At 40.3% G+C, this 50,892-nt stretch overlaps 4 protein-coding genes and 1 pseudogene across 10 annotated transcripts in view; 3 read left to right on the forward strand and 2 right to left on the reverse strand.

Moving 5' to 3' along the window:
• Positions 1 to 2,421, reverse strand: part of ppp1r13ba (protein phosphatase 1, regulatory subunit 13Ba) — a 17,130-nt gene extending 14,709 nt beyond the window's left edge. For 2 of the 6 annotated variants that reach the window (XM_063006809.1, XM_063006808.1), the window contains exon 1: positions 1 to 775. This exon is cut by the window's left edge. Coding sequence is in view for 1 of the 6 variants with exons in the window: in XM_063006813.1 (XP_062862883.1) it covers positions 2,366 to 2,398 (33 nt within the window). In the remaining 5 variants the exon portion in view is untranslated. Of the gene's footprint in view, positions 776 to 2,365 lie in introns of those variants that run through there. The other 4 variants (XM_063006810.1, XM_063006811.1, XM_063006813.1 and 1 more) reach the window with 3 other exon arrangements.
• A 10,714-nt stretch (positions 2,422 to 13,135) lies between these two features.
• ptp4a2a (protein tyrosine phosphatase 4A2a) lies at positions 13,136 to 19,093 on the reverse strand. Its single transcript, XM_063007618.1, has 7 exons — positions 18,997 to 19,093; positions 17,782 to 17,855; positions 16,582 to 17,114; positions 16,408 to 16,500; positions 15,555 to 15,685; positions 15,393 to 15,467; positions 13,136 to 14,521 (listed from the first exon to the last, which is right to left on the reverse strand). The coding sequence occupies exons 3-7, from the start codon at positions 16,675 to 16,677 to the stop codon at positions 14,419 to 14,421; spliced, it is 498 nt and encodes a 165-aa protein (XP_062863688.1). The 5' UTR covers positions 16,678 to 17,114; positions 17,782 to 17,855; positions 18,997 to 19,093; the 3' UTR covers positions 13,136 to 14,418.
• A 5,666-nt stretch (positions 19,094 to 24,759) lies between these two features.
• Positions 24,760 to 28,479, forward strand: LOC134325029 (E3 ubiquitin-protein ligase TRIM21-like). Its single transcript, XM_063007038.1, has 8 exons — positions 24,760 to 24,847; positions 25,416 to 25,527; positions 25,923 to 26,479; positions 26,590 to 26,658; positions 26,740 to 26,973; positions 27,234 to 27,396; positions 27,548 to 27,574; positions 27,932 to 28,479. Exons 2-8 carry the CDS (start codon positions 25,461 to 25,463, stop codon positions 28,477 to 28,479), a joined length of 1,665 nt encoding a protein of 554 aa, XP_062863108.1. The 5' UTR covers positions 24,760 to 24,847; positions 25,416 to 25,460.
• A 2,414-nt stretch (positions 28,480 to 30,893) lies between these two features.
• Positions 30,894 to 37,095, forward strand: LOC134325030 (E3 ubiquitin-protein ligase TRIM39-like; annotated as a pseudogene).
• A 2,544-nt stretch (positions 37,096 to 39,639) lies between these two features.
• On the forward strand, positions 39,640 to 43,575 carry LOC134325127 (E3 ubiquitin-protein ligase TRIM39-like). Of its 2 annotated transcripts, none has more exons than XM_063007201.1 (7): positions 39,640 to 39,703; positions 40,567 to 41,123; positions 41,779 to 41,874; positions 41,954 to 42,187; positions 42,284 to 42,425; positions 42,649 to 42,672; positions 43,028 to 43,575. In XM_063007201.1, the coding sequence occupies exons 1-7, from the start codon at positions 39,640 to 39,642 to the stop codon at positions 43,573 to 43,575; spliced, it is 1,665 nt and encodes a 554-aa protein (XP_062863271.1). The 2 variants fall into 2 exon arrangements, with proteins under 2 accessions (XP_062863271.1, XP_062863272.1); XM_063007202.1 differs by having other exon boundaries at positions 41,806 to 41,874; positions 42,284 to 42,418; positions 42,642 to 42,672.
• Positions 43,576 to 50,892: the final 7,317 nt, after the last annotated feature.

A 50,892-nucleotide genomic window follows, 5' to 3' on the forward strand; every position in this document is an offset into this window, starting at 1 on the left:
GTTCTCACGCCAGTTACACAGTCTCACTGCGCAAGTTTATCCTGCACGGGGCAAATCTGACCGGCCAGCATTCGCACTCTCTCTCACACTCGCTCTCTCTCTCTCACACACTCTCTCTCTCTCACACACACTCTCTCTCTCTCTCTCTCTCACACTCTCTCTCTCTCTCTCACACTCTCGCTCTCTCACACACTCTCTCTCTCACACACTCTCTCTCTCTCACACACTCTCTCTCTCTCTTTCACACTCGCTCTCTCTCTCTCTCTCTCTCACACTCTCGCTCTCTCACACACTCTCTCTCTCACACACTCTCTCCAATATATACAACTGCATTCTCGATCTCACTCGCTCTCTCTCTCCAAAACATATATGACTGCATTCTCTCTCACTCATTCGCTCTCTCTCTCTCACTCTATCTCTAACATATATAACTGCATTCGCTCTCTCTCTCTCTCTCTCTCTCTCTCTCTCTCTCTCTCTCTCTCTCTCTCTCTCATTCTCTCATTCTCTCACTCTCTCCAACATATACAACTGCATTCTCGATCTCACTCGCTCTCTCACGCTCTCTCTCTCCAACATATTCAACTGCATTCTTACTCTATCTCTCTCAATCTCTCACTCCTGCTCTTTTTTCCCTTTCTCCGACATTAACACTTGCATTCTCTCTCTTGCTCAGTTTATCACTATCACTCTCTCTCAAACATACACAGTTGCATTCTCTCACTTGTCTCTCTGTCTCAAACATACACAGTTGCATTCTCTCGCTCTCTCTCTCTCTCACAAACATATTAGCTTGCATTCTCTCTCTCTCGCGATGACATGCACTTTCTCTCTATCGCATTTCTCTGCAGCCCCCCCCTCCTGCACCCATGCTGCACCACAGCTGCCTCGCACTTAAAGGCAAAGCTTAACGTTCCACATGCACGAGAACCTCAGCACCGCAGGTTCCACCGCATCATCATAGCTTAAATAAGAGTCCGGTAATCTGGTAACGCTGGTGCAGTAAGTTACTGTACATCACATCACATCACATCTCACTCCATCTCCTCACGACGCTCCACTTCCTGTCCAACACTTTACTGAAACTCAACACTGATACAGAACTCAGATAAAGGAGAGAAAGAGATTCAGCGTCAAGGAACAACGAAATTCAATCCTCCAACTTAAAGACAATTTAATCTACAGAGGAAACGTCACTGAGGGATCCTGCGGCCTGCAGCTGACGAATCTAACAGTCGTCCTCAAGTACAGGGTGGGTACAGAGGTGCGGTGATAACACGAGGACCATGTCAGGAACACAAGGACCATGTTACCACAAGGACTATGTCAATAACATCAACAACACAAGGATCATGTCAAGAACACAAGAACATTAACAAGAGGAGGACCACGTTACCAATATGAGGACCATGTCAACAACACAACAATCATGTCAATAACATGAGGACCATATCAACATCACGAAAACCATGTCAGGAACACAAGAACATCAATAACACGAGGACCATGTCAGGAACATGAGGACCATGTAAGGAACATGAGGACCATATCAGGAACATGAGGACCATGTCAGGAACACAAGAACTTCAACAACACAAGGACCATGTCAACAACACAAGGACTACGTCAACAACACAACAATCATGTCAATAACATGACCATGTCAAGAACACAGGGACCACATTAACAACACAAGGACCACGGCAACAAAATAAAGATCACGTCAGCAACACAAGGATCATGTCAAGAACACGAGGACCACATCAGGAACACAAGAACATTAACAGAAGGATCACATTAATAACACAATAACCATGTCAACAATATGAGGACCACATCAACAATATGAGGACCACATCAATAACACAATAACCATGTCCACAATATGGGAACCACGTCAACAACACAAGGACCATATCAGGAACACAAGAACATTAACAACAGGCGGATCAATAACACAATAACCATGTCAACACTATGGAAACCACATCAATGTGCTTCCAAGATCCAATCAGATTTCTGCACATTTATACATTCAGTCCCGTTCAGGGCTGCAAACTGAACCTAACATCAACAAAAGGTTCATAAATCCCTCGAGTACAGATTTAATCTTTATAAATACAGACATAGTGAACTGTGATGGAAAATAAACAGAAGTGCCAGTTTATCATTATAATACTGTGTGTGGAGCAGTAACTGGAAGGTTGCTGGTTCAAGCCCCACATCTGCCAGGTTGCCACTGTTGGGCCCTTGAGCAAGGCCCTTAACCCTCCCTCACAGTCTCAATTGTAAGTCGCTTTGGATAAAGGCGTATTGATGATACTGTAATATTTGTGATATTTTTTACCCGTGTGTTTAAACGTACCTGGTTCTGATGGGACTGGTCCGTTCTGCTCATCGTCCTGCTGACGTGGACTGAAGGTCGTCTGACTGGAGGACACAAAAAAAACAAGATTACTGGATGATGAATAAATTGGGGGGGTCGGGTACCATGTGCTGATGTTTTCGGGATCGTACACAAAACCCGAATTACAGCCGAGCAGTGGTTCATCTGAGCACTGTACTACACTGTCGGGATCCTGATGCACTTCTTTCGATCGACTTCTTTACATCGAAGTCGACCGTGTAACTGTTGTTCCTGCTGTTTTCAGGTCATCCTGCGACTGTCGAGGGACTGCTGGCTTCTCTCTTGCCTCTCCCTTTACCATCGTGCCTGGGTGAAGAACCTGTTTTTGAGGAAAACCAGGATGTTCTGAGAGAGATGCTGGTTTTGAAACAGTGGAGTCAGTGGAGTCCCTCAGGGTTCAGTACTTGGTCCGTTTCTTTTTTTTTTTTCATTTCTATGCTGATGGGCACCATGTCCAGATTTTATCCTGATCCTGTCTGATCTCATGTCCTCATGACTGGATGTGCTCAACCATGTGACTTCCAAGTGTGTGTGTGTGTGTGTGTGTGTGTGTGTGTGTGTGTAAAACCCCTAACCTACGGCTATTTCTGTTCCAAATACACTTCACCCTGTACACCAACCATGTTATATAAATAGACACTAGCATTTAATTCCCTAAATCCATGTTTGCATCACAAGTGTGTGTGTGTTTGTGTTTGTGTGTGTGTGTGAGCATGTGTGTGTTTGTGTTTGTGTGTGTGTGTGATCCTGTTAAAGGCTCTGGAAAAAGCCGGACCACAATAAAGCACAGTCAGACTGAACTACTATTCTCTGATCTGTCCAGGCACCGGACCCATTGCGACCCTGACCAGGGTAGGGTACTCATACCTAGGGGCAATACACACTCAGTCATACCTAGGGGCAATACAGAGCCAGGCCACGTGAAAGGTCTTGGGAGGTGGAGGAGAACCTATGTAGCAGATGGACACAGAGGGTGACCGGAGGCTCAGCTAGAACCCATGTTCTCGGGGTCGTGCTCACCTGCTTCTCACCTCTCTATACACATAAGCTGGATCCCATCCTATACAATCCTATAGAGAAACTCCCATGTTTTTCTCTGTTGAGTTCACGCTCCCCAACCTTGGAAGTACTAGGTCAAAAGGCAGTAGAGTCCCTCAGGGTTCTGTACATGGTCCGCTTATTTTTTTATTTCTATCCTGATACGCACCATGTCCAGAATTTATCCTGATCAGCATGAAGCAGGTAATAAAAACCTGACCTGAATGTTCTGATCTGGGACTGTGTGTGTGTGCGTGTGTGTGTGTGTGTGTTACTTGCCATTCTTATCATCGTGCCGCAGGTAAAATTTCACCTCCTGCCTCCTCTGCCCCCATTTCTTCAGATGTTCCACCATCAGGCGCTCCACAGGTATCACTCTCTCTGCACCCAAAAATATCAACACACAAAAAAGAGGAACATCAGACCCCAAGAGGAGGGCATCATACCCCAAAAAGGAGAACATCAGACCCCAGAAAGGAGGAACATCAGATCCCAAAAAGGAGGAACATCAGACCCCAAAAAGGAGAACATCAGACCCCAAAAAAGAGGAACATCAGACCCCAAAAAAGAGGAACATCAGACCCCAAAAAAGGAGGAACATCAGACCCCAAAAAAGAGGAACATCAGACCCCAAAAAAGGAGGAACATCAGACCCCAAAAAAGGAGGAACATGAGACCCCAAAAAAGGAGGAACATCAGACCCCAAAAAAACATGACAGCAGACTACAGGTAGTAATGGTGCTTCTCACCGTTTCCTCTCCAGACTTCTATGAGTTGGCAGCTGCTCCCTCCAGCCTCCCCGCAGAACTCCAGCACGTCCTTACACAGCATGTCAGGGGTGACTGGGACCTGGGTCAGGACCCGCCCGTCAGCACTCAGAAACACCGGGATGATGATCTACACACAGGAAAAAGAACTAATGATCAGAAGGCTGAGGGTTCAAGTCCCACCACTACACTACACTACACCACAAAGGAGGGTCATCGTTTTTAATAGACATGGTTTTGGAATTGGCTGCCCAACAACCTCACGGTCAGGCGTCCACATACTTTTAGCCATATAGTGTAACTGTGATTAAAAGGCCTGAATCCGGGTTGCCAGACATTCAGATTCAGAATCTGCAATAATATAGCGAATTGAAACGAGTGGCAATTATTTTTACACCACTGTATTTCCACGGGTCGGTCATGGGGCCGTTTTTCTTTCAAGTCTACTGAAGTGAGGTCACAGGAAGTACCTTCATCCCACTTTCCTTTGATGTTCCACCACAAACCCCCCATTGATGCACCTCTGAAAACCTCCTACTGTTCTGATACAGCATAAACCTCCGGCTTCATCAGGCTTCACAAGTTCGTTTTGGGTGGCCAGCAGAGGAGGTCAGAGTTGGGACCTTCACAGGGGGTCTTGCACAAAAAAGCTTCAAGCAAAACTTTATATATATGCTATATATCCAAAAGTATGTAGACACCTGTCCTAATGTTTGAGTTCAACTGAGATTCATGACTTCTTCTCCATTAGACACTTTTGGGATGCACTAGAATGCTGACTGTGAGCCAGGCCAACTCCACCAACAAATTCTTTATTGACTGAACCAGCAGAAATCCTACACTCACACTCCAAAACTTTGTGGACAGCATTTCCAGAAAAATGGAAGCACAAGAGAGCACCTCTGTTTTATGCTTACGATTTTGGAATGGAATGTCCAACAAGCACACCATCAGGTGTCCAGATACTTTTGAGGACTTTTGATTCCATCCTCACCCCTCAACCCCCATCTTTCCCCAAACACTGGTATAAAGGAGGAAATCAGACCCCAAAAAGAAGGATAAGAAAAACATCAGACCCCAAAAAGGAAGAAATCAGACCATAAAATCAGACCTCAAAAAGAAGGGACATCAGAGCCCCAGAAGGAGGACCATCAGACCTCAAAAAGGAGGACCATCAGACCTCAAAAAGGGAGAACATCAGAACCCAAACAGGGAGGAACATCAGACCTTAAAAAGGAGGACACCAAACCCTAAAAAGGAGGGACATCAGACCCCAAACAGGGAGGAACATCAAACTAAAAAAAGAGGACATCAGACCCCAAAAAGGAGGAACATCAGACCTTAAAAAGGAGGGACATCAGACCTTAAAAAGGGAGAACATCAGAACCCAAACAGGGAGGAACATCAGACCTTAAAAAGGAGAATATCAGACCTTAAAAAGGAGGACACCAAACCCTAAAAAGGAGGGACATCAGACCCCAAACAGGGAGGAACATCAGACCCCAAAAAGGAGGAACATCAGACCATAAAAAGGAGGAACATCAGACCCCCAAAAAGGAGGAACATCAGACCATAAAAAGGAGAACATTAGACCCCAAAAAGGAGGAACATCAGATACTAAAAAGGGCATCAGACCCCAAAAAAGGAGATCAGACCCCCAAAAGGAGAACATCAGACCCGAGAGGTGGAGCCACTGGAAGGTGCACTTCAGTTGTCAGTGCGCTCTCTGCGCAGGTCCCAATCTGGTATGAGGACCAGATCCAAGGTTGGCGACGCCTAAATACGCCATATAACCCAAAGTTCCAACATTCAGCCATTATTGTGGTGTGGATTTCATTTTGAATGGAAGAAATTAAAAATGCATAATAATTATTCATCAGTCAACACTCGTCCCCGACCGTAAACTCCAGGAACTTCACGGTTACACCAAATCTTTTCCACTTCCAGTAAACTGTGTGGCTAAACCCACCCAAAGCCTTAGACGTTACCCTATATCCTCGCCCTGATCGGTTCCTTGGACCTCACGGCTTGGATTTTGTATTGACGATGCTCACGTTGGGAGGTGCACCTCTCAGTGCAGGTCCCAGGCCCGGATAATACAAAGAGGGTTTGTCAAGAGGGGCATCCAGAGTAAAAACTGTACTGTGCCTAAATACGGGGCAGCCCAAGGAAAATTAAAATAAATAAATAAATAAATAAATAAGAGATCACAAAGACACAAACTTACTAACCGACTCGCCACTTTGAACACGACTTACATTCTCGCCCCCCTGTTCCTCCCCCATAACCTAAATTTCACACATTCTCCTCCCTTTCACTTTAAGCAGCACCTAAACACAGAGGTCAGCAGGGTCAGCGGGTTAAAATCCGCCGTGTGAGGCCGGTGCGGTTATTTCAGTCCCCACACCTGCCGCTCCTCGTCCCTCCCTCCATTCCTCACCATCTTCACCTTATCCGGTCCGGGTGAGTCCACTCCCCCGACGTTCCTCTGGATGGGAGCTTTTTTCTGGAGCCAAGGTCTGGAGCCGCCCAGGCTGCGGAGGAACAGAGTCCACAAGCGCTTCATGGAGTCCTGACGGGAGGCGGGAGAAAGCAGGAGCAGCGTTCCACCTCCGAACTTCACTCTGAAACGTCTCGGCTGCGTGTGAGCCGGGCTGGGCGATGTCGAGGGGGGGTACGGGGGGTGGTAGGAGGGTGGTCGGGGCACATGGGAGGGAAGTCTGGCGAGTGTGTGGCCTCTTCATTACAAATATCTTCACTCTTCGGTCCCAAGAACGCTCGAGGCATCCATCAGAAAACACTGAGGAACTCACAAGCACAAAACTGCCACTTTTTAATGAACGCAGCCTCGGATTCTTTGGTTTCAATATCAAAGCTTCCAGTACCAGTATCAGTATTAGTACCAGCACCAGCACCAGCACCAGTACTAGTGGGATCCAATCAATTCTAGACTCTCCGGGTTTAAATCTCAGCTCTGATCACTACAACCGGTCAGCTGGGCGCCCCCTAGCGAGCACAATCAGCAGAGCAGACGGTGCAGCAGACAAAATCAGCCACTAGTCTGCTGGGTGGGAAAAGACCAGACAAAAAAGTGGACGGGGTCTTCAAGGACCCTGGTTAGTAGCCCGAGGCGCCTGAACACAAGTGGAGGAACGTGGAGATCAGCATGTGACTCTCCCTGCGCAAGACCGACCTCACACACCAATCCACCGAAGTACGGGAGGATAAGAAGGAGTCGGTGGGCAAATATACCCTCCTGTGATGCCATCGATGTGCGATGGACACTGTGCGACTTGAGGGGGACAGATCCCGAAAGAGAGGGGTAAATGGGACACGATGGGGGGTTTGGAGGGGGGTGTATGGGGCGCTTGACACATGGGAAGGGAAGGGAGGAAGAATTTCGGGCACGTGGAGCATCTAAATGACAAATCCCCGCGGTAATGACGATCTCAGAGGCAGAAGATCCGCTGGTGACAGATGAGAGACGCCCAGTAAGTGCGTTAACAGCTACCAGCGGGTGTGGCGCCATCCTCCGCCATCCCCCACGCTAAAAATAGTCCTGTGAGCTTGGTATGGGGTGTCAAACAAGCTGATGGTCAGGTGTCCACATACTTTTGGATGTATAGTGTGGTTAAGGCCCAACAGTGGCTACTTTGGGAGTGGTGGGGCTTAAACCAGCAACCTCCTGATTGCTAGTCCTGTACCTTAAACACTGAGCTACTATGAGCAGTACTCAATGTATAGAACTTATCGACATGGTTGCCAGATCTCCAAATATTCACCCCAGATTAATCCAGCTCAGTTTGGGTTCTTTGTGGAACTACATCAATCGGTCAGTAAAAGAACGGACGCCCCTTCACCATCCAGGTTTATTATGAGCACAATCTGCGGACACGTCTGGACACTTTCGGAGAGACGGTCTCCGGTACGACAGCACCAGCGTCTCAGTTACGTCCAGCCGCTCCCGTTTTCCTCCGGCTGTTTGACACTGAGTGTTATAGATTCCAGAGAAGGAGGCGGTGTGTGTGTGTGTGTGTGTGTGTGTGTGTGTGTGTGTGTGTGTGTTAGTAATAAATCTCACACACACACACACACACACACACCGCTCATCCGTTTGTTGTCACTTAAACACGCAGCGTTAGCGATGGCGGCGTCTCACTTTCTCTGCGTGTCGTTTACAGTACGAAATGTGTTCTTAAAACACGACCTCCCAGAATGCATTGCAATACTACAAAACATGGGCCCTGCATGGGGTCCGTATGGGTTGCCCAGTAGCACAACCCTCCTATTTATCAGGGCTTGGGACCTGCACTGACGTGTGCACCCGATGACTGGGCTGTTTCAGCCACGCCCCTTCCTCTCTGATGTTAGCCAATTACATCTGTGCAGACCTCTGACCGGTGGGCTAGCGTCCCGCCGCGCCGCCCGAGCGCCCACAGGGATCTAATCTCAGATCTAAATTACAGAGAAGCCGAGGAATATTTTGCTAATTCATCTTCACAGGATATAATTCTAATCCTAAACCTAATCCTAAACGTAAACCCATTCCTAAACCTAATCCAAAACCCAAGCCTGATCCTAAACCCAAACCTAATTCTAAACCCAATATTAAACCCAATACTAAGCCTAATCCTAAACCCAATATTAAACCCAATACTAAACCTAATCCTAAACCCAATACTAAACCTAATCCTAAACCCAATATTAAACCCAATACTAAACTTAATCCTAAACCCAATAATAAACCCAATACTAAACCTAATCCTAAACCCAATATTAAACCTAATCCTAAACCCAATAATAAACCCAATACTAAACCTAATCCTAAACCCAATATTAAACCCAATACTAAACTTAATCCCAAACCCAATAATAAACCCAATACTAAACCTAATCCTAAACCCAATAATAAACCCAATACTAAACCTAATCCTAAACCCAATATTAAACCCAATACTAAACCTAATTCTAAACCCAATATTAAACCCAATACTAAACCTAATCCTAAACCCAATACTAAACCCAATACTAAACCTAATCCTAAACCCAATAATAAACCCAATACTAAACCCAATACTAAACCTAATCCTAAACCCAATAATAAACCCAATACTAAACCTAATCCTAAACCCAATAATAAACCCAATACTAAACCTAATCCTAAACCCAATAATAAACCCAATACTTAACCTAATCCTAAACCCAATACTAAACCTAATCCTAAACCCAATATTAAGCCCAATACTAAACCTAATACTAAACCCAATCTTAAACCCAATCCTAAACCCAACCCTAATCAGAAACCCAGTCCTAATCTTAATCCTAGTCCTGAACCCAGCTGATTTAAAGCTCAGACCCTGAGGAGAAGGGAGGCGTCGGCGCTGTTGAATGTGAGGAGATGAAGGGCGACGTTTACGGCTCCTCATCGCCCCGTTACAACCCCGAACGCACCGCGTGTTTTCACCCGCTCGCCCGTTACCATGGAGACGCTGTAAAGGTTCACCGCCGAGAGACGGGGCGTAAATCAGCCCAGTGTTTACACCACTCCTGGTGCATCATGGGACAGTGTGGGAAAAACATCACAGATCACAAGAGTGAGTGTATGAGGCCGCGCGGGGGGGATGGGGTGCAGTTACAGGCATCCTGGAACCTGGGTTCTATTCTGATTGCTGAGTTAAAAAATTTGGACAAAAGTATTGGGACGCCCTTCTAATTACTCACTCAGAGGTCTAACACTGCGCTGGCATGACAGAAATACACCCTGGACCGGGCGCCAAATCATCGAGGGTCCGAAGTGGCCAAAAATATCGTTCCACACCTACATCAGCTGATTCTTGTTCAGTGTGAAGGGTTTTCAGGTCGCGTCCCGCTCCACCATGCTGACGGATGTTTCAGGTTTCTGCCCTTCAGGTAAACAGACTCGGTCAGCAGGAATATCAGGGGGCTGATGGACGAGTCCTGTCCACGTCTGTGTCCTCATTCTTATGCAAAACCGTGGTACTCAGGGTGCAACAACACACATTTCTAAGTTTTAAACTAATTCTAAAGTCGCTCATGTAGTAAAAACATGGACGTTTTCATAACAGGTGGAGAAACTGGAGCAAACAGTCATGTGACCAATATAGACCATCACTGACTGTTGAATGGGTCGTACTGAGGAGCTCCCGGATCTAAGATGATATCCTGACAAGTCAGTTTATTACATTTTTACTCCAGATCTTTAAATTAGGAACATCTAAGAGCAACAAGAGCTCAGACGTGAACCACACATTAGTACACACAGAACCAACCCCGGAGCACTCACTACCAAGTTCCAAACCTTCCGTGGAGGCAACATCAACAGACTCCGGTTTTATACCACATAGGAATATCAAGTGAGGCTTTCTTGCCCAACATCAGCGCCCGGCCATACAAATGCTGCCATCTTTGGACTGAACGGGCACAAGTTCCCACACACAGACACACCCTAGGTGGTTTTCTTCAGTCTTAACCAAGACTAGTTACTGAACTAGTTAGTTAACATGAATGAATGAAATCATTCTGCGGGATTGCAGTGTAATGTACCAGTGTAATGTACCAGTGTTATGTACCAGTGTTGTGTACCAGTGTTATGATGTAAATCCCAATACAGAAAGGCCAGTTGGCTTTGAGCCGTGGTGTGTGTGCTCAGCAGAGCAGTGGCAACGCCGAGTTTCAAACCGAGGAGTTCAAAATCTCTTTTTTTATTATGAAATAATTTAATTAATGCATTTACAACAGTGTAGAAAATTCTTTAATATCATTAAACACTGGTATTAAAATTCCCTGGCATGAATTAAACCTCGTCTTAAACCAAACTGAAACTGCAGGGATGATTTATCAATTCATTTTATTTAATTTAATCATTTAATGCCAAATGGAGATGCGTCCTGGGTAGATCCGTGATTTTTTGTACTATTTAATTTGTATGATATGATCTCACTCGAGGTCTCACACAACAAGAGCTGCTCTAACTCACTACCACCGGGTTCCAGGGTTCAAATAACCGTCCACACCCAGACATGAAAATGATTTGAACAATTCATTGAAAATTAGATTAAAAATAAACAAACAAGCTGCTCTGGCAGGTAAAAGAGACTCTTATGTAGGATACAGAAATCTGGAGGGCAAATTAATATAATTGTTAATTATAATATGATCATATGTATTTTGACAACGTGATATAAACATCATGCACATGTCTGCATAAACTCACACCAATCAAACATTTCAGGATGGAAAAATCTAAATTATTTGAAAAAAATGTAAATCTTGACAATCGTATTTGCTATTGTATGCAGTTTTCTTACATTTTATTTCATTTCTTATATAATGTATAATTTTCTCAGTATGTTTTATTGCTCCCACTTTATTCCCTCTGTGATTAAAAATATAAAGATTTATTTCTGTAATAAAAGTTTAAGAGGTTTTAAAAATAATACCAGTGATATTAATGTATCCTAATAAATAGGTTCTACTTTAAATCTTCAGATCCTGAAGGGTTTGGTGTGTAAATCTATATTTATAAAATACATACAATAATTCTAAACATGAATGATGCAGAAAGTCACGTGGAAACTCTCGGTTCGAACCAAACAGATCAGATCTGATGATGAACAGCGGGGCTGATGTTGGACTCACCGGGATCATATCAGGGAGATGATCAGATCCTGCTCTCTGTTCCTCTCATTACTGGTTTTACTGGATAATCCCCTCGGTGCTGGTCCTGGTCTCCAGTCCTCCGGAGCTGCAGCTGATCAGATCTAACAAACATATGGAGGAACCTTCCAACATCCTGCAGCCTGATCAGTGATCATCTAGTTCTGTTCACACTGCGCCACCTGCTGGTCACCATCAACATTCACTACCCATTCATTCATTCATTCATTCATTTTCTTCTTACTAACAAACCACTTCATCCTGGTCAGGGTCGTGTCATCTGGATACACTCGGAGCAAATCACTCTAATCTGGACACTCACTTTTACCTTTCACTGACTTACTTAATCCTAGAGGTAATTAGATTAGCTGATTTACTTCCTACAGACACTAGAAGAACCTGCTAATCTGCTCAGACAGACAGTGACTGGAGGCAAGAATCGAACCCAGGTCATCAGGGTTGATCGCTTATGATTGGCTACCACACAGTCATTTACTCCCAAACATAAAGCCAGTTCAGGTAAAACAACCACCTAGTGGTCCCAGGTCACCCAGGACCTACTCACTCACTTTCTTAACCGCTTATCCAATTAGGGTCACGGAAAGGTGCTGGAGCCTATCCCAGCTTTTCAATGGGCGCAAGGCACACAGTAACACCCTGGAGGGGGCGCCACTCCATCACAGGGCAAACACTCACACACACATTCACCTATAGTGAGGGAGGAAACCGGAGCTCCCGGAGGAAACCCACAGACACGGGGAGAACATACAAAAACCCCGCACAGAAAGGACCCAGACCGCCCCGCCTGGGGACCGAACACAGGACCTTCTTGCTGTGAGGCGACAGTGCTACCCACCGAGCCACCGTGCCGCCCCCCAGGACCTACTAATAGATTTATATATCTCAGCTTAATGATCAGATTGAATGTGAAGCTTCTTCTTCTAGGAGCTTTACACCAGATTTTGCTTTAATTTAGTTTTATACACCATGTGGCCAAAAGTATGTGGACAACTGACCACAACTGAGTCCAAAACCACGAGCCCATCGATAAAGATTGATTCACTGGAGTGTAATTCATGTTTAATTTGTAATCAAAATCAGATTCCACCTAATCAAAATATAAATAATGGCTAGTTTTGGTAGGAGGTTCTTCAGTAATTATAATACAACAAGATGGTTCATTGTGAACATAATACACGTTTATACAAAATAAACACACACAGCAAACACACAAGCAGCAGATTAGTATTTTTTACAACTTTTATTTAAATTTGATCCCATAAATCAGCAGCAAGAGAAGAAGGATGCAGATCTCTGTCCTGGCAGGGTGATTTTACACCTTCTGTTTCTATCTAGAACAGGTGAATATGAAGGTAAATCCCACTTTATGTTTTCATTTCTGTGCTCGTGTAACCACACTGGAATAAATAGTGATTGAGCTTTTACCCCCCCAAATAAAATCCATTTTTATTATTACACTTGTGACCTCTGAATTATTTATGCACAACACCTACACTGTAGCACACGCCTCCTCTGACACATGTCAATTCACTGGCCACTTCTTTTCACCAGACAGTCCCAAGTTCCTGGTCTTTGTAGTGATGGGCTACATTAGGACCCTTGGGCTTTTTTCTTTTAAAGACATCTGTAAATACTGTTTCTCTAAATAACTCTGAGGTCTGGATGTGAATCTCGTTGCACCTTAATTCAAACGTTAAGAGGCTGCAGGGCACAAAAACCTTCAACTTTTGTAGGAAAACCTGCAGGTTGTGCTTCTCATAAATATGCAAATCAGGTAATCGGTGAAATCGGCACAAAAATCAGATCTCTTCCACCTCTCACGACCTTGTGATACAGCCATGTTGAGGAGCGTATTACGAGCCTCGCTAAACCAGACGCCGAATGTAATTCTGGCTTAGAATTGGGTGGAAACCGAGTACGTTTCTATTTGAAATTCCTTCTGTATGCAGAGCTCAGGAACTGACGTGGGCTGTGTTCCAAATCACACCCTACAGTGTTAAGAGATTACAGATTAGAAACACAGCCCAAATGTGTAAAGCTTGGTGTCCGTGTAGGACCTGATTCTGACCCCCCTTCCCTGCTGGACCGTTTCTCAGCCTGCACACGCCTACAATCCCAGAGCAACATGAGCGGCCGGGATTACTTCTATTCTTTACCTGGGTCTGTAAAAGCGTCTCCGTGTACGTGAGGATTGTGAGGACCGGTGTGAGGAGAGACCGAGCATTAACCCCCTGCTGACCGTGTTAAGTTCTGGTTTTCACTGGTGGATTGTGCTGTGTTCCTATGTGATCGTTTTGTTCGAGTAACCGTACGTACATACAACACTAAACTCATACATACACAGACACGCTATTACGCTGTATTACAGACGCTACAAATCCACGTGTGCTTGGCACAATAATAAAGCAAAACAAAAAAATACAATAATTAATAAATCAGAGAGAGAGAGAGAGAGACTTCATTCTCATCTTCATCTTATGAATATTTGTGTTTTGTTTGACTGGCGTCCTACTGAAGGCAGCAGTTGGGATCCTTGGAGCGGAGACGCATCTTGGGCTTGTATTTTTCCAGGTACAGGAGCTGTTTGCAGTTGAAGGCTCCACGCCGCTTCCTGAAACGAAACGAAACGATCAGGCTGAATGAACGCAGAGCATGCTGACAGGTCAAGTGAATAACACTGATTATCTCTTCATCATGGAAGCTGTTAGTGGGGGGGAAATATTAGGCAGCAAGTGACCGAAAAATTGTGATCATCTCCAAAACTGCAGCTCTTGAGGGTGTTCACGGTGTGCAGTGGTCAGTATCTATCAGGAACAGTGGTAAACCGCCAACAGGGTCACTGATGCCCCTGTGGTCGATCCAACAGACGAGCTCCTGTAGCCCAAACTGCTGAAGATGTTCATGCTGGGTAGTTAATGTACGGGGCCAAAGAAGGGCCAACACACTATTAGAAAAGTGGTCATAATGTTATGCCTCATCGGTGTACGGACCAAGCTAGCAAAGCAGATTCACAGCTTTGGTGTTCGCTTTTTACCACTTGCCGCTGCGCCCAAGGTTTAAACTGAATGAAATTTAAGCCAGATTTCTAACGACTAGGGATGTAACGATACACTCTACCCACGATGTGATGCGATTCATGATACTGGGTTCACGATACGATTTTTTCCAGATTTTTTAAAACTAAAAGTTTCCTTTTATTATTTCTCTTAGAAAATAAAATAAAATCCTGTATTTGTGATTATCTTCCATTCATCGAGATGATGAACGTCCTTTTATTTCTGAGGAAGGTACAAACTATGCAAAATTAGTGGAAAACCCCGAATCTGGCAACCAGGCGTATAGCACCAGTGACGTCAACCAGGCGAGGTGCGTAGCGCCAGCGCCCTCTGCTGTTTGAATCAGTTATTAACAGACTTGTGTTGCATCGTTACATCCCTACTAACGACAGTAACGAATCAACATTAAAATTACGTTGGACTTACTGTCGGATAAACTCGACCGCGTCCTCGTACACCATCCCACACTCGATTAAGGCGATGGCCACCAGGACGGGAGCTCTGCACACACACGTCAAACGACACGTTAAAACATCAGCTTCTGTTTCACATCACCCGGAGAACACGGAGCGGTTCCATCGTACTCACCGTCCCAGTCCTGCAACACAGTGCACTGCAACACAGCAGCCGGGTTCGTCTTTAAATTTACATTTCAGCAGGTTCAACCAGTCGTCCACGATGTGCTCAGGGGGGGAGCAGCCATCATCGAAGGGCCAGTCCTGCAAGAGACGTGCATATTAATCTAAAATAGAGTGTCTACACAGTCGAGTCACGTTATTATGACCAATTCCTACTATCGACGGCTGCAGCGTGTAGCTCATGAAGGAAGTCCCGTTTGCTGAGCTGGCTTGGTGGGTATGTAGGGTGTGGAAGGATTTGGGTATGAATCCATCCTTACAGATCACGTACACCAGTACATGCCGATTCTCTTCCAGCGAAACTAGAAATGTCCTACACTGGTTGGAAAAGCATGACCGAGACTTCCGAGTACCACGCTGACCCCCTAATTCCCCAGACTTGAACCCGATTGAGCATCTGTGGGACCTATGTTTGCTCTATGGATCCTTCCCACGCCCCCTCCAGCAGCTGTGGGATGCAAGGGATGCTGTGGGAACCTACCAGGACCTTATTGAGACACTCCCCTCCCAGTCTGTCTAACTGCGTGTGGATATTAGCTGGTGCTCAGAATTATGGGACTCAACTGTGCAGTTCATTCATTCATTAGTGATTACTGACGACAGTGGTCGACTTCTCTGTGTCCATTTAAATAGCCAGGACTGACATGACATTCACGTTCTTCACAAGTCTGTATGTTTAATTTGGGTTCTGAAAAGCATCCTTCATACATATAATGTAAATTAACAACGATATAAACATTTAAACCCTGCTTGTTAGGTTCAGACTCGGATAGAGAAGTAATCGTGTACGTTAGACGTCTCACCAACACTTCGATGCCTTCCTTTTCCACTGGCGCTTTGTCATAGGTGGCATTGCAGACTCTAACCAGGGTCTGCACCCCGAACGCCTTCAGCTCCTGAAAACAATACATGAACGTGAGCAAACCTCGCCTAGTGCTTAAAACCGTACTCGGTTTAAAACTCCACACGTGTCGTACCTCGGTGAACTTGGTGAGCTGAGGATTGGTGGGATTGTGGGTGATCAAGAAGCGCATACACTCATACGTGATTTCGACGGGAGCTGGACGATTCATCTTGACACACTGGTGAATCTTTGATGGTCTTTCGATGTAAACTAATAGTTATGTTGGTCAACTTGTAATATTGAAATATTTTACATATATTTTTTTTTAAAAAGCGAACAAAAAAGTACACCACGAAAAGTACGAATTATCTATTAAAAACTACAAAACAAACAAAAAACTGGGGGCTGTCGTTCAGATTCTCAATTTCCGTTTAACCCATTCAGGAGAGAAGTGACGTCTTTTGGCGCTTCGTTTGGCTCAGACCCACTCATACGCTTGAACTCTGGGCGAATTCAGCCTGGACCCCCAAAGCTCAAGATGCAGGGCAGTAGACGCGTGGCGTTATCTTCATGTGGCACGCCGAACTCTTCACTTGTCCACAATCACCAGGTGCTGAGCCTGGCAGAAATCTCCACTCACACTCACAAACGCCATAAATGTGCAGCCTGCGAGGAAAAGAATACAGTAAACAGTAATGATTACATTATTTTTGTGTTTCAATGGGTTTCATGACTAATTATTATGTACTGAAGTACCCTTAACCTTTATCCATCCAACAAAATGTTTACACCCCCCACAGAAATCACAATTAATTACTGAAAAACAGTCTACAAATAGCTACAGGAATGACACACTTCCATAGACGTCAATGGGATGAACCAGCACCGAAGACCTATGGATAAATACTGCATGTCAAAAAATTGCAATGACTCTTCAGTCCAGGTCAACGGACTACAATAAAATACACAAAAGGGCCAGAATTAAGAGAACCACTCACCAAGAGCTTGTTGTACATCCTATATAACGTATGATAGATAATGTGTGTTTAATGTGTGATCTTTACATTTAGTGGGGCTGCAGTCAATCTGGCACTGAACCCAAACCCCCCTTCCCCCTGGTCCATCACAATACCAGTGTATGAGTGGTGGCAGCAAATCAATAGAGGCTGAACTAATCAGACGCAGGTCAGACAGTGTTCAATCCACCGGACCACAAGTTTAAATGAATGAAACGAGAACTCTGGATCCTACGACATTTGCAGACATGCTCCTCACAACCGCCAGCTATAAATCTATAAATAAATCCGAGTAGATGACATGTAGAAGTTCTTACCTTCAGTGCGTGTAAAGAAATGTCGAGAACTCTGCATTATATCCACACCATTCAGCCAGGCCTCTACTTTGCATCTGTAGGAAAGAAGCAGCAGCATCGTGAGATCAGAAAGACCTGAGTGGTTTCATTTAAACACCTCACACCAGCAGTTTTATGAACTTATGAACTCATATTTTTTATCTTAGAAACCTCTGAGGTTGGAAATGTTTACTGGGTGTTTGCTCCGTGCTAAAAGGAATAAAAACCTGCGCTGGTGCTTTTTTGGGCAAAACTGATACTGCTCTTGCGTGCCAGTGTCTGTGGATACCGATATGATAATCATACATCCCAAGGTGTAACTATATTGAAATATAAGTCAGGACAGTAGTATGTAGTTTGGGACGCAGCATCTGCTTTAAGAAAAGTCCGGAATGTGGTAGCAGTGCAGCTTTGATATTCAATACATTGTTCTAATCTACTGATGCATATAAGCGATGTTTATTTTTAATATTTTGTACTTCTGGTCAGATACAGATTTCTTAGATGGAGATTTTTCTCGTTGTTGTTTTCCATCAAAAGAGTCGAATCCAAATATAAATGACAGAATTTTATGTCAAGCTTTTTTTGATTATTTGTACCTAGTTTTTTTTTTGTTATATATATATAATGTTTGTAATGTTTTTCTTTGTAGTATTTTTGATTGCCACCAACTTAACACTGATTAATGATTTAAAAATAAATATTATACAGCATTTTTAAATGATGATCCATTTGTCCAATAAACACTGTAAATTGTAAAAATTTTAATTTGCAAAAAACGTCTAAAACGAAGTGTTTAATGGACACAAAAACACGCATCATGACACTAAGCCATAAATATTCGGACGGACCCAGAACAACAACATATTCAAAACAAAGGATCTAAACTGACCTTAGCAAAATATATACAAATCTTTTAGATTAAACGCCTTACATTATCTTTAATATTTGTGTCATAATTGTATATATTTTATTACTCTAATAATAAGCGAAATTTCCGACTATGGTGACAAACCCTTTCATAAACAAAACAGCATTCCACACCCGCTAGCATGCTAACGCTAGCTATATCATAACAATATCTCATCCAGCTAATCACGACTCACCATAACAATCACATTCTGTATTAAATCACATGTTAATATGATCACATGCGACATAACAAGGTTAAAAAATTAACAAAGACGAGCAGCTTACAAAGAACAGACGAACACATCTGAATACAGGAGCAACCCGGCGGATTAAAGCGCTGATGTTTATTAGCATTAGCATTAGCTTTAGCTTCCAGCGGCTGTGTATGTAATAGAGCCTCGCTCCCTATCAAGTGCACTAATGTAGCAGATGTGAAAATAAATTAGATTTATATCGCTCATATTTCACTTAAAATCCTTGTTTAATTCATTATTTATTTATGTAGTGAATAAGCCTTATTTTTATGTACATTTTGCTTGTTAATTTCATAATGTGTTTTGTATTTTAGCTGATTTATGTAATTAACTTTTATTTAGAATGTTACGCCTATTGTGGCAAGTTATATTGGTGTTGAGTGATTCACTGTCCTCAGTTTGCGCTCGAAGCGCCGGAGGAAAGTACAGTGATCCCTCACTTATCGCGGGTGTTACGTTCCAGGACCACTGGAAAGTGAAAATCCGCGAAGTAGGGACGCTATATTTATTTTAATATTTATACATTATTTTAGTAGTTATACACTATTTTAAGTTTTTATAAACCCTCCCCACTCACTTATACACTACATAACACTTTCCCATTCCCTTAATAACCTTTCCCACTGTACCTGTTTCTTTTAAAACACTCCTTAAATGTTCATACATACACTTAAAGTGTTTTAAACTCTTAAACCTAGATATGTAATTTTTAAAATTTGATATGGGTACTCACCATTGAAGAAGATACGTCCTACAACCGTAGAAGTTGCAGAACGTTTGGGTGGCATCGTAGGGCTTGAATAAATTCAGTCTCTACAGTAACGAAAATTTCACAAATAGCGTACTGTACATACCTGTCAAGTTTTGGATTTAAAAATAAGGGAAATTTTCCGCCGCGCGCTTCGAGCCGTCCCACCAGCCTAACTGAGGTTCAGTATCCCTTACATTTTAAGACAGGTTTACAAGAAATCTAAAATAACCACCTGTGAACCACTTGCAAACTACAATTAGATGATCAGAATCTGATAGGCCTACCTTTGTTGACACTGAAATGCTGTGGACATTCCTACATATGTCATTCTTATAATACAGCCTAAATAAAAACACAGTTACAAACCTTACAGAATGCAGAACTCTGCCCCATCCTGCTCCTCTTTAGAAAGGTAAATTCGATGTCCCATTTAGATATTTACATGCAGTCTTTACTTTTTTGGCAGGAATGCCCTCTCTCTCCTTGCATCCATCCATCTCTCCCTGTTCCAGGTTTGTTCCCGCTGTCCGCACTGACCTCGTGAGAACTGCCACTTGCAGCAGCCTGGGTGGCAGTTCTCGCGAGGTTAGTGACATTTCAGTTTGGAGAGGCACAGGAATGTTTTTTAAATTATAATTGTAGTGTTGTGTAATGGAAACATAAAAATACTTACCTGTAATGGGGAGCTGAACCTGTGGGAGGCACGGTTACCTTTTGTTATTGTTGTGGTGCGGTTAAAGGAGGGTCAGAAGAAAGTTACCGTTCTGAGAGTTTGCACATGACTTTATTGCTTATCTGAGATTTGTTGGTTAATAATAAAGACACTTAAATATATTATATTTGGATGTGATGATTGAAGATACCACAATAAAATAATACGGGAAATTTACGGGAAAATACTAATACGGGAAGACGGCGGGAAAGAGGGGTAAAATACGGTAGTTTCCCGGCCAAAACGGGAGACTTGACAGGTATGGTACTGTACACAACACCGCAGATGAAACACTACGCACACGCGACAAGAAGATGCGATGGTCACTGAGCCAATCAGCGACTGGTATACAGAGCAGCATTCTCTGGTTGGTTGCTTTCCATCAGTCAACCAATCATGTGTTCTTTACAATCTCACGTCGGCAAGTAGCGTCTCAAGCGGCTGCTGGGTAGGTCCTACTTTGCGTTTTTGGTATGTATTCATATTAATATAAATTAATATTTTTAATATATTTATTGAAAACCCGCGAAACAGCGAGTCCGCGAAAAGCGAACCGCGAAGTAGCGAGGGACCACTGTATGTGTGTTCAGTGCTCTGTATGAAAAAAAGTTTGTTAAAGTTGTTTAAAGTGTGTTTTTCATGTATTAATCGCCTGTTTATTATGTTTAGTGTAATTTCTGAGTAAGATGGCCTGTATGTTACATGTATTTCGTATGTGAGAGATTTATTGTATGCAGTAATTTTCCATTTTCCATCAGTGAATATATGGAGTTTGGCTCTAATGGCGCCTTTTCTTTTTGTTTCTCACACAGTGTACATAGTGCTGTGCATGTGAGGGAATTCACTGTATTCATTCGATACTCTCATTTTATATACAGAATAAATTCCCAGGTCAGAATGGCAGAGCGTGTCCAGTTGTCTTCTTGTTTCACGACGCAGAGGGGTATTTGAATGCGAGTCTCACCAGCAAGTACACACCGGCTACACTAGCATCACACCTACAATTAGTGCTTGTGATTAAAGATCTTTTAAAGGAAAAAATACATAAAATGTGTTAATGAAGTGTTGAGCCACAAATACATTGGTGTCATATTAATGATTTTACAGTTTCTGGACTCCACAATTTCTTAAACTTAAACTCTCTCTCTCTCTCTCTCTCTCTCTCTCTCTCTCTCTCTATATATATATATATATATATATATATATATATATATATACGTATATATATATATATATATAAATTACAATAATAACTATAACCATTGAGACCCTTTCCAGGATAAAGGTGGTGGTAAAAATGAAAATAAATTATTATTATTTCGGGTAGTATTATTAGGTTAATGAGGTACCAGTTAGGGCTGGGCGATATGGATCAAAAATTATATCTCGATATTTTTTTCTGAATGGCGATATACGATATATATCTCGATATTTTTTTTATCCTATAAGGTAATAACAAAGACACTTCTGAGACAAAGCTACATGTTCCAATTTTTTTTACAGGCACTTTTATTAATATTCATGCTGGGGAAGCTTCACACAAGAATTATTTTTCCTTAAAAAAAAAAAAAAGAGCTATTCTAAGAAAAAAAAAAGTAGTTTTCTAAGGCATCTCCTGTCATCTAATGTGAATTACAAATATATTGTCTGGTCCTTTAAGAATGTTAAGTGTACTATAGGGCGCAGGGAGCGAGTGTGTAGGGAAGATGTCGGAATGACACGGTTTCCGGCTGAGCTTGTGTGACATTAAAAGTAAAAACCCGTTAAAGTAAACCCCTCGTTAACCCCCCACCCCACCCCCACATGTTTGGACTTTATACATTATTTTATGTATATGTCGCCACAACATTAACATTTACATTAATATTTTATTTTACTGTATAGAACTCAGTTCTGTAATACAGGCAGAACTAATCGTTCATGTTACTGTGTAACTATTACAACATTTAATGCATTTTAATCAGCGTTCTGCTTCATGTACTTTATTATTATTTAACAGCTTTATTTGTTGTTTAATTGCTGTTTGCTCCTTGTTTACTGCAGAGTTAGTTCATGCAATTTAATAATGTTTGGTTGTTTATTGGCCGACAACAAGAAATACTATAATAGAAGATAAATAAATAAATGACGTGTCGGACGTCAGACGATCGTCCGGTATAAACTAACACGACCACGTACAACATCCAGTACAGAAATCACTCCCCATAATGTTTGTATTTACAGATAGAGCAAATATATGCACATCACATATACAAACACAAGTTAGAACAACAGGAGACGCACCGCTACGTTATTATTACTTTCTCAACACTTAATGTGAAGTAAATACGTGCATGTCAGCGCGTGCATGCGCTTGTGTTGGTTTTTAAAACGAATAACGACTCGTTTTCTTGTTTTTTAACTTTGGGATTTGACGTGAAAAATGAATGAAGGTACACGGAGCTGGAACCTTTTGTCTGGACTTGTTTTCGGCGTTCTGTACAGAATACATTATTCTGCTGCTCATCTGACACTTTCAATTCGAACCATCTCCAAATAATTCCAAAAAGAGTCATTATTTTTCTTTTTAGTAAGCAGCTCCTCTTCGATAGCTTCTGTCGTGTCTTTATCCGTCTCCATGCTATCGCTGCCTGCAGGACTTACTGGTGAAGCGGTGGGGAGAGAGGCGGGGCGAGTTGTGTTCAGTGAGGGAGAGGGGCGGGGCAGTGAGGGAGAGGGGCGGGGCAGTGAAGGAGAGAGGCGGGGCAGTGAGGGAGAGGGGCGGGGCAGTGAGGGAGAGGGGCGGGGCAGTGAGGGAGAGAGGCGGGGCAGTGAGGGAGAGGGGCGGGGCAGTGAGGGAGAGGGGCGGGGCAGTGAGGGAGAGAGGCGGGGCAGTGAGGGAGAGGGGCGGGGCAGTGAGGGAGAGGGGCGCGGCAGTGAGGGTGAGGGAGAGGGGCGGGGCAGTGAGGGAGAGGGGCGGGGCAGTGAAGGAGAGAGGCGGGGCAGTGAGGGAGAGGGGCGGGGCAGTGAGGGAGAGGGGCGGGGCAGTGAGGGAGAGGGGCGGGGCAGTGAGGGAGAGGGGCGGGGCAGTGAGGGAGAGAGGCGGGGCAGTGAGGGAGAGGGGCGGGGCAGTGAGGGAGAGGGGCGCGGCAGTGAGGGTGAGGGAGAGGGGCGGGGCAGGTGAGGGAGAGGGGCGGGGCAGGTGAACATGTGCAGAGACAAACTGGGAGAAGAGAAAGACGAACTGTCGGATCTAACTGGAACGCAACATTTATATCGATATATGCGATATTGTCTTATCTTATATCGCGTATGAAAATATATCGATATATTATAAAATCTCGATATATCGCCCAACCCTAGTACCAGTCCTATAAATATTTCCTATTAAGTTGATAGAATTTTTCTTTTGGCTGCTCCCATATTTAGGGGTCATCACGGTGAATTGCTCTGGTCCACATACCTGATCTGGCACATTTTTACATCAAACATCATTCCAAATAGAACCCAACCCTCCTTATTTCATTTAAACTTGGGACCAGCACTGACAGCACACTGACAAGTGCACCTCCCAATGACTATGCTGTGAGTTCCCAGAAAGAGATCTTGTAAAGAAGTGGCATCACGAGCCAGCAGCATCATGGTTTTAGAGAAAGCAGCCTGCAAACAAAAGAGTCAGCAATTCTGTGAGAGAGAAACAATGATAGATCGAAACACTTTCACCTGGAGCGAATTACTGCTCAACGAGATGACAACAAGTGACTGTCAGTTAAGACAAACATGATACTCATCTGCTACTCCGTGCCCCCTCTACCAGCTGTATTTGGCAAGGCAGAAGGGCATGATTTTATAACCAAGAACCCCAGCTAATTTCCACCACAGGTGAACCCATTAAACCTCATTAGCTATATGGACAAAAGTATTGGAACATCTCTTGTCTCCACAACAATTGCAAACAAGTGTAATAAACAATTTATGTACACTTCTAACTTTACAGCAATAGTTTAGGGAAGGCCCTTTCCTGTTCCAGCATGACTGTGCCTCTTGTTGAGAATATTAAGCTACTTCACGTTTCAGCAAGCTTTTATTTAAGTAGGTTGAGGTTCAACAAGACTGCAAACTTTGGGATTTTAGTGTGCATGTATTTTATATTTTAGGTAGTTCTTTTTTTTTAAAATGATTGTAATAGTAATAATAATAATATTACACACATTTATGAGGATATTGGTAAATAAAGTTTTGATTTAATAAAGACTGCTCTTCAGTAGATCTGTTAACTACAGGGAGGAGGTGACGTCACACTTGTAAATGAAAGTGAAACTGGATCCGTCCTGAAACTCGGGAACACTTCTCCTTAATCTGTACTGAATTTACACTAAACTTTATCAGAAAAACATCACAAATACAAGCAGTTCTGACACCCCAACAAGAGAGAAAAGGGTACGTACCTTCATTACTACTGATTTATAGTGTAGAATGTTTGCAGCTCTTTGTGAACTATGAACTGTGTAATGTCAGACTGTAACAGAAAGAACTTGATTATATAAAACTGTTAATAAAACGTCCTTAACAAATTATACTCAGTAACTAAACCTGAACTTTAGAGTAACAGAATATTATAAATGTTAAACATTTTAAGCTTTTTCTTTAATAAAACCCGGACCTCTATGTTGCTTTAATAACGTGTTTTGCACTTTGCTCAGTACAATGCTAAACCCGGATTTTTCATTTTCTCTGTATACAGTTTTTACCTGTACAAGATGTTATTTGCTGTGTTATGTGCAGGTGATTCCCAGTTAAGAAAAACATCAATATAAGTTTTATCAGTTTTTATTAAAGTTAAGGTTGTCTGTCTGTTAAAGTATGAATTTTAATATTGAGCCTAAACACTACTACACACAACAGAAGGTTAAAACTAATTTGTTCATGTTCAGAGACGTTTTAATGAAAAATCTACACTTAAACATCCAAACTATCAGTAACACCTCGTTTTATATTGATTTTATAGGAACTAAGTGATGTGGTTTTATTAATCTAAAGATTAAAAAGCAGAATGGCAGAATCTTCACCACCACGACTAAGGAGCGGTCGATCAAACAGCATGAATATACCACCTGAGTGTAAGTTTCACTGTTCATGTACTAGACGTGTGTGTTTGTTTAATAATGTCTTCAGAAGTTTTACAGATTTATACAATATTTGTTTGGTAAGATCCATGGGTGGTATTTTTGACACTTAGATTCAGAGTTTATGTCTTTTTTTGTTCCTTTTCCTTCAGAATCAACCTGGATTTCTGTATTATTTCATCATAAAATCTGGTCTGATTCTCATCCAATCATTTGATCTGATTAAAAAACTTAATTAAGTTGTTATGGAAATTCTGTAAACAATGCAAGTGTGTTGCAGGCATGAAATTATATATATATATTTGTTGAGGTAAATGTCTTCAGTTACACAGTTTTATAAAGTGTACAAATGATCTAATGCTCCTTCTATTTTTCTGCAAAATCTGCAGTCACTCATGATTCCAGCAACATCCTGTCTGAAGATCAGCTACAGTGTTCCATCTGTCTGGATGTGTTTACTGATCCAGTCACCACCTCATGTGGACACAACTTCTGCAGGAGCTGCCTTACACAATGCTGGGATAAGAGTCCACAATGTCACTGTCCAATATGTAAAGAGAAATTCACCAAGAGACCTGAACTCAAGATCAATACAACACTGAGGAGGGTTGCTGATCACTTCAAGAAGAAGAGTGAAGTTGATAAACCTGAGGTTCTGTGTGATGCCTGCACTGAAATGAAACAGAAAGCTCTGAAATCATGTCTGGATTGTGGTGTGACTTTCTGTGAGTCTCATTTAGAGCTTCACATTAATGTCCCAAAATATAAGAAACACAAACTCATAAATCCTGTGAAGAACCTGGAGGACTATAGATGTCAGAAACATGAGAAACCTTTAGAATGGTTCTGTAGAGATGATCAGATCTGTGTCTGTCAGTGGTGTTTTGAGGCAGATCACAAGAACCACAACATTATTCCTATAGAGGAGGAGATTAATCATAAGAAGGTAAGAAACACTAGTAAAATAGTGTAAATCAGTCTTTATGAAACACAAGGAAGCAATTGAACATTTACTATTATCTTCTGAGACACAGACGGAGTCAGACACAGACGGAGGTGCAGCAGATGATCCAGGATCGACTGAAGAAGATCAAAGAGATCAACCACTCAGTAGAGCTCAGCAAAGTGAGTAAATATAATGTAGTACACTTTAACAAAGAAACATTAAAATAAATAATTATTAAAATAAAATTCTTCTTCCTACAGAAAAACACAGAAAAAGAAAAATCTGACAGCATTAAAACCTTCACTGATCTGATTCACTCCATTGAGAAGAGTCAGACTGAGACGCTGAAGATGATGGAAGAGAAGCAGAAAGTCGTAGAGAATCAGGCTGAACGATTTATTAAAGATCTGGAGCAGGAAATCACTGAACTACAGAGGAGAGAAACTGAACTGGAGAAGCTTCTGAACACGGAGGAACATCTCAACCTTCTACAGGTCAGTGTTCCTCTATCTGCTCAGTGTTCCTCTATCTGTCAGTGTTCCTCTATCTGTCAGTGTTCCTCTATCTGTCAGTGTTCCTCTATCTGTCAGTGTTCCACTATCTGCTCAGTGTTCCTCTATCTGTCAGTGTTCCTCTATCTGTCAGTGTTCCTCTATCTGTCAGTGTTCCTCTATCTTCTCAATGCTGCTGCAGAACATCACTGAACATCTTTCACTATACTGAGAACTTTCTCCTCTTTCCTGACCTGCTGTAGGATTATCCAACAATCTGCAGCCCTCCAACCACCAAGAACTGGACCGATATTAGTATCAACACTGATCCAGATGTGGAGACTCTGAGAACATCTCTCTCTCAGCTTCAGAAAACTCTGGACGAGAAACTCAATAAAACTCTGAATGAGAAAATGAGAGAAACAGGTGAGAAGTTTCATGTTCCAGTGTTTAGACGTTGGTGGACAGTAAATGTAGTTCATGTCTTAAATGTTAAAGCTTTAGTAGATTCTGTGTTTACATTAAAATCACATCTTTATAATCATATCAATGATTTTGTTGTAAACAGTCTCCACAGAACTGATGAGGATTCAGCAGTATGCAGGTACAGAGCAGCTTCTGTTCTTCTCTTTAATCATTCATTCATTTTCACTAACCACTTCATCCTGGTCAGGGTCACAGTGGCTAAACAGGAGCAAACATTCACCAGGGTACCAATCCATCACGGGGCAACACACACTCACACATTCACTCACTCACACACCATGGAAGACTGTAATAGCCAATGCACCTTCTGCATGTTTTTGGAATATGAGAGGCCTTTACAATACCAGAAGGAGAACATACAAAATGTCTTACAGACAGTGATCATGATTAAAAGAATAAACCCACTTTGATATGATTACAGTGTGATATAATAAACTATTTATTAATGATCTCACATACTGTGTGTTTATTTCAGTGGACGTGACTCTGGATCCTGATACAGCAAATCCTTATCTCGTTCTGTCTGATGATGGAAAACAAGTAACATGTGGAAACACAAAACAGAATCTCCCCGACACCCCAAAAAGATTCACAAGGTACAGTTTCATCCTGGCAAAGCAGAGTTTCTCCTCAGGTAGATTTTACTATGAGGTACAGGTCAGTGGGAAGACCGAGTGGGATTTAGGAGTCGCCAGAGAGTCTGTAAACAGGAATGATAAGATTACACTGAAACCTCAAGATGTATTCTGGTCTGTGGTTCTGAGGAACAGGGATGAGTATAAAGCTTGTGCTGGTCCCTCTGTCCTCCTCTCTCTGAAAGAGAAACCTCAGAAGGTCGGAGTGTTTGTGGATTATGAGGAGGGTCTGGTCTCATTTTATGATGTGGAGAACAGGGTTCATATCTACTCTTATACTGGTCAGACGTTCACTGAGAAACTCTATCCATACTTCAGTCCTTGTGATAATGATGGAGGTAAAAACTCAGCACCACTCATCATCACTCCTGTAATAAACACTGAATAAAATTAATTCATCATTAAATTATGAGACTAAATATATTTCTCATGACAAACACAAACCTATCTTAACAAACTTAACATATCTGACTGAATATATTACCAATTTACCCTCAATCTTTTCATTAAGTGTAAAAAGTTTTGTTTGCCAATATATTAATGAGTTATCTTTTATTTTTTATCAAATGTTATATGTCAGACCTTTAAATTTTCATGTCATTTAATTAATTTAATGTTACAGTTTTAACATGTCTTTCTCCAAAAAACATTTTTGTTGTAAATGTGAGGGTAAACTTGATTTTTTTTATTTTTATGTTCCTCACGGCAGGTTATCAAGACATAATCATTACAGAATTTATCAGTGTCAAGCTGGCAGCAATATGCTGTTCAATTCAAAACCTTGTATCATGTTACAAAAGAGAAAAAACTGACTTTCATTTAAAGTTAAATGTAAAAAGATTTTATTTCAAGTCTTTAACACCATTCAAGTGGTCTATTCATCATGAAATGAATGCTAAACAACTGCCAGATTCACAAAACATGAGAAACGGCAAAGGTGGAGATAAACTGTTTTACACACTCAATATGGACAAGTATTGAAACACCAGCTCATTTATTGTTTCTTCTGATATCGATCCATCCATCCATCTATCACTGATCAGCCATAAGATTAAAACCACCTCCTTGTTTCTACACTCACTGTCCATGTTATCAGCTCCACTTACCATATAGAAGCACTTTGTAGTTCTACAATTACTGCCTGTAATCTGTTTCTTTGCATGCATTGTTAGCCCCCCTTTCACCCTGTTCTTAATAATCAGGACCACCACAGAGCAGGTATTATTTAGGTGGTGGATCATTCTCAGCACTGCAGTGACACTGACATGGTGGTGGTGTGTTAGTGTGTGTTGTGCTGGTATGAGTAAATAAGACGATAAATACAGCGCCCGGTGGGCAGCGTCCTGTGACCACTGATGAAGGTCTAGAAGATGACCAACTCAAACAGCAGCAATAGATGAGCGAAGGTGGACCAACTAGGAAGAAGTGTCTAATAAAGTGGACAGTAAGTGGACATGATATTAAAAAACTCCAGCAGCGCTGCTGTATCTGATCCACTCATACCAGCACAACACACACTAACACACCACCACCATGTCAGTGTCACTGCAGTGCTGAGAATGATCCACCACCTAAATAATACCTGCTCTGTGGGGGTCCTGATTATTAAGAACAGAAAGGAGGCTAACACAGTATAGAGAGAAACAGATGAACTACAGTCTGTAATTGTAGAACTGATAAAATAATCAAAGAGTGTAGATATAAAAGATATGTTTACATAATAAAGAGGCTTTTGTTGTTTTTTATGCTTTTGTTTAACACAGAAATAAGAGTATAAACTATAATATATATTTACAATATTTAAATGTACACGTTATTTAAAAAGAAAATTGCAGATAAAGGCGAGTGTTTAGCTTCATGCCTTGTCAAGTGGTCCAATCCGATAGTTCACATGCAGGCAAAACACAGTAAACAGAAATGGACATAGCGATCACCGTGTCGATCAACTTCTGCTCTTTTACCCGTCGAATGCAGTGCGCACGCAATTCCTCTTTTTGTGCTCGCGAGTTTCACATTTGCACTCGCGAGAGGGATATTTACACACGCCAAATGTTCAAAGTTGCGCCCTCTAGTTTTGACATTGATGTGACGCCATAACTATACATCAGCAATTAAAACACTATTTTCTACGGGTGTTATTTTTTCTAATCACCCCTAGGTGGGAGCAGCGTCTCATTGCAGCAAAAAAGAAGTACGAGGGAACTTGATTATACAGGATAACTTTGTTTTTAACTCGTCCTTTAAAAAGAGAAATTTAACCTCAGTAACCAAACCTGTACATTAGTTTAGAGAAACAGAATATTAAATCCTGAACATTTAAAACACTGAACATTAAAAGTTACTTTAATAATGTTTTACACTTTGCTCATCACAATGCACAATACAAGCAGTGAATTCTTGTTGATGAATGAATCAGTTTTTTTATTTGATCGGTGATGTTCAGGTTAAAAGAAACACAAAAAATAAGTTTTATTAGCTTTTATCAATTTAAAGTTATAATCTGCATAGAAAAACAATGACATGTCCGGTAGAGATCGATTTGTAGCTCATTTAAAAGCAGCTTAAGTGTTTTTTTTTGTCTTTAAAAGTATGAATTTCATTATTGAGCATAAACACTACTACACACAACAGTAAGAAAATGTTTTTATTCATTTATTATTGATTTATTAACCATCAGAGACCTGTACTTATTAAAATAAAACTTATAACATTATTTAAAGACATGAACAGGCAAATGATCAGTAACATCTCAAGTTTTATATTAATATTGTGGGAACTAAGTGGTTTTATTAATCTAAGGATTAAAAAGCAGGAGGAGAAAGAAAATGGCAGAATTTTTGTCATCACGACTAAGAAGAGGCAGCACAAGCAGCATGGATAAACCACTTCAGTGTAAGTTTCACTGTTTGTTCATGTGCAACCTTATTGTATTTTCTAAATGAAAAGAATCGATGTCATCTCCAAACAGTTGAGACGTATGCATGTTTATCACTCTTTTACTACTTTTATTCTATACAAAATATTATGAAAAGATCCAGGCATTAAGAGAAATCTCCAAATTACCATGTGGTGTAAATGTGCTCAATTCCCCAGACAGCATTTCATGAGAATCATCACACTATTGTGATAAGTGCAGTCATATGGGTTCAGAAGTACTTTGGAAAACCATCGTCACTTAACACAGTCTGCTGCTTCTCAGTAACTTGCAGCCTGAAACTCTGTTACACAAACAGAAAGTCAGACATCAATTCTACACATCAACCAAACAACAGTGGAAACGTGCAGGTTAGATGAGTCCACATTTCAGCTCGTTTACTTGGAAAAAATTGAGGTTATAAGCGAAATGGTGCAACAGTCAACATCTGTCACTGTGTGAGTGAGGGTATAGCAGGTACATTTACTAATAATACAGAATAATATACTGGGGTTTTAGAAAGACAAATGCTGCTATTAAGGTGATTTCCTGGAAACTAGTTGGTTATTTCAGCTGAAATTACCAGGCCTCATTCTGCACCGCACTGTAGAAATAGTGTGAATTGTTTACACAGAGTGCTTGTGCTTGACTGGCCTGTCTGCAGTTCAGATCTGTCTTCTTTTGAAAATGTACAGCACTTTATAAATAGGAGAATCAGCTGACGGCAACCATGAACTGTTGAGCAAGTGAAATCGTGTATCGAGCAAGAATGGAGAAAAATTCCTCTCACAAAACTGCAACAATTCGTCTCCTCAGTTCCCAAAAACATTAAAAACTTAAATCATTAACAGGAAAGTTGTAAAACACTTAAACACATGCATCTGGCATTGATGTTTTTTTATATTTCGAAAGTACAATAAGATTGAATAGTGAAAACACTGAAATGTTTTGTGTTTTATGAACACCATTCAAATGATCTTATGCTTCTTTTATTTTTCTGTTAAATCTGTCAGTCACTCGTGATTCCAGCAGCATCCTGTCTGAAGATCATCTACAGTGTTCCATCTGTCTGGATGTGTTTACTGATCCAGTCACCACCTCATGTGGACACAACTTCTGCAGGAGCTGCCTTACACAATACTGGGATAAGAGTCCACAATGTCACTGTCCATTATGTAAAGATAAATTCACCAAGAGACCTGAACTCAAGATCAATACAACACTGAGGGAGGTTGCTGATCACTTCAAGAAGAAAAGTCAAGTTGATAAACCTGAGGTTCTTTGTGATTCCTGCACTGGAGAGAAACAGAAAGCTCTGAGATCATGTCTGGACTGTGGTCTGACATTTTGTAAATCACATCTAGAGCCTCATCATAATGTTCTAAAACATGAGAAACCTTTCGAACAGTTCTGTAGAGATGATCAGATCTGTGTCTGTCAGTTCTGCACTTTAGATGACCACAAGAACCACAACATTATTCCTATAGAGGAGGAGATTAATAATAAGAAGGTAAGAAACACTAGTAAAATAGTGTAAAATCAGTCTTTATGAAACACAAGGAAGCAATTGAACATTTACTATTATCTTCTCAGACACAGACGGAGTCAGACACAGACGGAGGTGCAGCAGATGATCCAGGATCGACTGAAGAAGATCAAAGAGATCAACCACTCAGTAGAGCTCAGCAAAGTGAGTAAATATAATGTAGTACACTTTAACAAAGAACATTAAAATAAATAATAGTTAAAATAAAATTCTTCTTCTTACAGAAAAACACAGAGAAAGAAAAATCTGACAGCATTAAAACCTTCACTGATCTGATTCACTCCATTGAGAAGAGTCAGACTGAGATGCTGAAGATGATGGAAGAGAAGCAGAAAGTCGTAGAGAATCAGGCTGAACGATTCATTAAAGATCTGCAGCAGGAAATCACTGAACTACAGAGTAGAGAAACTAAGCTGGAGAAGCTTCTGAACACTGAGGAACATCTCAAACTCCTACAGGTCAGTGTTCCTCTATCTGCTCAGTGTTCCTCTATCTGCTCAGTGTTCCTCTATCTGCCAGTGTTCCTCTATCTGCTCAGATCTGCAGAACATCACTGAACATCTTTTACTACACTGAGAAATTTCTCTTCTTTCCTGACCTGCTGTAGGTTTATCCAACAATCTGCAGCCCTCCAACCACCAAGAACTGGACCGATATTAGTATCAACACTGATCCAGATGTGGAGACTCTGAGAACATCTCTCTCTCAGCTTCAGAAAACTCTGGATGAGAAACTCAATAAAACTCTGAATGAGAAGTTAAGAGAAACAGGTGAGAAGTTTCATGTTCCAGTGTTTAGACGTTGGTGGACAGTAAATGTAGTTCATGTCTTAAATGTTAAAGCTTTAGTAGATTCTGTGTTTACATTAAAATCACATCTTTATAATCATATCAATGATTTTGTTGTAAACAGTCTCCACAGAACTGAAGAGGATTCAGCAGTATGCAGGTACAGAGCAGCTTCTGTTCTTCTCTTTAATCATTCATTCATTTTCACTAACCACTTCATCCTGGTCAGGGTCACAGTGGCCAAACAAAAGCACACATTAGACCAGGGTATCCATCTTTGATCAGTGCCATATTTAAATTTAAGATAAGATAAGGTAAGATTTCTTAATTGAACCCCATGGGGAAATTTGAGTGTTACAGCAGTGTAAGTACAGTAAATAGAGTAAATAAAAAAGGGTAGAATAAAAAATATATATATAAAATATTAACTATGTAATGCAATTACTATTAAACAGCAAAATCCACCACAGCAAAATAGAGGGCGCTGGCAACCACAGACTGATAAAAAGCTTTTAGCAGTCTGTTGCACACATCACCCTCCTTAGAAAAATGTCTACTCTGTCCTTTCCTATAGATGGCATCAGTGTTATGTGTCTAGTCCAGCTTGTTGTTTATAAGTACCCCAAGGTACTTGTAGGAGTCCACCCTCTCCACCTCCTTTACTTGTATGAGAACCAGAACAGGGGGGCTTCTGTTCCTCTGAAAATCTACCACAATCTCTTAAGTCTTGTTGATGTTGAGCTTCAGGTGATTATCACTGCACCATGTAGTGAAGCTCTCGATCAGTCCTCTGTACTCCTCCTCGTTGTCTCTGGTGATACATCCAACAATGGAGGAGTCATCGGAGAACCTCTGGAGTTAAATCAGAAATCCGAGGTGTATACCGTGAAGAGGAATGGTGCTAGTACAGTTCCTTGGGGTGCACCAGTGTTGCAGATCACAGCCTCAGAAACACAGCCATCCACTCTGACATATTGTGGCCGGCCTGTGAGGTAGTCTGTGATCCATGATGTGGTATCGGGGTGCAGGTGCATCTCCAGCAGCTTCTCACTCAGTAGGCAGGGCTGGATGGTGTTGAAGGCACTAGAGAAGTCAAAGAACATAATTCTCACAGTGCTTCCCTGCTTGTCCAGGTGAGAGAGGGCCTTGTGTGTCATATAGATGATCGCATCATCCACCACGATGCATGGTCGGTATGCAAACTGCAGTGGGTACAGGAAATCTGTCAGCTGAGACCTCAGGTGCAGTAGAACCAGTCTCTCAAAAGTCTTCATGACGTGTGATGTCAGAGCCACAGGTCTGTAGTCATTAAGATCGCTGGGACGATTCTTTTTCGGTACCGGAATGATGCAGGAGGTCTTCCACAGTGTAGGCACCTTCTTCATTCTCAAAGAGAGATTAAAGGGCCGAGGTGTCGATGGGTTGGAATGCAGTGACTCCTGCAGAGGTGTGAATGGGGCTATGGGTGTTAAGTAAAGACCTGTCCTCACTGTCTGAGCACCCAGTGGTGGGGGCTGTATCAAACCTATTGAAGAACAGGTTTAGCTCAAATGCAAATTTCAGGTCTCCCTGTACTCCATGCGCAAGCCGACTGCAACCTGTCACCCGTTCCACACCTCTCTTGTGTTGTTCTGTCCCATTTTAGCCTCCATCTTTTCCCTGTAGCAGTTTCTAGCCTCTCTTAGTTTCCTCTTAAGTTCCTTTTGAACAGCATGAAGTTCCTCTCTGTCCTTACACATGAAGGCCTTTCTTCTTCCTGTTGAGAAGGTTTTTAATTTCTCTACTTATCCACGGCTTGTTGTTGTGGTCGCAGCGAACTTTCATGATGGGTACAATAGTGTCCTCACAGAGGCAGATATAGCCTGTGATTTATACAAATGCTTCTTTTATTTTATTTACAGAAATATTTAAAGTTATCACTATTCGTCTTTATTTATTATTTTAATTATTCTGCTCACTTTTTTGTTTAGTATGATGCAATAAATGATTTATTAATGATCTCACATACTGTGTGTTTATTTCAGTGGACATGACTGAATCCTGATACAGCTTATCCTTATCTCCTTCTGTCTGATGATGGAAAACAAGTATCACAAGGAAACACAAAGCAGAATCTCCCCGACACACCAAAAAGATTCACTTGCTATGCCATTATTCTGGGAAAGCAGAGTTTCTCCTCAGGTAGATTTTATTATGAGGTGCAGGTCAGTGAGAAGATTGACTGGGATTTAGGAGTCGCCAAAGAATCTGTTAACAGGAAAGGGAAGATTATACTGAGACCTCAGGATGGATTCTGGACTGTGGTTCTGAGGAAAAAGGATGAATATAAAGCTTGTGCTGGTCCCTCTGTCCTCCTCTCTCTGAAAAAGAAACCTCAGAAGGTCGGAGTGTTTGTGGATTATGAGGAGGGTCTGGTCTCGTTTTATGATGTGGAGAACAGGGTTCATATCTACTCTTATACTGGTCAGATGTTCACTGAGAAACTCTATCCATACTTCTGTCCTGGTAATAATGATGGAGGTAAAAACTCAGCACCACTCATCATCACTCCTGTAATAAACACTGAATAAAATGTATTAATCACTGACTTAATCACTTAATAAGACTCATGATGTAACAGAGGTGGAAATGTGATGGTAAACATGCTGCTGTCAAGTGGCGGCTCCTGCCAAATCTCTCGGGGGGGCAATCGTTGCGATGATGGCCAAGGTGACTCGTTCAGTGGGTAAATTAAAGCTTAAATAATTAAAATAAGTAAATTATTTTATTTACATAACAGAAAATGATATTAATAACAAAAGATACACAACATAAACAACAAACCCCCCCAGTGAGTCGCGAACCCCTATCGCCAACTGCGAGGCCGTCACGCTCCGTACTGCAGCTCCAGAGCCTATCTGTTGGAAAAGAGAGAAATGCCGGACGCGCGTGTGCACAGTCCGAATTAAGAGATGGCTCTCTCGCCCACCGCACCTCCGCGTAGCCAGGGAGAAGCCACTCTATAGGAAATAAGAGAAATGCCGGACCCGCGTGTGCGCAGTCCAAATTAAAAGAGTGGAATGGAGCCAATCTGTAGGGAACTAGAATAGAGGGATGGCTTGGTCATCAGCTGCAGCTGGAATGCAGCCAATCCCTGGGAAATGCGAGAGAAAACCGAGCTCGCCTCGGCGCAGCTCAGGGAAGATCGGGAAGCCCGTCGGCTTCGTCATCAGCCGTAGCTGGAAAGGAACCGATTAGATTAAGAAGAAAGGAATAGCGAACTTGCCTGTGCAAAGTTTGGGTCGAGGGATGGCTTGGTCGTCAGCCGCAGCTGGAATGCAGCCAATCCCTGGACCATAAGTGGCCAGCTTAAAATAAAGGGAGCCAAACCAAATAAAACAAAACAAAACAGAAACTGAACAAAACTGAGCAGAAGGCACGACAACCTGCGGCTGCGCCGTACCTACTTAAATAGGCAGGTACAGCTGCAGGTCGTCAGCCTTAATTGGATTGCTTCCAATTTAAGACAAACAGTTTTTACCCACAAGCAGTCAGGCTTGTGAACAAACACGGACTATCACATACACAACTTAACTCATGAACATTGTACATTCTCTACAATGCACTATTGCACATTTAAATGACTGCTGCTACTTGCACATAATGTTGCACAATTTACACTTTAAAATAACTGCTGCTGTATTTTTCTGTATTTATGCTGTATAACACTGCATAATTTCTGCACCTTATGTAACTGCTGCTATGTGCCTTTTGTACTGCCTTATTTTATTTATTTTTTTCCTCTGTATATAAAACGTTTTTTTATAGTTTAAATTTATATATTTTTTAAAAGTTTTTTCTAGTAATATTCTGTTAGTTTAATTTTGTTTTATGTTTAATACTTATTGATGTTTGGAGGACGAACAAAGTAAGAATTTCATTGTACAGTGTAACTGCTAGTTCTTCTGTGCACATGACAATTGAACTTGAACTCTTAAGGGCTTTTGTTCTTGTGGCTCTGTAATTGCTGCAACGCCAGGAACAAACAGTGGTTTAACCAGCGCCGCAGCAAACCTTACAATCTGTCAGTTTGCCCTCACAAATAACTTTAAACATGGAGAGAGACCAGCTTTACTATTAATCATAAAATGAAGTAAAGCTTCACACTAACAATTTTATCAGATAGCATTTTATTTTAGGTGCAGCAGATCCAGAATAAAGATCGGGGCATCGGGGCTGATGTGCAATGAATAAAGAAGTACAATTAAACAATTGGGGAGATACAATACAAGATATACAATTCACAATTTAAAAATTACATTACTTGTATTGAAGTTTTGCTCGTCTCTCTTTCAAAGCAGAAAAGTGATCAATTACCCTCTCATTGAAGGCAAGGTAGCAAAATGTGCATGATTGTTCATCATTTATATTAATATCAGGGCTGTCTTATAGTTTACCCAGTAGCGCCACCCGAAGAAAGAAGAGCCATTTTTTTGAACGTCTCTTTATAAGATCTGACTCCCTTCAAGGAGTCATAATTCCCATCACTAGCTCCAATTATCGCTACACCAGGTTACGTGTGTGTGACACAGGCACGTAAGTGCGTGCCCCCCGGAAGTCATTCAAAATGTATTGAAGCGCCTGCAGTTCGAAAAAAAGAGCTTTAACATGAGAGTCTATGAGAGCGATCCGGGCGATTTTCAGTTAGGGTAAATTCGCTCCAAAAGGGGCGGTACTTCATGGAACACAACTCCACGCTGATTGGACTACGATATTCAGAGGCAAGACTGACTCCAGAACAGTCACAGATAGTTTAGCACTGGTTGAATGTGATAGAAAAATTTCTTCCCTTTCGCCCTTTGGTGGTGCGTCACCCGATCGCCCTAATGAACGAGCCGCCCCTGCTGCCGTCCCAACATTTTTGGAAGATGTTCAAAAACAAAGATTTGATTGTTTTCAATAAAAGTCATGTTTGATGTTTGATTTTCTACTTTATTGTTTTTATTTACAAATCAATGCTTTAAGTTTTATTTCGTAATTCACATCCTGTCATATTTTCTTTAAATTGAGGTTTGTATTTACTTCCAATATGTCTAATTAAAGTGTTTAATTAAGTGATTTAACTTAAACATTTAGAGAAAGTACAATTATAATAATGTAGAGCAAATTTAGGATCCCTGAGTGTGTCTGTATGTTATATATACCACACACCAGCTTAAACACAGTGCCATTAATATAATAATAATAATAATAATAATAACAATAATAATAATAATGTTTTACACATTTATGAGGATTTTGGTACATAAAAGACTTCGTGTATCGCCTTGTCTTGTATATTGTGTTGATTTAAAATAAAAAAAAAATAAAAAAAGAACTTATTATTAAAAACGCTCTTCAGTGACGTCACACTAGTGAAATGAAAGTGAACCTGGATCAGTCAGAACACGTTTCAACCAGGAACACTTCTCCTAAATCTGTACTGAATTTAATTACAGTTTCAGCAGAAAAAACAGCATAAAACAGCCAGTTCTGACACCCCAACAAGAGAGAAAAGGGTACGTACCTTAATTACTACTGATTTATAGTGTAGAATGTGTACAGGTGAGTCTTTGTACAGGTAAAGTATGAACTGTGTCATTTCATACACTTCTGTAGCAGAAGGAACTTGATTATATAACTTTGTTTTTATCTCGTCCTTTAAAAAGAGAAATTTAACCTCAGTAACCAAACCTGTACATTAGTTTAGAGAAACAGAATATTAAATCCTGAACATTTAAAACACTGAACATTAAAAGTTACTTTAATAATGTTTTACACTTTGCTCATCACAATGCTGAACCTGTATTTCCACTTTTCTCTCCCCGCAGTTCTTGCCTGTACAAGCAGTGAATTCTTGTTGATGAATGAATCAGTTCTTTTATTTGCTCGGTGATGTTCAGGTTAAGAGAAACAGAAAATAAGTTTTATCAGCTTTTATTAATTTAAAGTTTTCATCTCCATTAAAAAACTCCAGTAGAGATTCATTTGTGCAGCTCATTTAAAAGCAGCTTTAGTGTTTTTTTCTGTCTGTAAAAGTATGAATTTTAATATTGAGTGGAGCATAAACACTCTTACACACAACAGTAAGTAAACAATTGTTATTGATTCATTACTAATCAAAGACCTCTGAATAAAAATCTGTACTTATTAAAATATAACTACATTACTACATTATTTAGACAAGGCTTATTAAACACAAACGATGGTTTTATATTATTATTGTGGGAACTAAGTGATGTGTTTTCCTGATATAAGGATTAAAAAGCAGGAGGAGAAAAAATGGCAGAATCATCATCACGACTAAAAAGACGCCGCACAAGAAGCATGGATGAACCACCTGTGTGTAAGTTTCACTGTTCATGTACAAGACATTTAGATTCAGAGTTTATCTTCTTTTTAGTTCCTTGTCCTTTAGACAGTTGGACAAAAATGTAAAGATTGGTTCAGAATCAACCTGCATTAATTCATCATAAAATCTGGTCTGATCTTCATCCAAATATTTAATCTACTTCAACTTATTCACTCATAATTATACTAAACAGAACTACAACAGAATCATTAAAAGAAAAAGTGTTTTGTAAAACAGGTCAGAGTCCAAATTAGAACCTAAATGAGTTGATGTGGCATCACCAGAAGAAAGTGAATCTTAGTCAAATCTGACAAATTCTGATAAACTAAGATGCTGAATATCAGATCATGTGAGTAATGCAATAATTCAGGTCATTTCATTTATGTTCAAAAAGCTTTTTTGTAACTTCATTTCAACTGTATTTTGAAACGTCCAGCGACTGCGAACACGAACTGTTGAGCAGCTAAAGTCACATCAAGCAAAAACTGCAACAATTAAAGTTAATAATTCATAGTAAATGTGTTAAACAGTTATTAACATGCACCTGTTCTAACTTTTTTGAGTGTGTTGCAGGCATGACATTTTATTTTCATATTAAAAACTACAATAAAGTTGGTCAGTAAGAACACTGGAAATCTTTTCTTGCTACTTTTTATAGTTAAATAAAGATTCAAGAGAATTTAATCACATTCTTCTTTTCTGGAAATGGGGTTTGTAATATAAATGATAATATTTATTATTTTAATATAAATGAAAAGCTAAATGTCTGCTTTCTGAATGTTGAGGTGAAAGTCTACAGTTGTATAAAGTGTATAAATGATCTTTTGATTCTTTTCTGTTTCTGTTAAATCTGTCAGTCACACGTAATTCCAGCAACATCCTGTCTGAAAATCAGCTGCTGTGTCTCATCTGTCTGGATGTGTTTACTGATCCAGTTACGACTCCATGTGGACACAACTTCTGCAGGAGCTGCCTTACACAACACTGGGATAAGAGTCCACAATGTCACTGTCCAATATGTAAAGAGAAATTCACCAAGAGACCTGAACTCAAGATCAATACAACACTTAGGAGGGTTGCTGATCACTTCAGGAAGAAAAGTGAAGTTGATAAACCTGAGGTTCTTTGTGATGTCTGCACTGAAATGAAACAGAAAGCTCTGAAATCATGTCTGGATTGTGCTGTGACTTTCTGTGAGTCTCATCTAGAGCTTCACATTAACGTCCCAATATATAAGAAACACAAACTCATAAATCCTGTGAAGAACCTGGAGGACTACAGATGTAAGAAACATGAGAAATTTTTAGAACGGTTCTGTAGAGATGATCAGATCTGTGTCTGTCAGTGGTGTATCGAGGCAGATCACAAGAACCACAACATTATTCCTATAGAGGAGGAGATTAATCATAAGAAGGTAAGAAACACTAAAGCTTCATCTACATGCCCGTGTCATGACAAAAAGCCTCTTTATAAATGCAGCAAGCTTTAAAATATCAGAACAATGACCCCCACTCAGGGCCATTTGATGAGACACCATCAACAACTTGCTGTCCTCAGCTTAACTTGCAGAAAATAACTTCTTATGGCTAACTCTGGTCAGTTCATGGTGTCTCCAGTGTTTGTTAGTGAACACAGATATACCAGATTAAAGGAAAGTATGAGGAGATCAATTTTTCAGTGGACTCTCAGTCTTGCTCACCCTCTCTCTTGTTTACTGGTTTTCATTCAAAAAAATCAGTGATTGTCTACAGCCTTCAGTACAGTAGTGAACAGGACACCAATCCTTTGTGTGATCTTTCCACCCATGACACAGCCAATCACGTCTTTTTGTATGCCTGACTGGTTAACAGCACCAGCAGGGATTCAAATCTGATTCCCCAAACCTGATTACCCTTAAAAGTTGTGCTTTTTCTTTGACTTAAATAATGTGAAACTGTACAATAAAACAGTGCAATAATTCATTAAAACTGGATGTTTGAGTACAATAAAAAAAAATATATCAGAAATAATGACGTCTATATGAAACTTGAGGAAGGAATTTAATCTTTAAAATGATATTTTCTCCTCAGACTCAGTTGGGTCAGACACAGACGGAGGTGCAGCAGATGATCCAGGATCGACTGAAGAAGATCAAAGAGATCAACCACTCAGTAGAGCTCAGCAAAGTGAGTAAATATAATGTAGTACACTTAAACAAAGAACATTAAAATAATAATAGTTAAAATAAAATTCTTCTTCCTTCAGAAAAACACAGAGAAAGAAAAATCTGACAGCATTAAAACCTTCACTGATCTGATTCACTCCATTGAGAAGAGTCAGACTGAGATGCTGAAGATGATGGAAGAGAAGCAGAAAGTCGTAGAGAATCAGGCTGAACGATTCATTAAAGATCTGCAGCAGGAAATCACTGAACTACAGAGGAGAGAAACTGAACTGGAGAAGCTTCTGAACACTGAGGAATATCTCAACCTTCTACAGGTCAGTACTCCTGTATCTCCTCAAAGCTGCTGTAGAACATCACTGAACATCCTTCACTTTACTGAGAAATTCCTCTTCTTTCCTGACCTGTTGTAGGATTATCCAACAATCTGCAGCCCTCCAACCACCAAGAACTGGACCGATATTAGTATCAACACTGATCCAGATGTGGGGAATCTGATAACATCTCTCTCTCAGCTTCAGAAAACTCTGGACGAGAAGCTCAATAAAACTCTGAATGTGAAGCTCAATAAAACTCTGAATGTGAAGCTTAATAAAACTCTGAATGAGAAGTTGAGAGAAACAGGTGAGCAGTTTCATGTTCCAGTGTTTAGATGTTGGTGGACAGTAAATGTAGTTCATGTCTTAAATGTTAAAGCTTTAGTAGATTCTGTGTTTACATTAAAATCACATCTTTATAATCATATCAATGATTTTGTTGTAAACATTCTCCACAGAACTGAAGAGGATTCAGCAGTATGCAGGTACAGAGCAGCTTCTGTTCTTCTCTTTAATCATTCATTCATTTTCACTAACCACTTCATCCTGGTCAAGGTCACAGTGGCTAAACAGGAGCAAACATTCACCAGGGTACCAATCCATCACGGGGCAACACACACTCACACATTCACTCACTCACACACCATGGAAGATTGTAATAGCCAATGCACCTTCTGCATGTGTTTTTTTGGAAGATGAGAGGCCTGTACGATACCAGAAGGAGAACATACTAAATGCATTACAGACAGTGATCACAAAAGAATGAACCCAATTTATTATGAATACAGTGTGATATAATAAACGATTTATTAATGATCTCACATACTGTGTTTATTTCAGTGGACGTGACTCTGGATCCTGATACAGCAAATCCTTATCTCGTTCTGTCTGATGATGGAAAACAAGTAACACATGAAAACACAAAGCAGAATCTCCCCGACATCTCAAAAAGATTTTCTTGTCATCCCATAATCTTAGGAAAGCAGAGTTTCTCCTCAGGTAGATTTTACTTTGAGGTGCAGGTCAGTGGGAAGACCGAGTGGAGTTTAGGAGTCGCCAGAGAGTCTGTAAACAGGAAAAGGAAGATTACACTGAGACCTCAGGAAGGAGTCTGGACTGTGGTTCTGAGGAATGGGGATGAGTATAAAGCTTATGCTGGTCCCTCTGTCCTCCTCACTCTGAAAGAGAAACCTCAGAAGGTCGGAGTGTTTGTGGATTATGAGGAGGGTCTGGTCTCATTTTATGATGTGGAGAACAGGGTTCATATCTACTCTTATACTGGTCAGACGTTCACTAAGAAACTCTACCCGTTTTTCAGTCCATGTATTAATGATGAAGGTAAAAACTCAGCACCACTCATCATTACTCCTGTAATAAAGACTGAATAAAATGTATTAATCACTGACTTATAAGAATATATACTGAACAAAAATATAAACGCAACACTTTTGTTTTCGCTCCTATTTTTCATGAGCTGAACTCAAAGATCTAAGACTTTGTCTATGTACACAAAAGGCCTTTTTCTCTCAAATATTGTTCACAGATGTGTCTAAATCTGTGTTAGTGAGCACTTCTCCTTTGCCGAGATAATCCATCCACCTCACAGGTGCGGCATATCAAGATGCTGATTAGACAGCATGATTATTGCACAGATGTGCCTTAGGCTGGCCACAATAAAAGGCCACTCTAAAATGTGCAGTTTTATCACACAGCACAATGACACAGATGTCGCAAGTTTTGAGGGAGCGTGCAATTGGCATACTGACCGCAGGAATGTCCACCAGAGCTGTTGTTGTGAATTGAATGTTAATTTCTCTACCATAAGCCGTCTCCAAAGACATTTCAGAGAATTTGGCAATATATCCGACCGGCCTCACAATCGCACATCCAGCAACCGGACCTCCACATCCAGCATCTTCACCTCCATGATCGTCTGAGACCAGCCACCCAGACAGCTGCTGCAACAATCGGTTTGCATAACCAAAGAATTTCTGCACAAACTGTCAGAAACCGTCTCAGGGAAGCTCATCTGCATGCTCGTCATCCTCATCGGGGTCTCCACCTGACTGCAGTTCGTCATCGTAACCGACTTGAGTGGGCAAATGCTCACATTCGATGGCGTCTGGCACTCCTCACGGATGATTTTGTTTGTTTGGGTTTTATCGCTATTATAAGCTCTATATTTAGAGCCATCTCTATGGTGTGCCATTTTTATCTTTTTCAGAGTACTTTAACTACATGAAAGATGTTTAAGGAGGTTTAGGTTATAAAAGATGTTTTAGTTTTATGCTTTTAAGAAATTTTAAAATCTTAGAAGGAGCTGTTTTTCTAAAAATGTCTTTTATATCTGATCCAGTTAGGTACAGATTTCTGTCCTGGGTAAAAAGCTCGCATTCACATAGAATATGTTTAATTCCTCACGGATGAATCCCGGTTTTCACTGTACAGGGAAGATGGCAGACTGTGTGTACGGCGTCGTGTGGGTGAGCGGTTTGCTGATGTCAACGTTGTAAATCGAGTGGCCCATGGTGGCGGTGGGGTTATGGTATGGGCAGGCGTATGTTATGGACAACGTATACGACAGCATGTTCCAGTTCCTGCCAATATCCAACAACTTCACACAGCCATTGTAGAGGAGTGGACCAACATTCCACAGGCCACAATCAACAACCTGATCAACTCTATGCGAAGGAGATGTGTAGCACTGCGTGAGGCAAATGGTGGTCACACCAGATACTGACTGGTTTTCTTTCTTTAGATCTTTGAGTTCAGCTCATGAAAAATGGGAATAAAAACAAAAACGTTGCGTTTATATTTTTGTTCAGTATATTCGTCATGACAAACATCATAAATTCATGATGGAACAGAGGTGGAAATGTGATGGTAAACATGCTGCTGTCCCAACATTTTTGGAAGATGTTCAAAAACAAATATTTAATTGTTTTTAATAAAAGTCGTGTTTGATGTTTGATTTTCTACTTTGTTTTTATTTACAAATCAATGCTTTAAGTTTTATTTTGTAATTCACAACCTGTCATATTTTCTATAAATTGAGGTATGTATTTATTTCTGTGGGCCAGTATACCGTGCCAACACAGAAAAACAACACAAAAGTCTATGTGTCTTTGGGGTTTTTTATTCTGGCATATATTTATTTAAGACTGTAAATTAAAAGGAAATTAAAATAGTTTTCCAACTCCTTCCTTGAATCTTTAAACACAAATGGATCAAAATGTTTGGAACAAATACAAAATACATAGATAAATAAAATAAATAATTAAATACGGTAGTGGCTAACAGTACAGTCTAAACAAAGGACAAAAAAACACAATTAGCATCCCCACTCTGGAACTTGCACTTAAAAACAAAATACACCACAGCATTAAAACAACTTACAGTGTGTGTGGCTGCACCCACTAATCACATGGCACATTTGCAATGTACAGATTTATTTATTTATTATTTATTAGGATTTGAACGTCATGTTTTACACTCTTTGGTTACATTCATGACAGACACACGGTAGTTACTCGTTACACAAGGTTCATCACTTCTCAAGTTTATATCGAACACAGTCATGGACAATTTTGTATCTCCAGTTCACCTCACTTGCATGTTTTTGGACTGTGGGAGGAAACCGGAGCACCCGGAGTAAACCCACGCAGACACGGGGAGAACATGCAAACTCCACACAGAAAGGACCCGGACCGCCCCACCTGGGGTTCGAACCCAGGACCTTCTTGCTGTGAGGTGACAGTAATACCCACATGTACAGATTTACCTGAAGACAATTTGTGTAATAAAGTAAAACAATTAGGCATAAAGAAATACATTAAATAACATTTTTGAACTTGTTTTACTTTACAAACATCACCTTATCATCACATGTCTATTTGGACGTCTATTAAACTCACCAGGCAACGTTGTGAAAAATCGCCATTAAACCACTGTACAATCCAATGTAATCTGGAATTAATAAACACCATCTACACCTGAACCATGAAAAATATACATCTATTGGTGCTTATCTTTACTTATTGATGAAAAGTATTAAGATAAATCTTAATATTTACCACTTATCTGCCGATGCTGCACACACACTCAGCACTATAACCAGCCATGCTTCAACTGCCATTAATATAATAATAATAATAATCTGTACTATTATGTGTATTGTTTGTACTACTATGTGGACTGTTGTGTGTATCATTGAGTGTATCACCAAAGCAAATTCCTCGTATGTGTAACATACCTGGAAAAATAAAGAGATTCTGATTCTGATTCTGAACTGCCTATTTTACCTGTGCATCATTAGCGCTACACTTACACTGGCGAAAGGGGAGTCTTAAAGCTACAGCACCTCCATGTTCCATCTGTCTGGATGTGTTTACTGATCCAGTCACCACCTCATGTGGACACAACTTCTGCAGGAGCTGCCTTACACAGTGCTGCCTTACACAATGTCACTGTCCATTATGTAAAGAGAAATTCACCAAGAGACCTGAACTCAAGATCAATACAACACTGAGGGAGGTTTCTGATCACTTCAAGAAGAAGGGTGAAGTTGATAAACTTGAGGTTCTTTGTGATGCCTGCACTGGAGAGAAGCAGAAATCTCTGAGATCATGTCTGGATTGTGGTGTGAGTCTCATCTGGAGCCTCACATTAATGTCCCAAAATATAAGAAACACAAACTAATAAATCCTGTGAAGAACCTGGGGGACTACATACAGTGGGGAAAATAATTATTTGATCCCCTGCTGATTTTGTAAGTTTACCCCTTTACAAAGACTTGAACAGTCTAAAATTTTATGGAAGGTTTATTTTAACAGAGAGAGAGAGAATATCAACAAAAAATCCAGAAAAAAAAACATTAAATAAAGGTTATAAATTAATTTGTATTTGATTAAGTGAAATAAGTATTTGATCCCCTACCAACCAGCAAGAATTCTGACCCCCACAGACCAGTTATGTGCCCATGAGGCTCACAAATTAGTCCTGTCCCTGTATAAAAGACTCCTGTCACAGAATCAGTTTCTTCCAATCAAATCTCTCCACCACCATGGGCAAGACCAAAGAGCTATCAAAGGACGTCAGGGACAAGATTGTAGACCTGCACAAGGCTGGAATGGGCTACAAGACCATCAGCAAGAAACTTGGTGAGAAAGAGACCACTGTTGGTGCGATCATTCGAAAATTGGAGAAATACAAGATCACAGTCAATCGCCCTCGCAGCAATGCTGCTGCAGAACATCACTGAACATCTTTCACTATATTGAGAAATTTCTCCTCTTTCCTGACCTGCTGTAGGATTATCCAACAATCTGCAGCCCTCCAACCACCAAGATCTGGACTGATATTAGTATCAACACTGATCCAGATGTGGAGACTCTGAGAACATCTCTCTCTCAGCTTCAGAAAACTCTGGACGAGAAGCTCAATAAAACTCTGAATGAGAAGTTGAGAGAAACAGGTGAGAAGTTTCATGTTCCAGTGTTTAGACGTTGGTGGACAGTAAATGTAGTTCATGTCTTAAATGTTAAAGCTTTAGTAGATTCTGTGTTTACATTAAAATCACATCTTTATAATCATATCAATGATTTTGTTGTAAACATTCTCCACAGAACTGAAGAGGATTCAGCAGTATGCAGGTACAGAGCAGCTTCTGTTCTTCTCTTTAATCATTCATTCATTTTCACTAACCACTTCATCCTGGTCAGGGTCACAGTGGCAACACAGGAGCAAACATTCACCAGGGTACCAATCCATCACGGGGCAACACACACTCACACATTCACCTACTCACACACCATGGAAGATTGTAATAGCCAATGTTTACCAATAATTATAATATTAATACAAACCATATTTTTGGAAAAGGTTTCTAAAATCTCATCAGTATTTTAGTGCTTCACTGATCAACATCATTTTATTTTGTAAACATTAACACGTCCTTAAATACCTGCAACACACTCAGAAAACTGCTCAATGCTCTCAATGCTTTCTTTATTATTAGTAATTCAGATCTTGTCTTATTTTATATTGAGTTTTGCTTTTTCTCTGTCAGTATGTATTTCATTATAAGTGCTTTAACTTTGTTTACAAAATTGAAGAGAATTTGGCAAATTTGGGATCCCAGAGTGTCCATACATTTTATATATAAGACACCGGCTTAAGCAAAGTGCCATTAATATAATAATAATAATAATAATAATAATAATTAAACTGCTCTTCAGTAGATCTACTAACTACAGGGAGGAGGTGACATCCCACTGGTAAATGAAAGTGAACCTGGTAAATGAAAGTGAACCTGGATCAGTCAGAACACGCTTCAGCCAGGAACACTTCTCCTTAATCTGTACTGAATTTAATTACAGTTTCAGCAGAAAAAACAGCAGAAAACAGCCAGTTCTGACACCCCAACAAGAGAGAAAAGGGTACGTACCTTAATTACTACTGATTTATAGTGTAGAATGTGTACAGGTGAGTGTTTGTACAATGCATAATTTCATACAGATTCAGAGGCAACTTGATTTTTTAACATTGTTTTTAACTCGTCCTTTAAAAAGAGAAATTTAAACTCAGTAACCAAACCTGTACATTAGTTTAGAGAAACAGAATATTTTATTTATTTCTTTTATTTAAAACGCGATAATTTTTATTTTAAAAAAACACCGAACATAAGTTACTTTCATAATGTTTTGCACTTTGCTTGTCACAAGGTTAAACCCGGACTTTCCATGTTTCTCTCCCCACAGTTCTTGTTTGTACAAGCAGTGATTTCTTGCAGTGATGAATAAGTCAGTTATTTTATTTGCTCGGTGATGTTCAGGTTAAGAGAAACAGAAAAATAAGTTTTATCAGCTTTTATGAATTTAAAGTTTTCATCTCCATAGAAAAACAATGACATGATCAGTAGTGCTCCAGTAGAGATTCATTTGTGCAGATTATTTAAAAGCAGCTTTAGTGTTTTTTTCTGTCTGTAAAAGTATGAATTTATTATTGAGTGGAGCAAAAACACTCTTACACACAACAGTAAGTAAATATTTATTATTGATTCATTACTAATCAGAGACCTCTGAATAAAAATCTTTACTGCACAAACCATGTTTTATATCAATATTGTGGGAACTAAGTGATGTGTTTTTCTAATATAAGGATTAAAAAGCAGGAGGAGAAAAAATGGCAGAATCATCATCACGACTAAAAAGACGCCGCACAAGAAGCATGGATGATCCATTTGAGTGTAAGTTTCACTGTTCATGTACAAAACATTTAGATTCAGAGTTTATCTTCTTTTTAGTTCCTTTTCTTTCAGACAGTTGGACAAAAATGTAAAGATTGGTTCAGAATCAACCTGCATTAATTCATCATAAAATCTGGTCTGATCTTCATCCAAATATTTAATCTACTTTAACTTATTCACTCATAATTATACTAAACAACAGAATTACAACAGAATCATTAAAATAAAAAGTGTTTTGTAAAACAGGTCAGAGTCCAAATTAGAACCTAAATGAGTTGATGTGGCATCACCAGAAGAAAGTGAATCTTAGTAAAATCTGACAAATTCTGATAAACTAAGATGCTGAATATCAGATCATGTGAGTAAAGCAATAATTCAGGTCATTACATTTATGTTCAAAAAGCTTTTTTGTATCTTCATTTCAACTGTATTTTGAAACGTCCAGCGACTGTGACCACAAACTCTTGAGGAGCTAAAGTCACATCAAGCAAAAACTGCAACAATTAAAGTTAATAATTCATATTAAATGTGTTAAACAGTTATTAACATGCACCTGTTTTAACTTTTTTTGAGTGTGTTGCAGGCATGACATTTTTTTTTTCATATTAACAAACTAGGACTGTGTTTCTGAGGAACAGGGATGAGTATAAAGCTTGTGCTGATCCCTCTGTCCTCCTCTCTCTGAAAGAGAAACCTCAGAAGGTCGGAGTGTTTGTGGATTATGAGGAGGGTCTGGTCTCGTTTTATGATGTGGAGAACAGGGTTCATATCTACTCTTATACTGGTCAGATGTTCACTGATAAACTCTATCCATACTTCTGTCCTGGTAATAATGATGAAGGTAAAAACTCAACACCACTCATCATCACTCCTGTAATAAAGACTAAATAAAATTAATTAATCATTAAATTATGAGACTAAATATATATTTGTCATGATGAACACAAACCTTAACGTTACATCATAAAGTTTATTATTTTTTAACAGATGTGTAAAGTAATTTAATAAATAAACTTTGTTATTGTACATTAATTAATCTGTGTAATTAAACTGCTTCTTTTACTCCAATAAATGTTCATCGATCTTCTCGTTATCTCATAAATAAATAAACAATTGTTTACTTCATTGTGTTTGATTATAAAAATGGAGTGAAGCTGCTCACTCTCACTGCTCACTCTCACTCTCAATTGTTATCTGTTGTCATGGTGATGGTGGACGCTGGCGCATTTGGCTGCCGCTGCCGTTGCCGTATTTTGTCGTATTTTATTGTTTTATTATCGTTTTTCGTTTTCATCTTTTTACACACCCTGTGGCTCTATTTCTTTTTATGTCACTTTTGATACTTTCATTTGTTCTTTGATACTTTTGTTCTTTCTGCTGTGCATTGCGTGACGTCTGCGGCCGGTGGTGAACGGTGGATGAGTTTTCCTGGGATCGGCACAATGTTGAACTATTCCGT

The sequence above is a fragment of the Trichomycterus rosablanca genome, chromosome 13 (genome assembly GCF_030014385.1).
Source record: "Trichomycterus rosablanca isolate fTriRos1 chromosome 13, fTriRos1.hap1, whole genome shotgun sequence".
In the NCBI taxonomy this organism is placed as follows: Eukaryota; Metazoa; Chordata; class Actinopteri; order Siluriformes; family Trichomycteridae; genus Trichomycterus; species Trichomycterus rosablanca.

Bases quoted from the DNA above. Each gene is read 5' to 3' on its own strand.
- LOC134325127 (XM_063007201.1), top strand. From the start codon at position 39,640: ATGGCAGAATCATCATCACGACTAAAAAGACGCCGCACAAGAAGCATG. The intron at 42,426-42,648 runs ATGTGAAGCTCA...TCTCCACAGAAC, and splicing joins GAAGCTCAATAAAACTCTGA to TGAAGAGGATTCAGCAGTAT. The intron at 42,673-43,027 runs GTACAGAGCAGC...TGTTTATTTCAG, and splicing joins GAGGATTCAGCAGTATGCAG to TGGACGTGACTCTGGATCCT.
- LOC134325029 (XM_063007038.1), top strand. From the start codon at position 25,461: ATGGCAGAATCTTCACCACCACGACTAAGGAGCGGTCGATCAAACAGC. The intron at 25,528-25,922 runs GTAAGTTTCACT...CAAAATCTGCAG, and splicing joins CATGAATATACCACCTGAGT to TCACTCATGATTCCAGCAAC. The intron at 26,480-26,589 runs GTAAGAAACACT...ACACAGACGGAG, and splicing joins AGGAGATTAATCATAAGAAG to GTGCAGCAGATGATCCAGGA.
- ptp4a2a (XM_063007618.1), bottom strand. From the start codon at position 16,677: ATGAATCGTCCAGCTCCCGTCGAAATCACGTATGAGTGTATGCGCTTC. The intron at 15,686-16,407 runs GTGAGACGTCTA...CGTCTCTTGCAG, and splicing joins AGGAAGGCATCGAAGTGTTG to GACTGGCCCTTCGATGATGG. The intron at 15,468-15,554 runs GTGAGTACGATG...GTGTGTGTGCAG, and splicing joins TGTGTTGCAGGACTGGGACG to AGCTCCCGTCCTGGTGGCCA.